The following is a 72,089-nucleotide window of genomic DNA, read 5'->3' on the forward strand; positions in this document are numbered from 1 at the left end:
AATGAACTCAAATTTACCAGAAAAAAACAAACAGCCCATCAACAAGTGGGCAAAGGATGTGAACAGACACTTCTCAAAAGACATTTATGCAGCCAAAAGACACATGAAAAAATGTTGATCATCACTGCCGTCACAGAAATGCAAGTCAAAACCACAATGAGATACCATCTCACACCAGTTAGAATGGCAATCATTAAAAAGTCAGGAAACAACAGGTGCTGGAGAGGATGTGGAGAAATAGGAACACTTTTACACTGTTGGTGGGACTGTAAACTAGTTCAACCATTGTGGAAGTCAGTGTGGCGATTCCTCAGGGATCTAGAACTAGAAATACCATTTGACCCAGCCATCCCTTACTGGGTATATACCCAAAGGATTATAAATCATGCTGCTAAAAAGACACTTGCACACGTATGTTTATTGCGGCACTATTCACATAGCAAAGACTTGGAACCAACCCAAATGTCCAACCAATGATAGACTAGATTAAGAAAATGTGGCACATATATACCATGGAAGCCATAAAATTGATGAGTTCATGTCCTTTATAGGGACATGGATGAAGCTGGAAACCATCATTCTCAGCAAACTGTCTCAAGGACAAAAACCAAACACGACATGTTCTCACTCATAGGTGAGAATTGAACAAAGAGAACACTTGGACACAGGAAGGAGAACATCACACATTGGGTCTGTTGTGGGTGGGGGAGGGGGGAGGGATAGCATTATGAGATATACCTAATGTAAATGATGAGTTAATGGGTGCAGCACACCAACATGGCACATGTATACATATGTAACAAACCTGCACATTGTGCACATGTACCGTAGAACTTAAAGTGTAATAAATATAATATATATATTATATATATATATATATGGCTGATCAGGAAAAAAATTAGCAAGTAGAATTCAACAAGACATCAAAAAGATTATACATCATGATTAAGTGGGAATTATCTCTGGCATGCAGGCTGGTTTAACATATGTAATCAATCAATGTGATATATCAGCTTAACAAAATGAAAGATAAAACCATATGTCACCTGAATTGATGCAGAAAAGCATTTAACAAAGTTTAGCAACCTTTCTTGATAAAAGCTCTTAATAGTTTATGTATAAAAGGAAAGTTCCTCAACATAATAAAGACCATTTATGAGAAACCCGTGGCCTACATCATAGTCAGTGGGGAACAACTAAAAGCTTTTCTACTAAGATGAGTACAAGATAGGGATGCCTAGTCTCATCACTTTTATTCAACATAGTACTTGCAGAGCAATCTGACGAGAAAAAAAAAGCAACTAAATTAAAGAAGTAAAATTATCTCTTATTTGCAGATGACAAGACCTTTTGTGTAAAAAACTCCAAACATTCCACAAAAAAGTCTGAGAACTACTAAATCAACTCAGTTAAGCTGCAAAGTATAAACTCAACATATAAAAATCGGTTGCATTTCTATATACAATAACCTAGCTGACAAATCAAGAAAACAATCTCATTTACAATAGCATCAAAGAAAAACATATACTTAGGAATGAAATTAACCAAGAAGATGGAAGATGTGTACACTTGAAAACCATAAACATTGATGAAAGAAATTTAGACATGAACAAATGAAAGATATCCTATGTTTATGGATCAGAAGAATTAATATTGTTAAGATGTTCACACTACCCAAAGCAAATATACAGATTTAGCACAATCCTCATCAAAGTTCTGATGGCATTCTTCACAGAACAGAGAAAAACAATGCTGGCCAGGCGTTGTGGTTCACACTTGGGACCCAGCACTTTGGGAGGCCAAGGCAGGTGGATCATGAGGTCAGGAATTGGAGACCAGCCTGGCCAACATAGTGAAACCCTGTCTCTACTAAAACTACAAAAATTAGCCAGATATAGTGGCATGTGCCTGTAGTCCCAGCTACTCGGGAGGCTGAGGCAGGAGAATTGCTTGAATCCAGGAAGTGGAGGTTGCAGTGAGCCAAGATTTTGCCACTGCACTCCAACTTGGGCAACAGAGTGAGACTTCATCTCAAAAAAAAAAAAAAAAAAACAAAACAGAAAAAACAATCCTGAAACTCATATGGAACCACAAAAAACCCCAAACAGCCAACAGATTACTATGAAAGGAAAAGTTGGAGGCATCACACCTCTTGATTTAAAATTGTATTACAAAGCTATAGTAATCAAAACAGTATGATACTGGCATAAAAACAAAAAATATAAACCAATGGAACGGAACAGAGACCTTTGAAATAATCCAAACATGTACTGTCAACTACATGGGCAAGGGCAAACAAGACAACACAATGGAAAGAAAAATAGTCTCTTCAATAATAGTGCTGGGAAAACTGGATTTTCACATGCAAAAGAATAAAAATGGACCCTGATCATACACCATACACAAAAATCATCTCAAAACAGATACAAGACCCAAGACCCAAATAAGACCTGAAACCGTAAAACTCCTAGAAGAGAACATAGGGGGAAAGCCTCTTGACATTGGCCTTAGCAATTATTTTTTTGATATCACACCACAAGCCAGGCTACAAATGGAAACATAAACAAGGAGGACTGCATCAAACTAAAAGCTTCTGCACAGCAAAGGAAACAACCAATAAAATGAAAAGAGAACCTACAGACTGGAAGAAATATTTGCAGATCACATATCTGATAAAGTGTTAATGTCCAAAATCAGTAAAGAACTCTTTAATAACAGAAAAACAACCAGTTGAAAAATGGGCCAAATAGAAATGACCAATAGCAAATGGGGAGACGTACATTAAAAAAATACAAAGTAGCAGACATATAGGATGATCAAGTTAGAGATCTGATGTACATCATGAGGGCTATAGTTAATAAAACGTATTGTCTTTGGGATTTTGTTAAATAAGTAGATTTTAGCTGTTCCTGTCACACACAAAAATGTAACTATGTGAGATGGTAGATATGTTACTTTGCTTCACTATAGTAACCAGTTTACTGTCTATATGTATCCTTAAGTTCATGTGGTCAACCTCAAATATATAAAATAAAATTTAAAGAAGAAAAGTTTGTCTTCAATCCAGAAAGAACCACTATTACCATTTTTTCATATTCCATTCCAAAAATATTCCATGAATATGCACTTGTTCAATCAATTTAATGTTAGACTTTATACTTGAACATTCAAAGCACTTAAGAAATTATAGAAAAGTGTCTGTGTGACTCCCTGTCTGCAGAGCACAGGCTGCATCTCCCCTAACACACACACCACCAGTACTTTATACAGAGAACTTGTTCACCTTTAGTCTGATGCTGTGGGTGAGCCTGAGTTGTCCTGTGGTCTGCATTCCTGACCAGGTGTCTTTCTCACCCACTGGTTTCAACAAAGATGTTACTGGGTTATAGAAGGCTGGGATGGAAACAGGATATCAAGTTCACATGAAGACAGTATCTGAAAGAGAGGTAATTTACTTTAACATTTTCAAAAGAAGATTGTATCCATATTGTGAAGAAACAAAGAACAAAACCTTCACTCCAAACTTCTCTACCTGGTTGCAAAGTATTTGAAGGGAAAACTCACTAAGGAAGCTAGTCTCATAGATCCCAGAACTGTTACTGGGTGTGGCCAGGGGGCTGCAGACACAAGGCGAATGGGCACACCACATAAGACTGGGAGATCTAAGGCTGGAGCTGCTCAACTCTCTAGAGACCTGACTCCAGCCTCTCTCCACACTGGCTAGAAGTCAAGCATGAATGGTAACACCCTGCCCTGAACACTACTCAGGACACTCACTGCTCATCAGCAGCTTATACTCAAAGCTGGCCTGGAAGGCTCCTTCTGGAGCCCAGAGCGCTTTCTTGATCTGCTGCCCTATCTCGCTGACAGTTTGAATCACAGCACCTTCAAATTTGGCCACTTCCAAGGCAGAATTAAACATTCCCTACGGGTATAGCAAGATAAAAACACACAAAAAATCATATATGCTTTACTTCTTACCTCAAACATAACATCCTTGGTTAAAGAACAAAAGAACTCACTGAAAGGTGATAAAATAATCAAAATGTATTTGCCCCTGAAAGTGGAATTACTACCACAAAAAGAATATAACTCTTTCATTTTTCCGAAATAATCATGTGGGTTCATGGGCATGCTCATCACTGCTGTCTGTGTGGAAGAGAAGATTGAAGAGGGATTTACTGGACTGCACTGGCCTAGGCAGCCTTTGCTGGCATCTCTCAGCCTAGACTGCAGCCCAGATCTTTTACTCAGGTGCATGCACTTAGAACATGAAAACAGTAAGATAAGGCTGGTGGTATTATTACATTATATTGCAAGAACACTTAATGACCTTACTATGTGTTTTTAATAGAAACATCCCCACTAATGAAATTGTCAGTAAATACTGCTCAAACCACCTTCCCCAAATACTGAAAAACAGTACATCCATTTTTCTACCATTGCCAAGTTGTCTGCAAATACTCTATTTTCTACTGAATGGTTAGACAAACTTGTGATTTTTTTCCCTTTCTTAACACAAATCAAAAAGTAGGAAACAAAACCCAGTGGATAAAATGACATATTTTCTTTTTCTTGAGATGGAGTCTTGCTCTGTCGCCAGGCTGGAGTGCAGTGGTGCGATCTCGGCTCACTGCAACCTCCACCTCCCAGGTTTGAGAGATTCTCCTGCCTCAGCTTCCCAAGTAGCTGGGACTACAGGCGCACACCACCACGCCCAGCTAATTTTTTGTATTTTAGTAGAGACGGGGTTTCACCGTGTTGGCCAGGATGGTCTTGATCTCCTGACCTCGTGATCCGCCTGCCTCGGCCTCCCAAAGTACTGGGATTACAGACATGAGCCACCGCACCCAGCCCCAAAATGACATATTTTCAATATGAGTTTCTGTAGCAGTCTCACATGGTAGTCATGAATAACAGCCTCAATTCCTAAATAGCTCTGTTTTACTACTGCATTTTTGGGCATATTTAAGTAACACAACATAAGGGAGCAAACAAACAAAACATGAAGTTTATAAAAGATTTCAAATACTTGTGTAAAAACATGAGGCCCTTATTGTAGAAGTATTTCATTCCTTTTCTCAAACAACATGGGCATTTATAAATATGAGAATATGTAGATATACAAACCTTAATAAATGAAGTGTTCTTGAAAATTTTATATTGAAAACCAGTTAATTGCTTCACAATTTTTATGGATTTATCCAGATCAAGGACAATTCCTGTGGCAGCTATCCAAAATCAGCCTAACAGGAACCCCAGAATTTGAAAATAGGAATAATATCAGCAAGAGAAAAACTTCAATTCTATGTGACATAATAAATTACCAAAGTGAATTTAACTTACAATTAGCTAAGAAAAACAAGAAAGACCATCTGAACTTGCAACCCAGTGGTTTGACAAAAGCAACCCAAAACTTTAAAGTTGGTAAGCCAAACTAACAAGAGTGACTTGAGGCCAGGCGTGGTGGTTCATGCCTGTAATCCTGGCTCTTTGGGAGGCCAAGGAGGGCAGATCACCTGAGGTCAGGAGTTTGAGACAAGCCTGGCCAACATGGCGAAACCCCGTCTCTACTGAAAATACAAAAATTAGCTTGGCATGGTGGTGCACACTTGTACAGTCCCAGCTACTCAGGAGGCTGAGACAGGAGAACTGCTTGAACCCAGGAGGTGGAGGTTGCAGTGAGCCAAGATTGCACCACTGCACTCCAGCCTGGATGACAGAGCGAGACTTTGTCTAAAAGAAAAAAAAAAAACAAAACAGGGAGACTTGAGTACTTTCCTGAGAGTGATTTCAGAGGAACATAATTTGACTATAATGATCTATTTGGAATGAAATGGAAAAGAAAAATACAGTTGCAATGTTTAGGAAATTAAAATTTGAACCTCCAGGGCAGATTCCATCTGCTCATTATTCTGGTTTCTTCTCTGTTAAATGGGACCAATAAACCCTGCCCTGTCTGACTGGTCAAATGAAAATGTAGTGAACAAACTGCTACCCCAGCATGGCTGCAGGGGGTCGCATGTCTGGCTAGTCTCCGATGGCTCCTCACAACCTCACATAGTGGTTAGCACATGGTGAGCACTGCTTAAGTACTTGCTTAGATAAATCCAAAAGATGCACAAAAAATAGGAAATGTCTTCAGTACCATTGTAATTCTTCCACTTCCCCTCCTCTACTCCCACACCCTACTGAAAAGGATGTAGGAAGATTAAAAGCAAAGGGAAATTTACTTTATATTACTAAAAATGAGTAATTTTCAACTTAAAGTCTCATGTATATAATAACCCACATTTAGGATATATTTCTCAAGCCAATCTGTAAAAGAAATCATCCAAGATAGTTACCATTATGCCACTGACAGTCTATTGCCAATACACCAGTTCCCTGTGAAGTGATAGGGCCTTAAAGGAAAAGGAAAAAAAGAAATATAGCAAACCACAAATTTTAGATTGTAGTTTTACATAATGGATAGGGACATTTACATTTGGATATAGATTTACTCCAAACCACCTCCCTGCTCCCAGAAAAGAGAAAAATCTTAGGAATGGAATTTTATGAAAGGAAGAGCACAAAGTTATAATGATGCAGCCTGTAAGGCTTAGTATCAGCAATAAGCAAGTTATTGTAATCATATTTTACCCCAAAAGGCTGCTCTGCAATGCATGTGTTGTGGGGTTTACTTTAGAAGCCTTTGTCTTCCATTGTGGTCTTCGATATAATAAAGCAGGATAGTCTGAAACCTCCTCCACCCTACAGAAAATATGATTGGATCTTGGGGCTTGAGGATTTTCTTAGACCAGTGATGTTTCTTCAGATGCATCTGATGGGACAAGAGGCTAAGATGATTGATGGAGGGGAAATCCACAGAGCCTCAGGCACCAAATACACAGCAAAGGGACCCACCTGCACGTATCCAACATTGCCTTCGCTGTTGCCCAAGCCACCCAGGATAATGGGGTAATGGGGGTCAAATATATGCACAGATTCACAGAGAACATTTTCAGTCTCAATGGGGACATACATCCCAGATGGAAAACCCTCATACTGAACTCTAGCTTGATCATCTTGATCTTCAAATTCTGCACGATTCAGCTATACATGACAGGAAAAAACCCATATGCCGTTATCTGTAATCAACATAAGATTAATATGAACAAATGAGCAATTTCTAAGTAAAGGAACTGTGGACAGAATTATGTAGGCTTTATCCTATTAAAAATACTACACATTTAGCTGGGCACGGTGGCTCATGCCTGTAATCCCAGCACTTTGGGAGGCCGAGGCAGGTGGATCACTTGAGGTCAGGAGTTCGAAACCAGCATGGCCAACATGGTGAAACCCTATCTCTACTAAAAATACAAAAATTAGCTGGGCGTGGTGGCGCGTGCCTGTAGTCCCAGCTACTTGGGAGGCAGAGGTGAGAGAATCACTTGAACCCAGGAGACAGAGGTTGCAGTGGGTCGAGATCGTGCCACTGCACTCCAGCCTGGGCAATAGAGCAAGACTCCATCTCAAACAAACAAACGAACAACAGCAACAAAAAAAAACCCTACACATTTTACCTCTACAGTCTGCTCAGAATATGTCCCAACCGTTTTCTTTGCTGCTCCAAGGAACAGCAAATGTAGATTACTCTGTGGAGCCCTGTGTGCCCGAACACTGGAAACGTCCCCAGTCCACACCTTTTTTTCCTTCCTCTCCAAACAATTCTGTCACACTTTTCCCGTCTGTAAACCCCCAACACCTCCCTCACCTTCACTCAGCTGATGTGGCTGTTTCCTGATTCACTCCCAAACCGAAAGAACCTTCACAGTCAACCCTCTACCCAGGTTTCCTCCCTTATCCAGCCTTATCAGAGCTCTGACCTGGTCCACAGGGGAGCTATGTGTGGCTATTTAAATTAAAATTAATTACAATTACATAGTATTTAAAATGCAGTTCCTCAATCACACTGGCCACATTGGAAGTGGTCCATATCAACCTGCTGCCAGGGTTACAGTATTGGGAAGTACAGACATGCATCTCCATGATCAGAGAAAGTTCTGTGGGCAGCTCAGGCACAGATGATTTGTCAATGTCTGCTCAGGGCCACACATCACTTGCTCAGTAGACACCATCCACTCTTCCTGGACTTTATTCCAACAGCTCTTCCCTCTGTTACCTCTCTTATCTCAAAACCTTTTGATTCCACTTCTTCCACCAACAATTGCTCCATTTCTGTGCTTCTCTCTGCAGCAAAACCCCACAAAAGTTTTCTGCAGTCACAGCCTCCAGTTCCCCTGCTCCAGTTCTCCTACAACCATGAAAATCGGTGCTTGCCAAGATCGCTGAAGGCCTCCGCACCCCTCCTCCAGTGATCAACTCTGCCTTCACCATAGTTAACATGGCAGTGGGATCTGAACAACATGTCACCTCCATGTACAGCTGGCCTCCCACGTGTCTGCATGCTCACACTGCTTCTCCCTCCTGGGCACTGCTCAGGCCTCATGGCTGCAGTCACCCCCTCTCACCCACACCAGTCCTGCTCCTCCCGCTCACTCTGCACTCACTACCCAGCCACCTCACAGCTTGAAGTGGCATCTACATGCTGAGGGCTGTACATCTAAGTCCCTGGCCAGACCTCTGTCTCCACGCCTGACGCTCCGCTTGTCTGCATGACACCCAGCTGACCCAAACATCATGTTCCCAAAGCTACATCCGCAGAGGGTTTCCTATCTAACTTACAACAACCCATCCTTCCAGGAACTTCCAGTCGCCATCCTCATTTCCTCTTACACACCCCACATTCAGTCAACCAGGAAATCCTACTGACCCAGCTTCCAAATAAAGTCTATCCAAATAAAGTCTGGCAGTCATCTCTACTGCCAGCCCTCTGGTTTGTGCCACCCAACTGATCTCTTGGCAGAGTGATCTGATGAACTGAATATCTTTCTTCTGCTCAAAACCCTCCAAGGACTCCCATTTCAAAGTGTAAAATTCAGTCTTTTCCAATGGCCCACAAGGCACTAGGTAACTTTAAATTGTAAATGCTGTGAGCCAGGTGTGGTAGCATGCACCTGTAGTCTCAGCTACTCAGGAGCCTGAGGCTGGAGGATGGTTTCAACACAGGAGATCGAGGCTGCTGTGATCTATGATCGTACTACTGCACTCCAGCCTGGGTGACACAGCAAGTTCCTGTTTCCAAACAACAACAAGAAAACAAAACAAAACGAAACAAAAAATGGATAGAATAGTGACAATAAAAATGGAGAAAAAGTAGGCTGACTCAGGAAATGCTTAGAAAGTACAGCCATACTTCAAAGATATTGTGGATTTGATTTGAGACCACCACAATAAAGCAAATATTGCTATAAAGCAAATCACACAAATTGTTTTGTTTCCTTGTGAATATGAAGTTATATTAGCTGGATGTGATGGCTCATGCCTATAATCCCAGTACTTTAGGAGAGGAAGGCGGGAGGTCACTTGAGCCCAGGAATTGTGAGATCAACCTGGGCATATAGGGAGATCCTGTCTCTATTTAAAAAAAGAAGGTATGTTTACACTACATTGTAGTCTATTTAAAGTGTGAAATGGCGTTATGTCCTTAATTTTAAAACTGTTGATGCTGGCTGGGTTCGGTGGCTCATGCCTGTAATCCCAGCACTTTGGGAGGCCAAGACAGGTTGATTACTTGAATTCAGGAGTTCAAGACCAGCGTGGACAACATGACAAAGCATGTCTTTAAAAAAAAAAAAAAAAAAGAAAGGAAAGAAGAAAAACTCTCGATGCCCTTACTTGAAGCTCAATTATTTAAAACTAAGAAAAAATATAAAAATACTTTATTGCTAAAAATGCTAATGATCATCGGAGCCTTCAGGGAGTCTTAGTCTTTTTGCTGGTGAAGGGTCTTGCTTTGATGTTGTTGGCTGCTGCCTGATAAGGGCGATGGTTGCTGAATATTGAAGTGGTTGTAACAATTTCTTAAAAGAAAACAATGAAATTTGCCACATTAACTGACTCTTCCTTCCACGAAAGATTTCAGTGTAGCATGTGATATTGTTTGATAGCATTTTACCCATAGTAGAACTTCTTTCAAAATTGGAGTCAGTCCTCTCACACCCTGCCACTGTTTTACTATGTTTGTCAATATTCTAAATCCTTTGTTGTAGGCTGAACAATATTCACAGCATTTTCACCAGGAGTAAATTTCATCTCACAAAACCACTTTCCAGACTCTTTCTGGACTGTAGAGTTCTTTCCAGGCTACCTTGTGGCAGTTTGAGAGACTGGCATCATTTTCTGCTGGGACCCAAGGATCGAGGAGGTGCTTGTGACTAGACTGCCAATGGACCCATCACAAAGTTTAACCCAACCTTGATCCCCAAGTCTTCAGAAATGCTCACTGAAGAAAATTCCTAGAACAATTCAGGGTCCTTTCATAACCTCTACTCTGAGGTGTTAATAAAAAACCTTAGTAACTTAAAAAAAATGAGCTGTACACAAATACTGAACAATAATGATACATACGTATGTAAGAAAAATATATACTGTGACATAAGTAAGAAATGGTGAGTTGATAATTGGATAGAATGGTGGACAGAGTGATAGATATGTAATAAAGCAAATATAACAAAATGATAATTCTACAATCTAAGTGGTTGGACTATAAATATGCACTTCCCACAACCTTTTTATATGTTTAAACAGTTTTATAATAACATATTAGGGAAACTGTTTGTCTCAAGGTAATAGAGATTGTAATATATTCTAGTACAATGAAGTGTAATCATGTAAAATAAAAGATTTTACTTCTGGCAATTAAAGTTAATCATATTAGAACACTGTCTAGGAATGGTTGGAAAATAATATTTTATTTTCTAATTAATATATTTATGTCATCTGTCAATCAGAATTACACTGACTTTAAAAAGCAATAATATGACTGTGTATTCATGATGAAATATAGCCTAAGAACAAAATAATGCACAAAAATAATCTCAGATTGCTTATTATTTTTCAGAAGGCTGTAGTTTTAGTCTTAGGCTATTGGTTTGTCTTATATTGCAGGATTTTAAAAAAAGTATTAGTTCCCAGCACTTTGGGTGGCTGAGGCGGGCAGATCACAAGGTGAAGAGATTGAGACCATCCTGGCCAACATGGTGAAACCCCCTCTCTACTAAAAATACAAAAATTATCTGGGCGTGGTGGCCCATGCCTGTAGTCCCAGCTACTCAGGGGGCTGAGGCAGGAGAATCACTTGAACTCCAGAGGCGGAGGTTGCAGTGAGCCGAGGTGATGCCACTGCACTCCAGCCAGGTGACAGAGTGAGACTCCGTCTCAAAAAAAAAAGAAAAAAAAAGAGTAGTTATGGGGCTGGGCGCAGTGGCTCACGCCTGTAATCCCAGCACTTTGGGAGGCCAAGGTGGGTGGATCACGAGATCAGGAGTTCAAGACCAGCCTAGCCAAGATGATGAAAACTCCATCTTTACTAAAAATACAAAAAAATTGGCTGGGCACAGTGGCTCACGCCTATAATCCCAGCACTTTAGGGGACTGAGACGGGTGGATCACGAAGTCAGGAGATCAAGACCTACCTGGCTAATACAGTGAAACCCTGCCTCTACTAAAAATACAAAAATTAGCCAGGCATGGTGGCACTTGCCTATAGTCCCAGCTACTCAGTAGGCTGAGGCAGGAGAATCACTTGAACTCAGGAAGCGGAGGTTGCAGTGAGCCGAGATCATGCCACTGCACTCCAGCCTGGGCAACAGAGTGAGACTCCATCTCAAAAAAAAAAAAAAAAAAAAAACGCTGGGTGCAGTGGCTCATGCCTGTAATCCCAGAACTTTGGGGGACCGGGGTGGGTGGATCATGAGGTCAGTAGTTCAAGACCAGCCTGGCCAACATGGTGAAACCCCATCTCTACTAAAAATACAAAAATTAGCCAGGTGTCGTGGAGTTTGCCTGTAATCCCAGCTACTCTGGAGGCTGAGGTAGGGAATTGCTTGAACTTGGGAGGTGGAGGTTGCAGTGAGCCTAGATCACACCACTGCACTCCAGCCAGGGTGACAGAGCTAGACTCCATCTCATTATGGGTGTGACATTGAAAACTGGTACTTTTCTAATGAAATAGGAGAAGATACAGATGTAATATCTCTGAGCATAATTAAAATCCTCTAATCAAGACTGTTAACTGAAAGGTTTGTTTAAAAATTATAAATTTTTATTAAAAAATAGACTTATCTTTTATACTTATCCACCAAAATGTCCTGGAAGCATTAAACAAAACAGAAGCAGAAAGCACCTTGGTGCCATAAGTTTGGATTCTCCATATCATAATTCACTAAAAGGAACCAAAGCTTCTTGGAGAAATGGCTGCATTCTGGCTGCAGGCAGGCAATATGCAAAATCAATCTAGAGCATCTCATCATACTGGAATGCAAGGGCACTTTTATACACCCCAGGGTCATGTCCATAGGATCCAAGAGGCAACTTGAAGGAGGTCCCACTATCCAAACATGAACTAATATAAGCATCAATAATATTGATGACCACAAGCCAGGCACGGTGGTTCACACCTGTAAGCCCAACACTTTGGGAAGCCAAGGCAGGTGGATTGCTTTAGCCCAGGTGTTCAAGACAAGCCTGGGCAACATGGTAAAATCCTCTGTCTACCAAAAATAGAAAACAAAAAAATTAGCCAGGCGTAGTAGCTTGTGTCTGTAGTCCCAGCTACTTGAGAGGCTGAGGTGGCAGGGTCACCTAAGCCCAGGAGTCTGAGGATGCGGTTAGCTGTGATTATGCCACTGCACTCCAGCCTGGGCCATAAAGCAAGATCTGTCTCAAAAACAAACAAACAGAAATAATGATGATGATGATGATGATGACGGTGACTGCAATGAGCAGGTGCACGCCTGATATCTTTAAATCGTTGAGCTTATAATGATATTAAAGCAGGCAGTCAATAGAATAAATACATTATCCAGATACTGGAATTAGCATAGAAAGACTACAGTATTCCCCCTTTATCTGTGGGGCATACTTTGGAAGGCCTCCAGTGGATGTCTTGAGCCATGGATAATACCGAACCCTACATTAGCGCTTACCACACACTGTGGCTGTAACTTTTGAAGTTTGAGGTACAAAAGTGAAACTAGCAAGAATTTATTTTTCCTTTTCCACAATTGTACAAATAAAAGATTAGTTCTTACCCTAGTTGTTAGCAATCTCAGCATATCTTTTGCCTCATTAAGTGGAAAACTTTCTGCTTTTCAGTCACCGAAAGCACTTTCATGTTTCCCTTTTGCATATGTGAATTGCCAGCATCATTACTGTTGCATATTGGGACCATTACTAGGTAAAATAAGGGTTACTTGAACACAAACCCTGCGATACTGAGATAGGTCCATCTGATAACTTAGACGGCTGCAAGTGTCTAATGAGCAAGAAGCAGGAAGCAGGAATTGTGCATCTGAGCAAAGGGATGTGTCACATCCTGAACTGGATAGAGCAGAAAGGCGGGAGGTTGCATCACATTCCTCAGAACAACGCATGACTTAAAATTTATAAACTGTTTACTTCTGGAGTTTTATATTTAATATTTTTTGACTGCGGGTGACTGAAAGTGAGGAAAGTAAAGCCGCAATAAGGGGATACTACTATATTATAAACATGCTCAATGACTGAAAAATAAAATTGAGTAAACAGATGTGAAGTCTCAGCAGAGATAAAAACTTTAAAAAAATAAAAATTCTAGTACTTTAAAATACAACATCTTACAGAAAAATTTCATCAGACTGAGAAGAGGCAGGAGAATAATTCCCAAAATTAATTTTTAAAAAGTCAATCCATTTTTAATTTCTTCAAGTACTTTCTAGGATTTTAGGAAACCATATTACTACTTAGAAAACTGGCAAATAAAAGAGTAACTGATAAATAGAATATGGTAAATAAAGGGAAAGAATCACGTATTTATTCTACCTTTTCACTACAATCAGTACCTCATGGTAACCAAAGAGACAGTGAAGAAAAACTACAAAAATTTTCTATTTAATATATGAAAGAAGAATAATACAATTAAAACAGCTCCATTTATTGACCTCTGATTTAATCAATTTTGAAGGTTATCATCCCTTATGCTCTTGGTTTGGTTCGGCCAGGAAAACCGCCAATTAAGTATTATAGAAATAAACAGTTTAAGAATTAGTGCTTACATTTATGTGCATGTAAGCAAAAAAAATGAAGGTTTGGCAGTTTGCCTACAGAAAGAAACACAATCACAAATGGCATCAGCTGAAAATACTGATATAGGAGCAAAAGCAGTAGCTCATCAAAGAGTCCAGGAAACTTCTGTATTCCCCAGGATTATGAAGTACACGCTTGTGTGATGTCTATGTTGGGGCTATATCTGGATACTAGAATTGCTGAGAAGAACCTTGTTGAAAAAACACTGGGCCGGGCGCAGTGGCTCACGCCTGTAATCACAGCACTTTGGGAGGCCAATGCGGGCAGTTCATGAGGTCAGGAGATCGAGACCATCCTGGCTAACATAGTGAAACCCTGTCTCCACTAAAAAAAAAAAAAATTAGCCGAGCATGGTGGCATGTGCCTGTAGTCCCAGCTACTTGGGAGGCTGAGGCAGAAGAATTGCTTGAACCCAGGATGTGGAAGTTGCAGTGAGCCGAGATAGCACCACTGCACTCCAGCCCGGGCAACAGAGAGTGACTGTGTCTAAAAAAAAAAAAAAAAGTCATTAGAATGATGGGGCCTGGAAAAACAAATCTTGGGTCATGAATACACATTCAAAAGTAGATTAGAACATTTATAAGTTTAAATTTGAAATTTTGAAAATATTTTCTTTTAATCTGTATGAGTCTAAATATTTGCCTTCCCTTAATAATTTTGAAATTAATACTCATCAAAGGGGCTGGCAATCATGGCAAGTGGCTATTAATGACTGATTTAAAAAATAATACTAATTGCAGCCATTAATTCCTTTATACATTTTTAAAAGTCCTCCAACATTTTTTCTTATTCTCGTTTGCTCATAATCTTCAATATCCATATTCTCTGATCCGTATTTTAATCTTTTAAAATACCTGTTGAGTATCCCTTATCCAAAATGCATGGAACCAGAAGTATTTTGGATTTGGGAATTTTTTCAGATATTGGAATATTTGCATTATACTTACCGGTTGAGCATAGCTATTCTCCTTTGCAACAGAGTGCTAACATTCTCTTCTGTCTTTTTTGCTTTGTATGGTAGTCTATTTCCATCTTCTTCTGGAAGTTAACATCTATGCCAGCAACAGTTCTCTAAATTTGTCCCATTTTTCATGTTCCCTTCTTCAAAGATCTCTTGAGATTTTTGGTTTCTGTGCCCCACTTAATTTTTCTTTAGAATCTTTAGCTAGTTGTCCAGTCCCAAGAAACCCATCAAACTTCACATGTCTTTACAGACAAATGAACATTGCATTTCTCATTGATTTCACTGATCTCTGGGGAGGCATGCTCCATGAAGGCAGCACTTTTATTTCCAATGAAAAAGGCACAGTTAGGCAATATGGGAAAGGCATTTCTGAATTTCAGGACCAGTCCTAAAATTGAGTTTGGGTCAGTTCTCTCTAGAAAATATTCTATTTTATTTACAAAGCAAAATTATTTTATTCCTTACAATTATATCAGAGACAGTTTCGCTACTATTTACATTCAGTCTTTTGCCCTAAGTCAAATAATCAACTGTGGGAGGAGGAGATCTTTGAAATAAATTTATTCTGTACCCTATGGACAGACACAAATTCTTTGGAGGCCTTTAGTTATATCTCCCTAAGAACTATGAGGGAAGATAATAGGCAACTGACTTCAAAAAATTTTGTTCTATTTTTTTGAAAACTCGACTCATTTATGCTCTCCAGTGTCTTATCTCCATACTGCTCTGTGTTTTACTTCTGAATCAATCTTCCCTCCCTCCCAAATATTTTCAATGTGACTTCTGGAAACCTCATTAGAGGACATCGACTCCATTTCTTTGCTTTAATTAAAATTCAGCTATCTCTATGGGGACATTGCTTCCCTTGACATGTGCTCCACTGAAGGCTAGTCATTTTCCCAAACGTTAAGGTGTCATAGAATTTATTTAATAGAAGTGGGTTGGCATAATTTTAGCTCCATATTTACTATTCCCAACCACTATTCCTCTATTTTAATACAAAAGCCCCCTTCTTTACTGTCTATCCATCTAAATATAATGTCTTCTAACAACTGCCACATTTATTCCAGAACTTCCTCTCCACCCAAGTAACATCATTTTCTCATTTGGCCTCCCTTTCACACTCATGTGGTTGGCTCATCCAACACCTTAACCCCATAGGTTCTTTGTTTCCTCAGCTCTGAGACTTTTTCTTGAATTCAGCCTTCCACTGCCTATGTCTTAGACATTTTTTAATGGCCTCAACTGTTCCATGTAAAGAACCATAAGCTTAAATATCCATATTCTCTTACCCTTATTTTGATCTTTTAAAATACTTGTTGAGTATCCCTTATCGAAAATGCGTGGGACCAGTATTTTGGCTTTTGGATATTTTTCAGATTTTGGAATATTTGCATTATACTTACCAGTTGAGTATCCTTAATTTGAAAATCTGAAATCTGAAATTCTCCAATGAACATTTCCTTTGAGCATCATGTTAGTGCTTAAACACTTTCAGATTTTGAAGCATTTCAGATTTCAGATTTTCAGATTAGGGATATTCATTGTTTGGCTGCCTTGGCTTGGGGCCACAATTTTATCTTCTGCTAGGGCAGGCTCTTCAGATCCACTTCTTCCAGCTTCATCAGTATAGGGAAGTAGTTGGCAGGCTTACTGTGAAGCTCCTCCCAGACTTTAGCCAACTTCAATCTCAAGCCACAGGCAGAGAGTCTTTTTAGTGTAGTTATAGTCCTTTGCTGCCCTGTTTTATGTTGGTTAGCTCCAGCTCGAGTTCCTCTCTTGGAGCCTTTACTAAAAGTAGCAAGAAGCAAGCAAGCATCTTATATCAAACACTTGAAATGTTTTCCTCCATGTTCTTTGGAGTTAGAGGTTCAGATGCCATGTGCTCTACCTTCCATGACATCATAGATGGTGGTTTTAACAAACATTTGTCCATGGCCTAGCAAAACTCACCAGCTTTATCACTGTCACATGCTGGGGAATTCTGAGTAAATGCCACGCATTTCAGATTCTCTTCTGTTCAGCTCCTCTTCCAGGTACAAAGTTTTGTGTTAGTTAAGATACAGGTTTGGTGGCTGTGATAGAAGTTCAAATAAGAGTGGCTTAGAGAAGAAAAGAGACTATTTCCCAGTCACATAATAGAACAAGTTATTAAGGCAGCATAGCTTTACAGGGAGGTCAGTGCATGTGGGTATCTTCTATTTTTCTTTTATCCAATCACTACGGCATGGCTTTTGTGGCCAAAAAGAGCTCATCACCACATCTGCATGTTAGCTAGGGAAAGGGGAAAATACTCCCTTCACTGACACACAGCAGTCACCAAAGCTGGTCACATGGCTATTGAGAAGGTGCAAGGGCAGCTGGGAAAGCTGCAATGCATTCTGGGTATTGGTGAGAAGGCAGCCACTCTCATCTACTCTGATATTGAGAATTACATGTGATTGCTTTTAATTTTCATATTAAGCTTATTATGTGAGTTGGAACATTAAAGAAAAAATACACAAACAAATAAACTAGAGAATATTTTCCACTCCATTCATGTGACCGCCAGTCTTTGATGGAGTTTCAGCCTGACAGAGATGAGAGGCAGAGCTCACAGGATAGAAAGATTTGAATTTGACTTTACTTTTAAATGCTTTCTTAATAGCTGAGTCCAAAAGTTAAGTTAAAAAAAAAAACTTGTTTAATTTTTCCCTCTGTCTCTAGGTAGCCTTGCATTAACATTATCATGAATACATTCCATTTAAAGACCTCCTTGAAAAGACGGTTCACAAATTGCCTCTATTAATGTTTCTCAGTTTTCTAGCCAAAATAAATATCTCAAGTTGTGCATTTCCTTTACGTAACAGTGTGCAATTGTGATAAACAAATTATATATGGAACTGACATGATCCTACAACATAAACTCTTTGAGAACTGAGGCTGTGAGTATTTTTTAGATTAGTAGATACTTTGCAGTTTTTTTTAATGGAGTCTCACTCTTCTGCCCAGGCTGGAGTGCAGTGGCATCATCTCAGCTCACTGAAACCTCTGCCTCCTGGGTTCAAGTGATTCTCCTGCCTCAGTCTCTCGAGCACCTGGGATTACAGGCACGTGCTACCACGCCCGAATACTTTTTGTATTTTTAGTAGAGATGGGGTTTTGCCATGTTGGCGAGGCTGGTCTCAAAATCCTGACTTCAAGTGATCTGCCTGCCTCAGTCTCCCAAAGTGCTGGGATTACAGGCGTGAGCCACCTTGCCTGGCAAACTTCTTTCAACTTAATCAGCCCTTATGCACTCAAAGAGTTACTTGGGTGCATGCTTTCTCATTATCTATTTTCATCATTGCATATATCTGAGGAAGGATAATGAGACTCTACTATCAGTAGAAGGATGCTTGGATTATCAAGTGCAACACTTTATAGCCTATCTTGACTTTTCTCCCAAACTTCATAGAAGAAAAGATGGGATTTTCTGACTCTTTTTAACTTCCTAGGACTAGAGAGCCAGGAAGACAGAAAAAAGGGGCAAAAGGGGCCTTACTTTTAACTTGGTACAAAGTTTATAATGGGAACATAATAGTTCCAGAAAGCAGAATAGAAGAATCTTATTAAAGAAACCAAGACAGGGAGCTTCATTAACATTCTGCTCTTGAACTCATGCTTTTATTATATACTTATGTGTAGGGCTACTCTGAGGACCTACTATTCATTTTTTCAAATAATTCGTATTTTAATGTATTTACCTAGGTAATTTACATGACATTATTTTTAGAAATCGTGACCTATTTCAACCTGTCATTGTTATCTGTGGCTTAATTTCTGTGAAAAGCAATGAAGTCTGTCTGCAATATAGCAATGATGATCTCTAATTTTGTAGTTATCTAACTTGTTCACACATTTAGAATGACCTTTTATGCCTTTCCAACTATGGCATCTTCTATTGTTATATGATTTGGGTTCAAATGTTCACCAATACATAGTGCTTGAAATGCGTATTAAAAAAGTGAACAAGGGAGAAGAGAAGTTGGTACAGAAGCAGTAATACACAGTGTTCTCAAGCAATCCACCTAAGCTGCCATTTCTAATTTCATATCTCATAATTCAAAATCCTGGGGAGCTGCCACTGAATCATTTCTTCTCCCATTCATAAATACCTGGACCCAATACACCAGGGAATACCGGGATCTTGAAAAAAATTAAAGAATGGAATAAAAAATTAGCCTCAGGAAAGCAGCCTAAATATATTTGAAGATGACACATTGGTAGGTAGGTAGGCAGATAGATACCTAGATAGATAGATAGATAGATAGATAGATAGATAGATAGATAGATATTCCAAGACTATAAAACTATGAACCAATTTTTAAAATCATATAATCTTCTAATATTATGCTGAGCTGTGATCATCTGCTTATATAAAATTCGAGACACATTCAAAGAGATCCTTCAGTGATAATTTTTTAATCAGAAGGAAAAAGTTTTAGATGCTACTTGAGAAAAGGACAAAGTATAGGTTGAGTTTCTCTTTTTTGCCAGTTGTTATTACTTAATTACACTATCTTTCTGGCCATAAAATGAACAAAAGGATTCATTCACTTGTCTCATTAGGTATTAAGGATCAGTTGTCGATTCATTCATTTCACACATTTCACTAGTGACACTGAATACTGCAGAGCCAAAGATGAAAGGGGAAGCAATTCACAGGCCGATGAGAAGATGCACGATTGCCATTCGGGTACTGAGAGCTGCAAAGGAGGAAGGGTGGTGAGAGCACTAATGAATTCTTGCTATGTTCTGGTCGTTGTCTCATCCTAATAACGGCTCCCTGGAAAAGATATTATTAATCCCTAAAGAAACTAAAATTCAGAGAGATTAAACGACTTTCCCAAAATCACAAAACCAATATGCAACAGAGCCATAAATCCAATTCAGGCCTGCCTCATATCACAATTATTTCCTATCTGCTATGCCAAGTGGCATCCTTGAGTTTTGCAAGATGCCCTCAGTGCCAAGGCATGGGCCCTTACCAGGGAAACTTTCTTTCTTTTTTTTTTTTTTTTGACGGAGTCTCACTCTGTAGCCCAAGGTGGAGTGCAGTGGTGCAATCTTGGCTCACTGCAACCTCTGCCTCCCAGGCTCAAGTAATTCTCCTGCCTCAGCCTCCGGAGTGGCTGGAATTACAGGCGTGTGCCACCATACCTGGCGAGTTTTTTGTATTTTAGTAAAGACGGGGTTTCACCATGTTGCCCAGGGCAGTCTCAAACTCCTGAGCTCAGGTGATCCACCCGCCTCGGCCTCCCAAAGTGCTGAGATTCAGAGAAATTGTCATGGAGAAGGGACAGATGGAGTCAATTCTTGTGGGGTGAACATGAGTACCACAGGCAGACTGAGGTTGGGAAAGATTTTCCAGACAATTGGAAGAGCATGTGAAAGACACAGATTTCGAGAAATGTCAAGTCTAGGGAACTGCCAGCCTTTTGGCACAAGAAAGCCACTGTGGACTGTAGAGGCAGGATGCCTAGATTCAAATCCCAACTGCTACACTTCTAAGCTTTATAATTTTGGCAAGTTTTTACCCTCTTTTTTCTTATCTATAAAATATAGATTATGTATATATAGATATAGATACATAGATAGATAATAATAGTACCTGCCTAATAAAGTTATCAAAGATCAAATGTTATATGTGAAGTATTTTGTACAGTGATAGGAACCCAGGAAGGGCTCTATGAATATTATATATTATTATTATTCTAAAGTAGCCGGAATACAATGTTCAAAGGAGATAGTAGCAGGAGATAAGTTTGAATTGAAAGATTGAGGCCAGAACATAAAGTGCCTCCTATATTATATTTTATGTAATTGGAACATCATTGAAAGATTTAAGTATTATTTATGTGTGTATGTGTGTTTTATGTAATTAATTCTAGTTCATCATTTTAAAATATCTTTCTGATGTCACTGTGAACAACAGATGAGAAGAAATGAATCCTGAGTTAAGGAGACCAGCTCTCTGATTACTGCAATAATCCAGGGAGGGTACCATAAGGATTTCAACTGGAAATGAGTCCATCATGATGGAGAGGAAGGACAGGGCTGAAAAATACTTAGGAAGTAGTATCATTAGGACTTGCTTAAGAGAGAGCAGAGGCAGGCTACAGGCATTGGAGGTGTCAATCACAGAGATAGGGAAAATGGGAGGAGAAGCAGGCTTTGAAAAAGTGGCTTGTCTTGTAAAATTATGTCCTGTTAAAACAGTAAAAGAAATTAATATATTCAACCCCAAAATACAGGTACAATTCTTTTTGAAAGAGTTACCCAGATAATCTTGCTTGAAGTTTTCAGTTAAAGAAATTTCTTGTTAACCAGTAATGTAGTCATAGAAGAAAACACTTAAAACTTTATTTGAATAAAGCTAATAAATCATTTAGTATCATTTATAGGAAACTGTTACATAACACACACTCAATACTTTTTGGTAAAGTATAAATTAATGGAAGGAGAGCACACATACAGAGATTGAATTATGTTTATGACTTTATTAGTCAAGAATACAAAATTGAGTAGCTACATCAAGCAGAAGCACATGCTTTACAATCCAGCACAGAATCCCTTGACTTCCAAATTCCTGAAACAGACACATACAGATGACATTGTCGAACAAAATAGGGTCTCACCAGACCTATAATGTTCTTTTCTTGATATAAATATGCACATGAATTGCATACGGTCATATGGTGCCAATTACCATTATTTCCTCTGGGCTTAACTATCCATCTAAAGAGAATTTACACCAATACTGTACTTCTACTTGCAAGAATATATGAAAGCATAGTTAACTTCTGGCTTAGGACCCCAACTCAGGATCAACAAAGCAGTCCTCTTGGGGGAAGCCCATTTCACTACCATTTAAAGTCATTATAAGCATTAAATAAAAGCTAAGTACTTGTAATCAAGTGTGTTATAATGCAGTTAGGGAATTAGATTTCAGGTGCTTATTTTTAACACAAATCCATTAATTCTGACACCTAAGGCAAATGCTAGTCAACATGAATGGAGAAACTTTTGATTAGTGGTATATGTTTTCAGATTTCTGGAACATTCATAGACTTCAATGTCTTATGTACTGAAATTTTTTAAACCGTTGTTTTCTCTAGAAACTAATGAAACTCATCATAAACTCATTTTTCAATATTAAAACATAGTCATAAGTAGAATGTTAATCTTACATTAATTAAGATGTTAACATATGTGAAATTTAATACTTCCTTTAAGGTATGAACACTTATCCAATTCATAATTTTAATGAAAGGAAATGTCTAAAAGAAACTGTTTTAATTCTTCAACCACAAGGACTACACAGAGCAGTTTCAGCACCAGGGGTAGTTTTCTTCCTGGATAACAGCGAATGCTCTAATACTGATGAGTAAATCCTGTGTGTCTAACTTCAGATTAATTGTTAGGTTTATATGAATGAGTATAACATGATAGGAGCATAGGCACAAAGGAAACATTCAAATTTGTTGTTGTTGTCCTTGCTATTATTCTTGTTATATGTGAGGCTGATATGATAAAAGATACTGATTTAGGTCAAATACACATATTACTTGTGGAAAATTAATAACTCTAATTAAATATTTCTTGTTTCATACCCATTAATTTTAAATACAGCCCAACAATGGACCACTATTTCTCAATATAAGAAAGTAATACATAAGCATCATGAAGTTCTTCAATCAAACTTAAATAATGCTTATTGCAAACATAAAACATAAAAACAACACATTTTTAAAGAAATATTATCTTTCCAAACATAGCCATATAATTCCTCTGTATTAGAATTTTTCACAGGAATTCTAACTAGTATATTTTTTGTACATGCTTTAAAGAATAAAAAAATTTGAACTGTTGACCAAATGGGATATATTACATACTATTGCGTGTATTTTAAAGTGAGGGTAAAAAAAGACACCAAAGCCTCTGGGAAGTTAAACTATAAATTAACTTACAGAATTAATTAGGAAGTTAAACTATAATTAACTTACAGAAGTTACCAAGAAGTGTTAATGCCTACCCTAGGAATGACTATAAATCTATTACTTAGAATTTCCATATATCTCAATTTTTAATATGTAATTGTTTTGAAAAATTTGGCCAATTTCAAAAAAAATTAATATGTAAATAAATATATCGACATTAATACATATTCTTTATTAATTCTTTATTAGATGCTAATCTGGGTTCTGCACAATTTTGTATCTGGCCATTTATTTGTTTTATATGCCAGTAACAAATATACAATTTTTTGAAGCCACCAATACCAATATATTTTTAATGGATGGAGCCATCCCTATGCTGATACATCATGGTTACTACACCAATTTATAGTTAAGAGGTATCTGAATGTGATGTTGGACCTAGGAAACTAGTACTTGTAAACCCAATCACCAGGAATGCATGGTTGAATGGCCAAAATTCAGGAAATGTACCGGTGGATAAACCAATGATCCATTAGCCTAACAGTATAATGGTTCCCAGGAACCAAGGGGAACAAAATTGTTTGGAGAAGAAATATACGATACTTGCAGGAAAAAAAAACAACTTGCTGCTAAGGCCAGGTTCCTTACTGGCATGCCACCCTCCATCCTGGGGGTAGCCAGTCCTGAGTGAGCCTGGCCTGAGGTTCGCTGGTAATCACTACACATGTCTAGCTAGTGGCATTCCTTGGTCAGTTTTGAATGTAGAGATAGAAAGCAAATAAACAGTTACCTGAAGACAATAATTCTCTCTCATCCACAGGAGTGTTTTACCTGGCATTCACAGGCATGTTGCTACAGTACAATTGATTCATTAATTAACTTTAGCCAATTATTTAGTAAACTCAGGTCAACAAGAGAGGAGGCAATGCTTTCATTCCTGGCTGAAACCATACATACTGAGGATCTAATAATGAGTGCATACATCAACAATTGAGTTTTTTTACTTTCAAAATATTTTGTGGTACCATGAAAACATAGTGTAAATCCCAAGGGAAATTTGTCTAGAGATTTGATGAAGCTTTATCTTGCTGTCCAATTAGAAAATGGATGACTGGAAAGATTCTTCTAAAAACTAGCTAAGATATTTATTGCCAGAATTTTCTTGAGGAGAAACTGTTGGTTCGGCTCCACCTACATTCCCTTACCTCAATCATGTAATCCTGAGCACCTGCTCCTCAAGAGTCAATACTTTCCTTCAAAGGATCCTCATACATACACTGGAGCTGATGCACAAAACTGCCTTGCTGCATTTTTGAAGATCTCAAATTTGGTCTCTCGTTTACATTATCCTTCATTTTGTTCATCACGTTTCCAGATTCCTGACTGTTTACCAAACTTTATATTGCCTTCCTATTCCATTCTTGAGGATCCATGGTCACTGCAACTGTCTTTTCAGGTTTGCCCCAACTGTGGCTTGTGCGACTAGTTTTGATTCCTTTCCATTTGATTCCTGACCCTAGCTCTGGGCGTGGAACCTGCCTAGCTCCGATTTTTGTTTTGAGACGGAGTCTTGCTGTGTTGTCCAGGCTGGAGTGCAGTGGCCACTGCAACCTCTGCCTCCCAGGTTCAAGTGATTCTCCTGCCTCAGCCTCCCAAGTAGCTGGGATTGCAGGCATGTGCCACCACGCCGGGCTTATTTTTGTATTTTTAGTAGAGACGGGATTTCCCCATGTTGGCCAGGCTGGTCTCGAACTTCCTACCTCAGGTCATCCGCCCGCCTTGGCCTCCCAAAGTGCTGGGATTACAGGCGTGAGCCACCGTGGTCGGCCCTGCCTCGCTCCTTTTAACATCCCCCACAACTTGTCACACACTTTATCCAAACCAGTTCCCTGCTCTGAGTCTACAGCCATGACTCACTACTGCCTGTATTTCCAGATGACTGGAATTACTGCTCCATTCCAGACTGCTGCCCAGAATTAATGCTGTTGCTTTCTCCGTAATGCTTTGTACTTGTCAAAGGATCATAATTTATCTCATTTGTGCTTACAACCCCTTTCTATAGTGAGAGCTGTTCATTCCTATACTCTCATTCCTATTTCATTGGTAAGAAAATCAAGACTCCAAGAGGCCAGATAATTTACTTAACACAACAATGACGATTTAATACTTTGAATGCTAGTTTTGAGGACCTTATTATTCCCCCAAAATCATGTTTTAGGGAATTGAACAGTCCTTTAGAGGAATGATTTTATTCTGACTTTAAAACCTTTTTTCTTCCTTTAATATGTGACATTGCCTTGTAATGTAAGTAATCTGTATCAAACTATTGAATGTATTGAATTTTTAGAATTTTTACCTTTAAGTTCTTTCCTCCTTTCTTTCCTTGAGACATTTATCAAGTATTTACCATGTATCAGTCAATGAGCATAGCTTATTGCTGCAGAGTTTATTTATAAGCTATAGTCCCTGCCTTCAAGTAGTGCTAATGTAGTCAGGAAAAAATTGTATAACAAATTACTACAAGACTATATTTTTTCATAAAATAAATACCATAAGAAAGTATCATTTTCTGAAATCATGTTATTTATATACATTTTACTAGTTTATTGTCTGTGACCTGTATTAGAACATAAGCTATATGAGGACAGGGACTTTGTTTCATTTACTGCTATATTTCCTGTACCTTGAAACTACACATGGCTTGCAAAATGCATTCAATAGATACGTGTAGTAAGGAATAAAATGTTAGTTCTCCTTTAGGCTTTTAAGGGCACCTGTAGTTCCAGCTACTGGGAAGGCTGAGGCAGGAGAATGGCGTGAACCCTGGGGGACGGAGCTTGCAGTGAGCAGAGATCGCGCCACTGCACTCCAGCCTGGGCGACAGACCAAGACTCCGTCTCAAAAAAAAAAAATTCTCTTATGTTTCTAGTGAATGAAGACTATTTATTAGATACCACATGAGTGGCACTCATTGCATAATCAGTTAGTAGATTTACTTTTACATCTATCTTTTGAGTGGTCCCAGCAATAATTAGTGAAACATAGTGTAAGAACCAACCATTACCCTTGTTTTATAAACGAGGAAACATACTCCAAGATTATGTGAATGGAAAAGGAATCATGGGAAAATCATGTTTCTGAACATGATTTGTATGAGTATCAGGTTTTGCTTTAGGAAGACTCACTATTAAATGTGTGTGAGTGTGTGTGTCCGTGTATGTATATTTTTATTATAATGGTATATATGCTCATTGCAAATCATTTAAAAATATATGTGAAGAAGAAATGGAAAGTCGCCAGTAATCTCATTGCTTTATGGTCACTACTGTAAACATTTGACATTTGTTAAATCTATTATTTATGCCCTGTATTCAAAGTAGTGTGGAGGTAGGCAAGATCACTGGATAGTCAGGAAATTTGAATATTCTACCTGTTACCTTAGTTTTTGACCTTGGTGTAGGGATTCCATGATTACCAACATTTAATTTTTAAAATTATTTCCTACCTTACCTTCTTCTCTGGTTTCTACTGTTATTTCTATTAAATAAATATGACTTTGTTTTCCAGTGAGAGATAGCTAGATTGACAACATTGCCTTTATAGTCAGTGAAGAATAAAAGATGACATTTCACTTCGCTCATGTAGTCCTAGTTCTCAAGAATATGATACATGATACGTTTTGAAATATTAAAAGTCATTTAAACAGTATCCATTTGACTCTGTAAAAGCCTAGCTAGGCTCTCCATGAAGGGAGCAATTCCAATAGATGGTTGGTAACATCTTTTTCAGTTTTAAAATATGGATACTCTGATTCCTTTGCACATTGATATATGAACTCATTCTTCCTTATTATTATTCCCCAAGTGGTAATTATTTTGCTTCTAGACCAGCAAGCTAATATATCAAAAACTCTTACATGTGAATGTAGTTGTTTAAAAATATTTATGCTGTGTATTGTCAGTAATTTATGAGTTACAGACATGATATCCATTATATTTTTACCTAATAATTCATTTTTAGGAAAAACTAAGAATAAAGTTATTCTTTGTATTTTTACCAATCTTTTCCCAACCAAGTGTTACTGAAACTGTCATCCCAAAATCTTTTTACCTTTTAAGATTCTCACTTTTGAGGCTGAGAACTATGAAGCTAGTATTCAAATTTGCATTCATTGTTGTAGTTTCTGGCAGCATGTCCAATTCTAGTCTTAGGTGCTTGTTTGTTGTACTTATGAAGAAATAAGAAGGATTTTCTAGTAGCCCAGTTATGTTATTTTTTGCTTAGTGACAATTTTTATAGGAGACCTTATGATAATGAAACCAATGAAATGCATCACGGTACCCTTTTCAGAGTGCCAGTGGCTTATGAGGTATTTTTTGATGTAAACTGGTTAAAGCCATGTAACTAACCAAGCTTATATCCTTACTGTAGAACTAGAGACATATTATAAATATTTATAACAAACAAAATTGGGGTAAGAATCCTTCATTTGTTCTATTTTTTGATCAGTCAATAAATATATTTTTAAAAATTTTTGTCTGTGACTGGTTTTGGTAACAGGGTAATACAGGCTTCATAGAATGAGTTTGGAAGTATGCCTTCCTCCTGTATTTGGAAGTATGCCCTTCTCCTCTATTTTTCAGAATAGTTTGAGTGGCATTAATATTAGTTCTTTAAATGTTTGGTTAGAATTCAGCAGCGAAGCTATCATTTCCCAGACTTTTCTTTACTGGGAGACTTTTATTGCAACTTCAGTCTTGTAACTTGTTATTATTCTGTTCAGGTTTTGGATTTCTTCCTGGTTCAATCTTAGTAGTTTGATGTGTGTAGCAGTTCATAAATTTCTTCTAGATTTTCCAATTAATTTGCATTAGTTGCCCACAGTAGCTGCTAATGATCCTTTGAATTTTTGCAGTATCAGTTGTAATGTCTCCTTTTTTATTTCTGATTTTCTTTATTTGGATCTTCTCTCTTAGTCTGGCTAAAGATTTGTCAATTTTGGTTAGCTTTCCAAAAATAAACTTTTCATTTCTTTGATCTTTTGTAGTTTTTTCATTTCAATTCTATTTATTTCTGCTCTGATCTTTATTATTTCTTTTCTTCTGTTAATTTTGGATTTGGTGTGCTCTTGATCATTCAGTTCTTTAAGATGCAGCATTTGATTGTCTATTTGATATTTTTCCTCTTTTTTGATATTGGCACTTAGAAATATCCCTCTTAGTACAACTTTTGTTGTATCCCATAGATTTTGGTATGCTGTGTTTCTATTATTATTTGTTTCAAGAAATTTTTCAATTTCCTTCTTAATTTCTTCATTGACCCACTTGTCATTCAGGAGCATATTGTTTGATTTCCATGTATTTTTATAGTTTCTGAAATTTCTCTTGGTATTTCTAGTTTTATTCCATTGTTGTCAGAGAAGATGCTTTATATTATTTCATTTTTTTGGAATGTTTCAAGATTTGTTTTGTGACCTAACATATGGTCTGTCTTTTCAGCTGATCCATGTGCTGAGGAAAATAATGTGTATTCTGCAGCTTCTGGATGAAATGTTCTGTAAATATATATTAGCTCAGTTTGGTCCGTAGTGAAGATTAATTCTGATGTTTCTTTGTGTTCTTTCTGGAAGATGTGTCCAATGCTGAAAGTGAGGTTTTGAAGTCTGCAGATATTATGAAGCCTATAGCTGTCTTTAGCTGTAATAGTATTTCCTTTATATATCTGGGTGCTCTAGTTTTGGGTGCACATATATTGAAATTATCATATCATCTTGCTTAATTGACCCCCTTATCTTTATTTAGTGACCTTCTTTGTCTCTTTTTATAGTTAGTTTTTGTCTTGAAATTTCTTTTGTCTAATATAAGTATAGTGACTTCTGCTCTTTTTTTGGTTTTTTTTGGTATGGGATATCTTTTTCCGTCTGTTTATTTTCAGTCTTTGTGTGTCTCTATAGGTGAAGTATGTTTCTTTTAGGCAACAGATCAATAGGTCTTGTTTTTTCATCCATTTAGTTAGTGTGTGTCTTTTGATTGGAGAGTTTAGTGTATTTAAAACATTCACTGTTATTATTAAGTAAGGATCTACTCTTGCCATTTTGTTTTTTGTTTTCTGGTTGTTTGATGGTCTTCTTTCTTGCATTCTTGTCTTCCTCTAGTGAAGATGATTTTCTCTGGTGATTTAGTTTCTTGATTTTTATTTTTTTGTGTGTCCATTGTATGTTTTTTGGTTTGAGGTTACCATGAGCCTTGCAAATGTTACTTATCACTCATTATTTTAACCTGATAACATGACACTATTTGCATAAGCAAACAAACAAGCAAAAAGAAAACTAGTAAAAACTTGCCTTAACTTCATTTCCTTGCTTTTTAACTTTTCGTTGTTTCTGTTTATATCTTTTTATACTGCCTATGTCTTGAAAAGCTGTTGTAGTTATTATTGTTGTTTAATTCATCATTTAGTCTTTCTACCTAGGATAAGAGTAGTTTGCAAACCACAGTAACAGTGTTTATAATATTCTGTATTTTTCTGTGTACTTATATTACCAGTAAGTTTTGTATTTTCAGGTGATCCTTTATTGCTCATTAATGCCCTTTTCTTTCTGATTGAAGTACCCCCTTTAGCATTTCTTGTAGGACAGGTCTGGTGTTGATGAAATCCCTTAGCTTTTATTTGTTTGGGAAAGTCTTTATTTCCTCTTCATGGTCAAATGATATTTTCACTGGATATACTATTCCAGGGTAAAAGTTTTTTTTCCCTCAGCAATTTAAATATGTCATGCCACTGTCTCCTGGCATATAAGGTTTTCACTGAAAAGTCTGCTGCCAGATGTATTGGGGCTCCTTTGTATGTTACTGTTTCTTTTCTCTTGCAGCTTTTAGGATTCTTATTTTATTCTTGACCTTTGGGCATTTGATTATTAAATGTCTTGAGGTAGTCTTCTTTGGGTTAAATCTGCTTGGTATTCTATAACCTTCTTGTACTTGGATATTTTCTCTAGGTTTGGGTAGTTCTCTGTTATTTGAAGGTTTACTCAAAATAAACTTTCTAACCCTGTTCTCTACCTCTTTTTCAAGGCCAATACCTCTTAGATTTGCCCTTTTGAGACTATTCCCTAGATCATGTAAGCATGTGTCATTGGTTTTTATTCTTTTTTCTCCTCTGTGTGTTTTCAAATAGCCTTTCTTCAGAAGCTCATTAATTCTTTCCTCTGCTTGATCCAGTTTGCTCTTGAAGGACTTGATGCATTCTTAAGTATGCCAATTGCATTTTTGAGCTCCAGAATTTCTGCTCGATTTTTAAAAATTATTTCAATATCTTTGTTAAATTTATCTGGTAGAATTCTGAATCCCTTCTCTGTGTTATCTTGAATTTCTTTGAGTTTCCTCAACACAGCTATTTTGAATTTTCCATGTGAAAGGTCACATATCTTTGTTTCTCGAGAATTGATTCTTGGTGCCTTATTTAGTGCATTTGGTGAGGTCATGTTTTTCTGGATGGTGTTAATGCTAGTAGATGTTCCTCGGGGCCTGAGCAGTGAAGAGTTAGGTATTTATTTTACTCTTCATTGCCTGAGCTTATTTGTAGCCATCCTTCTTGGGAAGGCTTTCCAGTGACACTGTGGTTCTTGCAGACTTGTAGAGGTACTGCCTTGATGGCCTTGGATAAGATCTGGGATAATTCTCTAGATTACCAGGCAGAGTCTCTTTTTCTCTTCCCTTACTTTCTCCCAAGCACATACAGTCTCTCTCACTCTCTGTTCTGAGACATCTAAAGCTGGGGCTGGTATGATGTATGATACAGGCACCCCTATGACCACCACCACCATGACTGTGCTGGGTCACACCTGAAGCAAGCACGGTGCTGGGTCTTGCCCAAGGCTTGCCTTAATCACTCCTTGGCTATAGCCTATATTCACTCAAGGCCCTGGGGCTCTACAATTAGCAGGTAGCAAAGTCAGCTGGGCCTGTGTCCTTCTTTACAGGGTGGCAAAGTACCCCTGGCCACCAGTGGGTCCAGAGATGCCATACAGGAGTCAGGGACTGGAGTCAAAAACCTTAGAAATCTACCTGGCATTCTGTTGTATTGCGGCTGAGCTGGCACTCAAACCACAAGACACAATCCTTCCCACTCTTTCCACTTTTTCCCCTTTCCAAAAGCTGAAGAGACTTACCCCATAGCCACCGCCACTCCTGGCAATGAGGAGTACTGCCAAAGTAGCACCGATGTTCCCTTAAGGACCAAGGGCTCTTATGTCAGCTTGTGGTGAATACTGGCTGGCCTGGGACTCACCCATTGGGGCAGTGGGCTCCCCTTTGGCCCAGGGCAGGTCTAGAAATGCTGTCCAAGAGTCAAGTCCTAGAATTGGGGACCCCAAGAGCCCACTTGGTGCTCTACCCCACGGTGGTGGTGTTGGTACCTAAGATGCAAGACAAAGTCCCCTTTACTCTTCCATTTTTATCAAGCAGAAGGAGTTTTGCCCCATAGCCACCACAGCTGGTAATGTGCATAGTCTCACCTGAAGCCAAGTCTCAGAAGCTCACCAAGGCCCTCAACGTAGTACCCGGGTATCACTGCTGGTTATTCAGGAGCCAAGGGCTCTTCAGTTAGCAGATGATGAATGCCGCCAGGACTGGGTCCTTTCCTTCAAGGCAGTGGGTTTCCTTCTGGCCCAGGGTGTATCTAGAGATGTCATCCCAGAGCTAGAGCCTGGAACAAGGGCCTCATGACCTCAAGGTGCCCTGTCCTTCTGTGGCAGAGCTGATAAGCAAGATGCAAGACAAACTCCTCCCAACTCTTCCCTCTCCTCTTCTCAAGTGGAAGGAAGGGGTTTCTTTTGGATCTGCAAGCTGTGCAGTCTGGGGTTAGGGGAGAGGTGATGCCGGCATTCCCTTAGCTGCCCCAGCTGGTATCTCAATATGTCCCATGCCACTTTAGTCCATTGTCTTTGGGCCTAGTTCAGCACTAAGACTCACCTATGAGGTGCAGTCCTTATGGCCTTAGACTACCTTTCAGGTTTACTTAGACAACAAGAGAACTGTGGCCTTTGGTACTGAGGTTTGCGGGCAGTCAGGTTTGGACCGCTGGTATCAGTGATTGCCCTCTGGCTAAGGCTGGTTGAGATGCCTTCTTTTGGGTGGACTTCAGCTTAGTTTGGTCAGGTTTTTCTTTTTGCTGCAACAAAACAGCACTGAGTTCAGTGCCTCACAATTGCTCTGTTCTCCCTTCACCAGCACCCAGAGATGCTCTTGGCACCAAGCCATGCTGCTGGGGTCAGGGAGGGGTGGCATCAGAGACTCAGAACTGTTTTTCTATCTTTTCAGTGTCTCTTTCAGTGATACGAGGTTAAAACCAGGTACTGTGAGTGCTCACCTGATTTTTAGCTCTTATGAAGATGCTTTTGTCTGTGTAGTTGTTGATAACTTAGTATCCTTATGGTAGGGGTAGGGGGATGATCTGTGGAGTTTTCTTTTCTGCCATCTTGTCTCACCTCCCTCCTAAAAAAAATTCTTACATAAGATTGTAATGTTTGTATGAACTTGCATGAAGACAGACTTCTTGTGCTTGGATCCTGGGTCTCTTACCCGTTTTGTAACATTCTTCAACATAATTACAACTCTGTGCCTATGATTCCTTCTCTGTAAAATGAAGATAATAATAGTGTCATAATGGATGTAAAACCTTTAAAACAGTACTAAATGCCATGTAAGTTTAGGTGGTGGTATTATTACTATTTATCTTATTTATATCATATTCTGTGGTGATCTGTCAGTATTTGTGAATACCTTTCAGTGATAGGAAATTAATTCTACTTCTTGATCCTAATTCTACTCCCTGTCTGTTCCTAATCTTGTTTTTCCTTTGCTTCCTCTTTTCTCATCTACTCATATTTTATGCCTTCCTTCATGCTTTGTACAACTTGTAGCCACCTTCAGTGTTTTTTTTTTGGAATAAAGTAGTGTATGCATACATACATATAAATCTTTGTTCCTAGAATTTAGCACTGTTAGTGCATGGTCTTTATCTTGGATGTTCGTATATTCTAGTTCCCAGAACAGTAACTTCTAGACCTTAATAAATTATTTATTGAATGAACAAAGGAATTAATGACTTCGAATTTGTGAGGTGTATATGATTGTTATTTTATTCCTAAATCTTATCATTCTTTAGACCAAAAGAATATCCAGTTTGACAGTGTTCTTTTTTAAGAATGATGCTTATAACTGAATATAATAGTTCCTATAGGATTCGATCAACAGAGAGTAACAGAGTATTATTATGTTATTTTATTCTGTGTGTATTTGTCTATTACTGTACTTAAAATACCAAATGGGAGGGGCAGTATGACTTTGGACTCATTTGCCATAATGCTGAAGTCAGATGTGTTGCTGTTAAATCAGCTTTCTTTGCCCAACTCACATTTGTGCTTAAAAAACAAAAAAGCATTACAAGACCTTGCATATTTCTGTTCAACTTATTTTTAACATTCATTTCATTATTGCAACATTTATTGTAAGTTGTATCAGTTTCATATTTCTTCATCTTCTATATATGGAGATTATGTCCCAGTTACATCTCTTTATCTGTAAGACTAGTAATATCAAAAAACAAAATGAATTTCGTGTCTTAAAATTTATCCTTAGTAAATTCTATATTTTCTGTTGATTGTCACTTTTAAAGGCCAAAACCTCTTTTTAGGAATTTTTCCTGAATCCCACCCAGGAATCACATGCCGTAGTTTGCTCTGATTTACTAGATTTGAAATCACCCTTTCCCATTTATGTGAAAATTAGATTTCTGTTTGTAGGGAAAAGAAAGAGAGATCAGACTGTTAACTGTATCTATGTAGAAAGGGAAGACATAAGAAATTCCATTTTGACCTGTACCTTGAACAATTGCTTCGCTGAGATGCTGTTAATTTGTAACTTTGCCCCAGCCACTTTGCCCCAACATTGAGCTCACCAAAACATGTGTTGTATGGAATCAGGGTTTAAGGGATCTAGGGCTGTGCAGGACGTGCCTTGTTAACAAAATGTTTACAAGCAGTATGCTCGGTAAAAGTCATCACCATTCTCTAGTCTCGATAAACCAGGGGCACAGTGCACTGCGGAAAGCCACAGGGACCTCTGCCCTGGAAAGCCCGGTATTGTCCAAGGTTTCTCCCCATGTGATAGTCTGAAATATGGCCTCATGGGATGAGAAAGACCTGACTGTCCCCCAGCCTGACACCCGTGTAGGGTCTGTAATGAGGTGGATTAGTAAAAGAGGAAAGCCTCTTGCAGTTGAGATAGAGGAAGGCCACTGTCTCCTGCCTGCCCCTGGGAACTGAATGTCTCAGTATAAAACCCGGTTATACATTTGTTCAGTTCTGAGATAGGAGAAAAACTGCCCTATGGCGGGAGGCGAGACATGTTGGCAGCAATGCTGCCTTGTTATTCTTTACTCCACTGAGATGTTTGGGCAGAGAGAAACATAAGTCTGGCCTACGTGCACATCCAGGCATAGTACCTCCCCTTGAACTTAATTATGACATAGATTGTTTTGCTCACACGTTTTTTTGTTGACCTTCTCCTTATTATCACCCTGCTCTCCTACCGCATTCCTCTTGCTAAGATAATGAAAATAATAATCAATAAAAACCGAGGGAACTCAGAGACCGGTGCCAGTGCAGGTCCTTGGTATGCTGAGTGCTGGTCTCCTGGGCCCACTGTTGTTTCTCTATGCTTTGTCTCTGTGTCTTATTTCTTTTCTCAGTCTCTCGTCCCACCTGATGAGATATCCCACAGGTGTAGGGGGCAGGCCACCCCTTCAGTGTTCGCTAGTTTCAATGCTTACAATGCCTGTCATTTATCTGTAGCTCTTATACTTTTTATAAAAAATAATTTTATACCAAAAGCCTTGAAATTTTTTTAGAGTAGTAGCTTTGAATTCTTGTTATTATTTTATTCTACTGTTATCAGTAACCTCCCATGTTAACACTATTGTTTCTGTTTACTTTCAGCTGGTTGGTGGAGAATTTGAACTGGAGATGAACTTTATTATCCAGGATGCTGAGAGTATAGCATGCATGACAGAGCTTTTAGAGCACTGTGATGTAACATTCAAGCAGAAATAGGGAGCATGTTTACAGCCATTCTATGAAAAAGTGTTCAGAATGTACAGACTAGCACAGAAGTTGGGCTAATTGAATAAGTATTGCTGAAAATGAGTGTGTAGATGACATCATAGCAGGTATGGGGTTGTCTGTCAGGAAAGTATAACTTAAATGTTTATAAAGTTTCACATACTTCTCTTTATATTCTATAGGTAATGTAGATTTGTTGACACTACTTTGATTTAAAATAAATGGAAATGTATGGAAATTTTACTTTTTACATTAATGGAAAACCTGAGAGTGAAAGAAGAAAAACATAATTACTATAGTAGACAAACATAATTACTAATGTTGTTTTCTAAATTTTAGAAAATCTCAGTACCACGGAGTGCTATGAAATCTATCAGAAAAATAAACAGTATCTTTTAATGTAGTATTTCATTAAGCTTTTACATAATTAAAATGCCACAATAGGTATTACAGTTCTGTATAATGAGCATTTTACCAAATTCCCCTAGTTCTGTGCCCCTCAATCTGGCATATATACAGCTATGACAGGAGGTACTAAAAGCCTTAAATAAGCATGGTGTATCTTTTTTTCCCCCACGTATATTTTTTTTTTCTGTAAAATGTCCCAGTTCTTCCATAACTTATAAACATGATTTATACCGAGGACATGGGAAAGTGGACGGGGCAGGGTGGACTGACCGGGGATGGGGAAGCTCCTCTCGCTGCCCCTTCGGGGCGGGCCCAGGCCCTTTGGAGGATGGGGACACCAGGACACTCCTCCCTGAGGTTGTCTGGCTGCCCCTCCCCCTGGTGCTCAGAATCCTGCATGCCCCTCAATTCCGGAATCCCTCCTGGGACCTCAGGCCCACTGGGCACGCTGCCCCTGGTACTCAGAATCCCAAAGCGCCATTCAGTTCCAGAATCCCCTCCTCAGCTGCTGTGGTGGCGGGGTCCCTCCTTTCCGATGTCCCCCCGACCCCCGAGGGGGAGGGAAGGGAGGGGGGCTCAGGTCTCCCCTCTGTGGCAGGGGGTGGTGGAGGTGGAATCAGAAGGGCGTGGAAGGCGGGGGCCAGGCGGGCTCAGCCAATGGTGAGGCCAAAGCCACACTGGAACTTGTTCTTGTTGTGATTCAGGAAGGCCCCAAGGGCCAGTGTCAGGGGCAGGGGCGGGAGCTTCTTCTCCAGCGTGGCACCCACGATCCAGTTACTATCCACAGAGCCTTTGAAGAGGAGGTTGGCCTTGGGCATGTCCAGCTGGTACCCGAAGGAGACGCTGGTGTCCTGCATCCTTGTGCTGGCTTCAAACTCCACACCCACCTGCAGCTGGTCACTGGCTTTGTGGTAGTATGTTGCGTGCATGCCCGCCTGGCCCAAAGTTACTGTTGCCAACCAGTTGTTCAATGTGTATTTCCCAGCTAGAGACATGACAGTGCCCTTCTCCCCAGGCCGCCGGTGGTAGACCAGCTCTCCGCCCAGGGCCAGGCAAGGCGTGATGCTGTGGGGGTAGTGGGCTACGAGGATTCCTGAACCCACGAGGATATCTGGGTTCCCCAGGGTGATGACTGCTGTGAGTCAAAGCCCGAATACTCCCCGTCCACCTGCCAGTTCACAAACTTCGACTGCTGGGTCTGGATGGCCATCCTGGACCTGAGACCTGGGCCCAGCTGGTGAATCACCTGAGCGTTGAGACTGCCGCTGTTGTCCATGTCACCTACCAGTACAGGGAACGCCTCTGTGGGACTCAGCTGCTTTGTCCCCACATACGTGACCCCGAAGTGGTAGTTGGACTCCCCGATTGTGCTGAGGGCTACTGTGTGGTTCACCTGGAAATGGTTACTCAGCCCTTTGTTGACTGTGAGCTTGACACCCTCCATCTGAATGGGAAACAGCTCCTTGCACTTCCGGTGGCAAAAAAACTTCGCCGCGGAGAAGCGCGGCCTGGGTCCCTCACGGACGAAAGTGTTTTCCCATCAGTCCCTGCACTGGGACCCGGGGACCCTGGTGTCCCTGGTTCGAGCCCAGGGTGCGCCTCGGCCGCTAAGTGCACCCCAAGGGGGACACAAAGCCCATGAGGGGAAGGTGAGTTTTGAGGGAGGAGAGGTGAGGCACCTGACAGAGAAAAAGAAAAATAAAAAAACCGCCCCGCGGAGAAGTGGGGCCTGGGTCTCCCACGGAGGAAAGTGCCTTCCCATCAGCCCCTGCACTGGACCCTGTGGTCCCTGGCGACACTGGTTCGAGCCCCGGGTGCACCTCGGGTCTGCCAGGGGTACCCAAAGGCAGGCAGAAAGCCCATGAGGGGAAGGTGAGCTTTGAGGGAGGAGAGGTGACGCACCCGTCACAGAAAAAGAAAAACCGCGCCACGGAGAAGTGGGGCCTGGGTCCCCCACGGACGAAAGTGCCTTCCCATCAGCCCCTGCACTAGGCCCCATGGACCCTGGCCACCCTGGTTCGAGCCCCAGGTGCGCCTCGGGCCCGCTAGGGGTACGCAGAAGCCGGCAGAAGGCCCACGAGGGGAAGGTGAGACACCTGGGGCAGAGAGAAAAAAAAAAAAACCACGCTGCAGAAAAGCGGGGCCTGGGTCCTTCACGGACGAAGGTGCCTATCAGCCCCTGCGCTGGGCCTCGGGGAACCTGGCATCCCTGGCTGGAACCCAGGGTGCGCTTCCGGCCCGCTAGGGGTACCCCAAGGAGGGCAGAAAGTCCATGAGGGGAGGTGAGGCACCTGGGGCAGAGAAGAACAAAAAAAAGCGCGCCGCGGAGAAGCCGGGTCTGGGTCCCCCACGGACGAAAGTGCCTTCCCGTTATCCCCTGTGCTGAGCCCCGGAGACCCTGGGGTCCCTGGTTCGAGCCCAAGGAGAGCCTCGGGCCGCTAGGGGTACCCCAATGCCGCTGGAAAGCCCATGAGAGGAAGGTGAGCTGTGAGGGAGGAGAGGTGAGGCACTTGTGGCAGAAACAAAAAAAACCTCGCCACGGAGAAGCGGGGCCTGGGTCTCCCACGCAAAAAAAGTGCCTTCCCATCAGCCCCTGCGCTGGGCCTCATGGACCTAGGCGACCCTGGTTCTAGGCCTGGGTGCGCCTCGGGCCTGCTAGGTGTACCCCAAAGCGGGCAGAAGGCCAATGAGGGGAAGATGAGGTTTGAGGGAGGAGAGCTGAGGCACCTGCCGCAGAAAAAAAAAAAAAAACGGTGCCGAGGAGAAGCGGGGCCTTGGTCCCCCACGGACGAAAAATGCCATCTCATCAGCCCCTGCGCTGGGCCCCCTGGACCCTGGTGACCCTGGTTCAAGGACCGGAAGCGACTCTGGCACGCTAGGGGTACCCTAAGGAAGCCAGAAAGCCCATGAGGGAAAGGTGAGGTTTGAGGGAGAAGAGGTGAGTCACCTGTGGCAGAAAAAAAAAAAAAAAATCAGCCCCTCGGAGAAGCCGGGCCTGGGTCCCCACTGACGAAAGTGCCTTCCCATCAGCTCCTGTGCTAGCCCCGAGAACCTGGCGACCCTGGTTCGAGACCCGGGAGTGCCTCGGGCCCGCTCGGGGTACCCCAAAGCAGGCAGAAGGCCAATGAAGGGAAGGTGAGGCACCTGGGGCAGAGAAAAAAAAACGTGCCTTTGAGAAGCAGGACCTGGGTACCTACGGACCAAGGTACCTTCCCATCAGCCCCTGCGCTGGGCCCCGGCGACCCTGGCGTCCATGGTTCGAGTCCAGGGAGCGCCTTGGGCCACTAGGGGTACCCCAAGTCAGGCAGAAAGCCCATGATGGGAAGTTGAGGTTTGAGGCAGGAGAGGTGAGGCACCTGTGGCAGAAAAAAAAAAAAAAAAAAAAGCCGCGCCTAGGAGAAGCTGGGCCTGGGTCCCCAACGGATGAAATTGCCTTCCCATCAGCCCCTGCACTGGGCCCTGTGGACCCTGGAGACCCTGGTTCGAGCCCCGGGTGCGCCTCGGGCCCGCTAGGGGTACCCCAAGGTGGGCAGAAAGCCCATGAGGGGAAAGTGAGGTTTGAGGGCAGAGAAGTTAAGCACCTGTGACAGAAAAAGAAAAAAAAAACGCTCCGCGGAGAAGCGGGGCCTTAGTCCACCACTGACGAAAGTGTCTTCCCATCAGCCCCTGCGCTGGGCCCTGGGGAACCTGGGGTCACTGGTTTGAGCCCAGGGAGCGCCTCGGGCCGCTGGGGTACCCCAAAGCGGGCAGAAATCCCATGAGGGGCAGTTGAGGTTTGAGGAAGGAGAGGTGAGGCACCTGTGGCAGAACAAAAAAGAAAAAAGCCGCGCCACAGAGAAGCGGAGCCTGGGTCCCCCACGGACGAAAGTGTCTTCCCATCAGCCACTGCGCTGGGCCTAGGGGACCCTGGCGTTCCTGGTTCTAAACCAGGGTGCGCTTCAGGCCGCTAGGGGTACCCAAAAGCGGGCAGAAGGCCCATGGGGGGAAAGTGACGCACCCAGGGCAGAAAAAAAAACAAAACAACCGCGCCACGGATAAGCAGGGCCTGGGTCCCCCACAGAAGAAACTGTCTTCCCATCAGCGCTTGCGCTGCGCCCCGGGGACCCTGGTATCCCTGGCTCGAGCCCAGGGTGTGCCTCGGCCTGCTAGGGGTACCCCAAGGCAGAGAGAAGGCCCATGGGGGAAAGGTGAGACACCTGGGACAGAGAAAAAAATTAAAAACTGCGTCGCCCAGAAGTGGGGTCTGGGTCCCCCACGGATGAACGTCCCTACCCATCAGCCCTGCACTGGGCCCCAGAGACCCTAGCATCCCTGGCTAGAAACCAGGGTGCACCTCGGGCCCTCTAGGGGTACCTCAAGGCGGGCAGAAGGCCCATGAGGGGAAGGTGAGGTTTGAGGGAGAAGAGGGGAGGCACCTGTGGCAGAAAAAAAAAAAAAAACACGCCGCGGAGAAACGGGGCCCAGGTCCCCAACGAACCAAAGTGCCTTCCCATCAGCCCCTGCGCTGGGGCCCTTGGACCCGGGCGACCCTGGTTAGAGCCCAGGGTGCGCCTCGTGCCCAATAGGGGTATCCCAAGGCGGACAGAAGGCCCATGAGGGGAAGGTGAGGCACCTCAGGTAGAGGAAAAAAAAAAAAAAAAAAAAACCGCGCTGCAGAGAGGCGGGGCATGAGTCCCCTAAGGACGAAAGTGCCTTCCCATCAGCCCCTCCGCTGGGCCGCGGGGACCCTGGCTACCCTAAATCGAGCCCAGGGTATGCCTCGGGGCCTCTAGGGGTATCCCAACGCGGGCAGAAGGCCCATGAGGGGAAGGTGAGGCACAAGGGACAGAGAAAAAGAAAACAGCGCCGCAAGGAAGCGGGGCCTGGGTACTGAACAGACGAAAATGCCTTCCATTCAGGCCCTGCGCTGAGCCCCATGGACCCTGGCGACCTTGGCTCAAACCCAGGATGCTCCTCGGGCCGCTAGGGGTACCCCAAGGCGGGTAGAAAGCCCATGAGGGGAAGCTGAGGTTTGAGGGAGGAGAGGTAAGACACCTGTGGCAGAAAAAAAAAAACAAACAAACAAACAAACAAACAAACAAACAAAAAAAAAATCCGCGCCTCAGAGAACCTGGACCTGTCAGCCACGGACGAAAGTGTCTTCCCATAAGCCCTTGCGCTGGGCCCCGGGGACCTGACGACCTTGGATCGAACCCCGGGTGGGCCTCGGTCCACCAGGGGTAGCCCAAAGCGGGCAGATGGCCCATGAGGGGAAGGTGAGGTACCTGGGGCAGCCGAAAGAAAAAAACAACTACTCCGCGGAGAAGCGGTGCCTGGGTCCGCCAAGGACGAAAGTGTCTTCCCATCAGCCCTTGCGCTGGGCCCCCCGGGTACCCTGGCGTCCCTGGTTCGACCCCAGCGTTCGCCTAGGGCTGCTAGGGGTACCCCAAGGCGGGCAGAAGGCCCATGAGACGAAGGTGAGGTTTCAGGGAGGAGAAGTGAGGCACCTGTGGCAGAAAAAAAAAAAAAAAAAACCGCGCCCCGGAGAAGGGGGGCCAGGGTCCCCCACGGCCGGAAGTGCCTTCCCATCAGCCCCTGCGCTTGGCCCCGTGGACCCTGGCGACCGTCGTTCCAACCCAGTGTGCGCCAGGGGCCGCTAGCGGTACCCCAAAGCGGGCAGAAGCCCATGAGGGGAAGGTGAGGCACCTGGGGCAGAGAAAATAACAACAACAACACCTCGCCACGGAGAAGGGAGACCTGGGTCCCCCACGGAAGAAAATGCCTTCCCATCAGACCCTGCGCTGGGCCCCAGGGACTCTGGCGTCCCTGTTTCGAGCCCAGGGTGCGCGTCGGAATGCTGGGGGTACACCAAAGTGGACAGAAAACCCGTGAGGGGAACGTGAGGCAATGTGGCAGAAAAAAAAAAAAACACGCCGCAGTGAAGCGGGGCCTGGGTCCCCCACTGATGAAAAAGCCTTCCCATCCGCACATGGGCTGGGTCCCATGGAACCTGGCGACCCTGGTTCGAGCCTATGGTACGCCTTGGACCCACTAGGGGTACCCAAAAGTGGGCAGAAGGCCCATGAGGGGAAGGTGAGGCACCTGAGGCAGAGAAAAAAACAACTGCGCCGCGGAGAAGAGGTGCCTGGGTCCCCCACGGACGAAAGTGTCTTCCCATCAGCCCCTGCGCTGGGCCCAGGAGACCCTGGCATCCCTGGTTCAAGACCAGGGTGCGCTTTGGGCCTCTTAGGGTACCCCATGGTGGGCAGAAAGCCTATGAGGGGAAGGTGAGGTTTGAGGGAGAAGAGGTAAGGCACCTGTGGCAGAAAAGAAAAAAACAACGCGCCACAGAGAAGTGGGGCCTGGGTCCCCCACGGAAGACAGTTCCTTCCCATCAGACCCTGCGCTGGGCCCCAGGCACCCTGGCGTCCCTGGCGCGAGCACAGGGTGCGCCTCGGGCTGCTGGGGGTACCCTAAGGCGGACAGAAACCCCATCAGGGGAAAGTCAGGCACCTGTGGCAAAAAAAAACAAAAAACAAAAAAACGCGCCGCAGAGAAGCGGGGCCGGGGTCCCCCACTGATGAAAGTGCCTTCCCATCAGGCCTTGCGCTGGACCTCGTGGACACTGGTGACCCTGATTCGAGCCCAGGGGGCGAGTTGGGCCCGCGAGGGGTACACCAAAGCGGGCAAAAGGCCCATTAGAGGAAAGTGAGGCACCCGGGCAGAGAAAAAAAAAAAACGGCGCCGCTAAGTTGCGGAGCCTGGGAACTCCACGAACGAAAGTGGATTCCCATCAGCGCCTGTGCTGGACCCCAGGGACCCTGGCGTCCCTGCTTCGGCCACAGGATGCGCCTCGGGCCGCTAGCCGTACCTCTAGGCGGACAGAGGGCCCATGAGGGGAAGGTGAGGTTTGAGGGAAGAGAGGTGAGACACCTGGGGCAGAAAAAAAAACAACCGCGCCACGGAGAACGGGGGCCCGGATCCCGTACGGACGAAAGTACCATGCCATCAGCCCCTGCGCTTGGCCCCGTGGACCCTGGCCACCGTGGTTCCAACGCAGTGTGCGCCTGGGGCCGCTAGCGCTACCCCAAAGCGGGCAGAAGCCCATGAGGGGACTGGGGCAGAGAAAAAAAAAAAAAAAAACAAAACCTCGCCACGGAGAAGGGAGGCCTCGGTCCCCCACGGAAGAAAGGGCCTTCCCATCAGACCCTGCGCTGGGCCCCAGGGACCCTGGCTTCCCTGGTTCAAGCCCAGGGTACGCCTCGGGCTGCTGGGGGTACCCCAAGGCGGACAGAAACCCCATGAGGGGAAGGTGAGGCACCAGTGGCAGAAAAAAAAAATAACCGCGCCGCAGTGAAGCTGGGCCTGGGTCCCCCACTGATGAAAGTGCCTTCCCACCAGGCCTTGCGCTGGACCTCATGGACCCTGGTGACCCTGGTTCGAGCCCAGGGGGCCAGTCAGGCCCGCTAGGGGAACACCAAAGCGGACAAAAGGCACATTAGAAGAAGGTGAGGCACCCGGGTAGAGAAAAAAAAACCGCGCCGCTGAGAAGCGGAGCCTGGGTCCTCCACGGACGAAAGTGTCTTCCCATCAGCGCCTGTGCTGGACCCAGGGACCCTGGCTTCCCTGGTTCGGCCACAGGGTGCGCCTCGGGCCGCTAGCGGTACCTCTAGGCGGGTAGAAGACCCATGAGGGGAGGGTGCGCCTCGGCAGCTATGGGTACCCCAAGGTGGAAAGAAGGCCCATGAGATGAAGGTGAGACACCTGGGGCAGAGAAAAAAAAAAAAAAAAACTGCGCCGCCGAGAAGTGGGGACTGGGTCCCCCACGGACGAAAGTGTATTCCCATGAACGCTTGCGCTGGGCCCCAAGGACCCTGGCGTCCCTGGTTCGAGCCCACAGTGCACCTCGAGCTGCTAGGTGTACCCCAAGTCAGACAGAAGGCCCATGAGGGGAAGGTGAGGTTTGAGGGAGGAGAGGTGAGGCACCTGGGGCAGAAAAAAAAAAAAAAAAGGAAAACAAAAACCGCGCCAAGGAGAAGCAGGGCATGGGTCACCCATGGACGAAAATGCCTTCCCATCAGGCCCTGCGCTGAGCCCCATGGACCCTGGCGATCTTGGCTGAAACCCAGCATACGCCTGGGGCCGCTAGGGCTACCCCAAGGCTTGCAGAAAGCCCATGAGGGGGAGTTGAGGTTTAAGGGAGGAGAGGTTAGGCACCTGTGGCAGAAAAAAAAAAAAAAAAAAAAAAAAACAAAGAAAAAACCGCGCCTCAGAGAAGCTGGGCCTGGGTCAACCACAGACGAAAGTGTCTTCCAATCAGCCCTTGCCCTGGGCCCCGGGGACCCTGGCGACCCTGGTTCGAGACCAGGGTGCGCCTACGTCCACTAGGGGTACCCCAAAGCGGGCAGATGGCCCATGAGGGGAAGCTGAGGTACCTGGGGCAGCCAAAAGAAAAAAACAACTGCGCCGCGGAGAAAGGGTGCCTGGTTCCGCCAGGGAGGAAAGTGTCTTCCCATCAGCCCTTGCGCTGGGCCCCGGGGACCCTGGCGTCCCTGGTTCGACCCCAGGGTTTGCCTCGGGCTGCTAGGGGTACCCCAAGGCGGGCAGAAGGCCCATGAGACGAAGGTGAGGTTTCAGGGAGGAGAGGTGAGACACCTGCGGCAGAAAAAAAAAAAACCGCTCCACGGAGAAAGGGGGCCTGGGTCCCCCACGGACGAAAGTACCTTCCCATCAGCCCCTGTGCTTGGCCCCGTGGACCCTGGCGACCCTCGTTCGAACCCAGTGTGCGCCTGGAGCCGCTAGCGGTACCTCAAAGCGGGCAGAAGCCCATGAGGGGAAGGTGAGGCACCTGGGGCGGAGAAAAAAAAAAAAAAACACCTCGCCACGGAGAAGGGAGTCCTGGGTCCCCCACGGAAAAAAGTGCCTGCCTATTAGACACTGCGCTGGGCCCCAGGGACCCTGTCGTCCCTGTTTCGAGCCCAGGGTGCGCCTCGGGCTGCTGGGGGTACCCTAAGACGGACAGAAACCCCATGAGGGGAAAGTCAGGCACCTGTGGCAGAAAAAAAAAAAAAACCGCGCCGCAGTGAAGCGGGGCCTGGGTCCCCCACTGATGAAAATGCCTTCCCATCAGGCCTTGCGCTGGACCTCGTGGACACTGGTGACCCTGGTTCGAGCCCAGGGGGCGAGTCGGGCCCGCTAGGGGTACACCAAAGCGGGCAAAAGGCCCATTAGAGGAAGGTGAGGCACCCCTGCAGAGAAAAAAAAAAAAACAACGGCGCGGCTGAGTTGCGGAGCCTGGGAAATCCACGGACGAAAGTGTCTTCCCATCAGCGCCTGAGCTGGACCCCAGGGACCCTGGCGTCCCTGTTTCGGCCACAGGGTGCGCCTCGGGCCGCTAGCCGTACCAATAGGCGGGAAGAGGGCCCATGAGGGGAAGGTGAGGTTTGAGGGAGGAGAGGTGAGGCAACTGCCGCAGAATGAAAAAAAAAAAAAAAAAAGAAAAAAGCTCACCTCGGAGAAGAGGGCCCCGGGTCCCCCACGGATAAAAGTCCCTTCCCGTCAGCGCTGCGCTGGGCCCCGGGGACCCTAGCATCCCTGGCTCCAAGCCAGGGTGAGCCTCGGGCCCGCTAGGGGTACCCAAAGGCGGGCAGAAAGCCCATGAGGGGAAGGTGAGGCATCTGGGGAAGAAAAAAAAAAAAAAAAAAAAAACAAACCCTGCGGAGAAGCAGAGCCTGGGTCCCCCACAGACTAAAGTGTCTTTCCATCAGCCCGTGAGCTGGGCACCGTGGACACTGTTGTCCCTGGTTAGAGCCCAGGGTGCGCCTCGGCCTGCTAGGGGTACCCCAAGGCGGACAGAAGGCCCATGATGGGAAGGTGAGACACCTGGTGCAGAGAAAAAAAAAAAAACCGTTCCGCCTAGAAGCGGGGCCTGGGTTCCCCACGGACCAAAGTGCCTTCCGATGAGCCCCTGCGCTGCGCCCTGGGGACACTGGCATCCCTGGTTTGAGCCCAGGGTGAGCCTCCGGACTGTTAGGGTACCCCAACGCAATCAGAAGACCCCTGAGGGGACAGTGAGGCACCTGGGACAGAGAAAAAACTGCGCCCCCGAGAAGTGGAGCCTGGGTCCCCCACGGACGAAAGTGTCTTCCAATCAGCCCCTGCACTGGGCCCCAGGTACCCTGGCGTCCCTGGTTCGAACCCAGGGTGCGCTCGGGTCGCTAGGGGTACCCCCACGCAGGCAGAAAGACCATGAGTGGAAGAGGAGCTTTGAGGGAGGAAAGGTGAGGCACCTGGGGCAGAGGGAAAAAAAAAACAAAAACATACCACGGAGTAGGGGGGCCTGGGTCCCCCACGGATGAAAGTGCCTTCCCATCAGCCCCTGCGCTGCGCCCCGTGAAACCTGGCGACCCTGGTTCGAGGCCAGGGTGCGCCTTGGGCCCTCTAGGGGTTCCCAAAATGGGCAGAAGGCCCATGAGGGGAAGGTGAGGCACCTGAGGCAGAGAAAAAAACAACTGCGCGCGGAGAAGAGGTGCTTGGGTCCCCCACGGACGAAAGTGTCTTCCCATCAGCCCCTGCGCTGGGCCCAGGAGACCCTGGCATCCCTGGGTGCGCGTTGGGCCTCTTGGGGTACCCCATGGTGGGCAGAAAGCCTATGAGGGGAAGGTGAGGTTTGAGGGAGGAGAGGTAAGGCACCGGTGGCAGAAAAGAAAAAAAAACAAAACGCGCCACAGAGAAGTGGGGCCTGGGTCCCCCAGGGACGAAAGTGCCTTCCCATCAGCCCCTGCGCTAGGCCCCGAGTACCCTGTCGTCCCTGGCTGGAATCCAGGGTGTGCCTCTGGCCCGCTAGGGGTAACCCAAAGCGGGCAGAAGGCCCATGAGCAGGTGAGTCACCTGGGGTAGAGAAAAAAAAAAAAAAAACCGCGCCGCGGAGTAGCGGGGCCTGGGTCCCGCACAGGTGAAAGTGGCTTCCCATCAACCCTTGCGCTTGGCCCTGGGGTCCCTGGCGACCCTTATTGGAGCCCAGCGTGAGCCTGGGGCCGCTAGGGGTACCCCAAAGAGGGCAGAAGGCCCATGAGGGGAACGTGACCCACCTGGGGCAGAGGAAAAACAAAAAACCCTTCCTCGGAGAAGCGGGGCCTGGGTCGCTCACGGAAGAAAGGGGACGGAAGAAAGTGTCTCCCCATCAGCCCTTGCGCTGCGCCCCGGGGACCCCGGCATTGCTGGTTCGAGCACAGGGTGAGCCTCGGGCCGCTAGGGGTACCCCAAGGTGGACAGAAGGCCCATGAGATGAAGGTGAGACACCTGGGAAAGAGAAAAAAAAAAAAACTACGCCGCCGAGAAGTGGGGACTGGGTCCCCCACGGACGAAAGTGTATTCCCATGAGTCCTTACGCTGGGTCCCAGGGACCCTGGCGTCCCTGGTTCGAGACCACAGTGCACCTCGAGCTGCTAGGTGTACCCCAAGGCAGACAGAAGGCCCATGAGGGGAAGGTGAGATTTGAGGGAGGAGAGGTGAGGCACCTGTGGCAGAAAAACAAAAACAAAAACAAAAACCGCTCCACGGAGAAGCAGGGCATGGGTCACCCATGGACGAAAATGCCTTCCCATCAGGCCCTGTGATGAGCCCCATGGACCCTGGCGAGCTTGGCTGAAACGCAGCATACGCCTCGCCTGGGGCCGCTAGGGGTACCCCTAGGCGGGCAGAAAGCCCGTGAGGGGAAGTTGAGGTTTGAGGGAGGAGAGGTGACGCACCTGTGGCAGAAAACAACAAAACAAAGAAAAACCCGCGCCTCAGAGAAGCTGGGCCTGGGTCAGCCACAAAGGAAAGTGTCTTCCCATCAGCCCTTGCACTGGGCCCCGGGGACCCTGACGACCCTGGTTCGAGCCCAGGGTGCGCCTCGGTCCACTAGGGGTACCCCAAAGAGGGCAGATGGCCCATGAGGGGAAGCTGAGGTTTGAGGGCGGAGAAGTTAGGCACCTGTGACAGAAAAAGAAAAAAAACCGCGCCGCGGAGAAGCGGGGCCTTGGTCCACCACTGACGAAAGTGTCTTCCCATCAGCCCCTGCGCTGGGACCTGGGGACCCTGGGGTCACTGGTTTGAGCCCAGGGAGCGCCTCGGGCCGCTGGGGTACCCCAAAGCGGGCAGAAATCCCATGAGGGGCAGTTGAGGTTTGAGGAAGGAGAGGTGGGGCACCTGTGGCAGAGCAAAAAAGAAAAAAGCCCGCCACGGAGAAGCGGAGCCTGGGTCCCCCACAGACGAAAGTGTCTTGCCATCAGCCACTGCGCTGGGCCTAGGGGACCCTGGCGTTCCTGGTTCGAGACCAGGGTGCGCTTCAGGCCGCTAGGGGTACCCAAAAGCGTGCAGAAGGCCCATGAGGGGAAGGTGACGCACCTGGGGCAGAGAAAAAAAAAAAAAAAAAAACCGCGCCACCGATAAGCGGGGCCTGGGTCCCCCACAGAAGAAACTGTCTTCCCATCAGCGCTTGCGCTGCGCCCCGGGGACCCTGGTATCCCTGGCTCGAGCCCAGGGTGTGCCTCGGCCTGCTAGGGGTACCCCAAGGCAGAGAGAAGGCCCATGAGGGAAAGGTGAGACACCTGGGACAGAGAAAAAAATTAAAAACTGCGTCGCCCAGAAGTGGGGTCTGGGTCCCCCACGGATGAACGTCCCTACCCATCAGCCCTGCACTGGGCCCCAGAGACCCTAGCATCCCTGGCTAGAAACCAGGGTGCACCTCGGGCCCTCTAGGGGTACCTCAAGGCGGGCAGAAAGCCCATGAGGGGAAGGTGAGGCACCTGGGGAAAAGCAAAAAACAACAACAACAACAAAAACAAACAAACAAAAAAACGCCGCGGAGAAGCAGAGCCTGGGTCCCCAAGGAAGAAAGTGTCTTCCCATCAGCCCTTGCGCTGGGCCCGGAAACCCCAGGGTGTGCGTCTGGCAATAGGGGTACCCCAAGTCGGACAGAAGGCCCATGAGGGGAAGGTGAGGTTTGAGGGAGGAGAGGGGAGGCACCTGTGGCAGGAAAAAAAAAAAAAAAAAAAACGCCGCGGAGAAACGGGGCCCAGGTCCCCAACGAACCAAAGTGCCTTCCCATCAGCCCCTGCGCTGGGGCCTGTGGACCCTGGCGACCCTGGTTAGAGCCCAAGGTGCGCCTCGTGCCCAATAGGGGTATCCCAAGGCGGACAGAAGGCCCATGAGGGGAAGGTGAGGCACCTGAGGTAGAGAGAAAACAACAACAACAAAAAAACCGCGCTGCAGAGAGGCGGGGCATGGGTCCCCCAAGGACGAAAGTGCCTTCCCATCAGCCCCTCCGCTGGGCCGCGGGGAACCTGGCTACCCTGGATCAAGCCTAGGGCATGCCTCGGGCCCTCTAGGGGTATCCCAACGCGGGCAGAAGGCCGATGAGGGGAAGGTGAGGCACAAGGGGCAGAGAAAAAAAAAAACCGCGCCGCAAGGAAGCGGGGCCTGGGTAATCCACAGACGAAAATGCCTTCCATTCAGGCCCTGCGCTGAGCCCCATGGACCCTGGCGACCTTGGCTCAAACCCAGGATGCGCCTCCGGCCGCTAGGGGTACCCCAAGGTGGGTAGAAAGCCCGTGAGAGGAAGTTGAGGTTTGAGGGAGGAGAGGTGAGACATCTCTGGCAGAAAAAACAACAACAACAACAAAAAAAACCGCGCCTCAGAGAAGCTGGACCTGTGTCAGCCACGGACGAAAGTGTCTTCCCATCAGCCCTTGCGCTGGGCCCCGGGGACCTGACGACCTTGGATCGAACCCCGGGTGGGCCTCGGTCCACCAGGGGTAGCCCAAAGCGGGCAGATGGCCCATGAGGGGAAGGTGAGGTACCTGGGGCAGCCGAAAGAAAAAAAAAACTACGCCGCGGAGAAGCGGTGCCTGGGTCCGCCACGGACGAAAGTGTCTTCCCATCAGCCCTTGCGCTGGGCCCCGGGGACACTGGCGTCCCTGGTTCGACCCCAGGGTTCGCCTCGGGCTGCTAGGGGTGCTGCAAGGCGGGCAGAAGGCCCATGAGACGAAGGTGAGGTTTCAGGGAGGAGAAGTGAGGCACCTGTGGCAGAAAAAAAAGAAAACCGCGCCCCGGAGAAGGGGGGCCAAGGTCCCCCACGGCCGAAAGTGCCTTCCCATCAACCCTGCGCTTGGCCCCGTGGACCCTGGCGACCCTGGTTCGAACGCAGTGTGCGCCTGGGGCCGCTAGCGGTACCCCAAAGCGGGCAGAAGCCCATGAGGAGAAGGTGAGGCACCTGGGGCAGAGAAAAAAAAAACAAAAAACACCTCGCCACGGAGAAGGGAGGCCTGGGTACCCCACGGAAGAAAGTGCCTTCCCATCAGACCCTGCGCTGGGCCCCAGGGACTCTGGCGTCCCTGTTTCGAGCCCAGGGTGTGCCTTGGGCTGCTGGGGGTACCCTAAGGCGGACAGAAACCCCATCAGGGGAAAGTCAGGCACCTGTGGCAAAACAAAAAAAAAACAAAAAAAACCGCGCCGCAGAGAAGCGGGGCCGGGGTCCCCCACTGATGAAAGTGCCTTCCCATCAGGCCTTGCGCTGGACCTCGTGGACACTGGTGACCCTGATTCGAGCCCAGGGGGCGAGTTGGGCCCGCTAGGGGTACACCAAAGCGGGCAAAAGGCCCATTAGAGCAAAGTGAGGCACCCGGGCAGAGGAAAAAAAAACGGCGCCGCTAAGTTGCGGAGCCTGGGCACTCCACGAACGAAAGTGGATTCCCATCAGCGCCTGTGCTGGACCCCAGGGACCCTGGCGTCCCTGCTTCGGCCACAGGATGCGCCTCGGGCCGCTAGCGGTACCTCTAGGCGGACGGAGGGCCCATGAGGGGAAGGTGAGGTTTGAGGGAGGAGAGGTGAGGCAACTGCCGCAGAATGGGAAAAAAAAAAAAAAAAAAAAAAAAAAAAAGCTCACCTCGGAGAAAGGGGCCCTGGGTCACCTATGGACAAAAGTCCCTTCCAATCAGCGCTGCGCTGTGCCCCGGGGAACCTGGCATCCCTGGCTGCAAACCAGGGTGAGCCTCGGGACCGCTAGGGGTACCCAAAGGCGGGCAGAAAGCCCATGAGGGGAAGGTGAGGCATCTGGGGAAGAGAGAAAAAAAAAAAAAAAAGAAAACAAACCCTGCGGAGAAGCAAAGCCTGGGTCCCCCACAGAAGAAAGTGGACAGAAGGCCCATGAGGGGAAGGTGAGACACCTGGTGCAGAGAAAAAAAATAAAAAACCCTTCCGCCTAGAAGCGGGGCCTGGGTCCCCCACGGACGAAAGTACCTTCACATGAGCCCCTGCGCCGGGCCCTGGGGACACTGGCGTCCCTGGATCGAGCCCAGGGTGCGCAACCGGACTGTTAGGGTACCCCAAGGCAGGCAGAAGACCCCTGAGGGGGGGGCACCTGGACAGACAAAATACTGCGCCGCCGAGAAGCGGGGCCTGGGTCCCCCACGGATGAAAGGGTCTTCCAATCAGCCCCTGCACTGGGCCCCAGGGACCCTGTGGTCCCTGGTTCGAGCCCACGGTGCGCTCGGGTCGCTAGGGGTACCCCAACGCAGGCAGAAAGACCATGAGTGGAAGGTGAGGTACCTGGGGCAGAGGAAAAAAAAAAAAAAAACGGACCAAGGAGTTGCGGGGCCTGGGTCCTCCACGGATGAAAGTGCCTTCCCATCAGCCCCTGCGCTGGGCCCCGTGAAACCTGGCGACACTGGTTCGAGCACAGGGTGTGCCTTGGGCCCGCTAGGGGTACCGAAAAGTGGGCAGAAGGCCCATGAGGGGAAGGTGAGGCACCTGGGGTAGAGAAAAAAAAAAAAAACCGCGCTGTGGAGGAGCGGGACATGGGTCCCCCACAGGTGAAAATGTCTTCCCATCAACCCTTGCGCTTGGCCCCGGGGACCCTGGTGACCCTTATTCGAGCCCAGCGTGCGCCTGGGGCCCCTAGAGGTACCCCAAGGAGGGCAGAAGGCCCATGAGGGGAATGTGACCCACCTGGGGCAGAGGAAAAAAAAAAAAACCGTTCCTCGGAGAAGCGGGGCCTGGGTCCCTCACGGAAGAAAGTGTCTCCCCATCATCCCTTGCGCTGCGCCCCGGGGACCCCGGCATCCCTGGTTCGAGCCCAGGGTGCGCCTCGGGCTGCTAGGGGTACCCTAAGGTGGAGGGAAGGCCCATGAGATGAAGGTGAGACACCTGGGGCAGAGAAAAAAAAAAAAAACTGCGCCGCCGAGAAGTAGGGACTGGGTCCCCCACGGACGGAAGTGTATTCCCTTGAGCCCTTGCGCTGTGCCCAAGGGACCCTGGCCACCCTGGTTCGAGCCCACAGTGCACCTCGAGCTGCTAGGTGGTCCCCAAAGCAGACAGAAGGCCCATGAGCGGAAGATGAGGTTTGAAGGAGGAGAGGTGAGGCACATGTGGCAGAAAAAAAAAAAAAAAAGAAAAACAAAAACCGCGCCACGGAGAAGCAGGGCATCGGTCACCCACGGAGGAAAATGCCGTCCCATCAGGCCCTGCGCTGAGCCCCAAGGGCCCTGGCGAGCTTGGCTGAAACCTAGCATAAGCCTGGGGCCGCTAGGGGTACCCCAAGGCGGGCAGAAAGCCCATGAGGGGAAGTTGAGGTTTCAGGGAAGGAGAGGTGAGGCACCTGTGGCAGAAAAAAACAAAACAAAGAAAAAAACCGCGCTTCAGAAAAGCTGGGCCTGGGTTAGCCACAGAGGAAAGTGGCTTCCCATCAACCCTTGCGCTGCGTCCCTGGGACCCTGACGACCCTGGTTCGAGTCCATGGTGCGCTTCGGTCGACTAGGGGTACCCCAAAGCGGGCACATGGCCCATGAGGGGAAGGTGAGGTACCTGGGGCAGCCGAAAGAAAAAAACAACTGCGCCGCGGAGAAGCGGTGCCTGGGTCCGCCAGGGACGGAAGTGTCTTCCCATCAGACCTTGCGCTGAGCCCTGGGGACCCTGGCGTCCGTGGTTCGACCCCAGAGTTTGCCTCGGGCTGCTAGGGGTACCACAAGGCGGGCAAAAGGCCCATGAGACGAAGGTGAGGTTTGAGGGAGGAGAGGTGAGACATCTGCGGCAGAAAAAAAACAAAAACCGCGCCACGGAGAAGGGGGGCCTGGGTCCCCCACGGACGACAGTACATTCCCATCAGCCCCTGAGCTTGTCCCCGTGGAGCCTGGCGACCCTGGTTCGAACCCAGTGTGCGTCTGGGGAGGCTAGCTGTACCCCAAAGCGGGCAGAAGCCCATGAGGGGAAGGTGAGGCCCCTGGGGCGGAGAAAAAAAAAAACAAAAAAACACCTCGCCACGGAGAGGGGAGGCCTGGGTCCCCCACGGAAGAAAATGCCTTCCCATCAGACCCTGCACTGGGCCCCAGGGACCCTGGCGTCCATGGTTAGAGCCCAGGGTGCCCCTCGGGCTGCTGGGGGTACCCTAAGGCGGACAGAAACCCCATGAGGGGAAAGTCAGGCACGTGTGGCAGAAAAAAAAAAAAAAAAAAAAAACCGCGCCGCAGTGAAGCGGGGCCTGGGTCCCCCACTGATGAAAGTGCCTTCCCATCAGGCCTTGCGCGGGACCTCTTGGACACTGGTGACCCTGGTTCGAGCCTAGGGGGCGAGTCCGTCCCGCTATGGGTACACCAAAGCGGGCAAAAGGCCAATTAGAGGAAGGTGAGGCACCCGGGCAGAGAAAAAAAAAAACGGCACCGCTGAGTTGCGGAGCCTCGGAACTCCACGGACGAAAGTGGATTCCCATCAGCGCCTGTGCTGGACCCCAGGGACCCTGGCGTCCCTGGTTTGGTCACGGGGTGCGCCTGGGGCCGCTAGCGGTACCTCTAGGCGGGCAGAGGGCCCATTAGGGGAAGGTGAGGTTTGAGGGAGGAGAGGTGAGGCACCTGCGGCAGAAAAAACAAAAAAAAGCTCACCTCGGAGAAGCGGGCCCTGGGTCCCCCACGGATAAAAGTCCCTTCCCGTCAGCGCTGCGCTGGGCCCCGGGGACCTTAGCATCCCTGGCTCCAAACCAGGGTGAGCCTCGGGCCCGCTAGGGGTACCCAAAGGCGGGCAGAAAGCCCATGAGGGGAAGGTGAGGCATCTGGGGAAGAGAAAAAAAAAAAAAAAAAGAAAAACCCTGCGGAGAAGCAGAGCCTGGGTCCCCCACAGACGAAAGTGTCTTCCCATCAGCCCCTGAGCTGGGCCCCGTGGACCCTGTTGTCTCTGGTTAGAGGCCAGGATGCGCCTCGGCCTGCTAGGGAAACCCCAAGGCGGACAGAAGGCCCATGAGGGGAAGGTGAGACACCTGGTGCAGAGAAAAAAAATAAAATCCGTTCCGCCTAGAAGCGGGGCCTGGGTTCCCCATGGACGAAAGTGCCTTCCGATGAGCCCCTGCGCTGGGCCCTGGGGACAGTGGCGTCCCTGGTTTGAGGCCAGGGTTCGCCTCCGGACTGTTAGCGTACCCCAACGCAGGCAGAAGACCCCTGAGGGGAAGGTGAGGCACCTGGGGCAGAGAAAAAACTGCGCCGCTGAGAAGCGGTGCCTGGGTCCCCCACGAACGAAAGTGTCTTCCAATCAGCCACTGCACTGGGCCCCAGGGGCCCTGGCGTCCCTGGTTGGAGCCCAGGGTGTGCTCCGGTCGCTAGGGGTACCCCAACGCAGGCAGAAAGACCATGAGTGGAAGGTAATGTTTGAGGGAGGAAAGGTGAGGCACCTGGGGCAGAGGAAAAAAAACAAAACGGACCACGGAGTAGCGGGGCCTGGGTCCCCCACGTATGAAAGTGCCTTCCCATCAGCCCCTGCGCTGGGCCCCATGGAACCTGGCGACCCTGGTTCGAGCCCAGGGTGCGTCTTGGGCCCGATAGGGGTACCAAATGTGGGCAGAAGGCCCATGAGGGGAAGGTGAGGCACCTGAGTCAGAGAAAAAAACAACTGCGCCGCGGAGAAGAGGAGCCTGGGTCCCTCACGGACGAAAGTGTCTTCCCATCAGCCCCTGCGCCGGGCGCAGGAGACCCTGGCATACCTGGTTCAAGACCAGGGTGCGCTTTGGGCCTCTTGGGGTACCCCATGGTGGGCAGAAAGCCTATGAGGGGAAGGTGCGGTTTGAGGGAGGAGAGGTGAGACACCTGGGGCAGAAAAAAAAAAAAAACCGCGCCACGGAGAAGGGGGGCCTGGGTCCCCCACGGACGAAAGTACCTTCCCATCAGCCCCTGCGCTTGGCCCCTGGCGACCGTGGTTCGCACGCAGCGTGCGCCTGGAGCCGCTGGCGGTACCCCCAAACGGGCAGAAGCCCATGAGGGGAAGGTGAGGCACCTGGGGCAGAGAAAAAAAAAACAAAAAACACCTCGCCACAGAGAAGGGAGGCCTGGGCCCCCACGGAAGAAAGTGCCTTCCCATCAGACCCTGCGCTGGGCCCCAGGGAGCCTGGCGTCTCTGGTTCGAGCCCAGGGTGCGCCTAGTTGCTGCTGGGGGTACCCTAAGACGGACAGAAACCCCATGAGGGGAAAGTCAGGCACCTGTGGCAGAAAAAAAAAAAAAAACCGCGCCGCAGTGAAGCGGGGCACGGGGTCCCCCACTGATGAAAGTGCCTTCCCATCAGGCCTTGCGCTGGACCTCGTGGACACTGGTGACCCTGGTTCGAGCCCAGGGGGCGAGTCGGGCCCGCTAGGGGTACACCAAAGAGGGCAAAAGGCCCATTACAGGAAGGTGAGGCACCCGGGCTGAGAAAAAAAAAACGGCGCCGCTGAGATGCGGAGCCTGGGAACTCCATGGACGAAAGTGTCTTCCCATCAGCCCCTGCGCTGGGCCCAGGAGACCCTGGCATCCCTGGTTCAAGACCAGGGTGCGCTTTGGGCCTCTTAGGGTACCCCATGGTGGGCAGAAAGCCTATGAGGGAAAGGTGAGGTTTGAGAGAGAAGTAAGGCACCTGTGGCAGAAAAGAAAAAAACGTGCCACAGAGAAGTGGGGCCTGGGTCCCCTATGGACGAAAGTGCCTTCCCATCAGCCCCTGCGCTGGGCCCCGAGTACCCTGTCGTCCCTGGCTCGAATCCAGGGTGTGCCTCTGGCCCGCTAGGGGTAACCCAAAGCGGGCAGAAGACCCATGTGGGGAAGGTGAGTCACCTGGGGTAGAGAAAAAAAAAGAAAAAACCGCGCAGCGGAGGAGCGGGGCCTGGGTCCCACACAGGTGAAAGTGTCTTCCCATCAACCCTTGCGCTTGGCCCCGGGGACCCTGGCGACCCTTATTCGAGCCCAGCGTGCGCCTGGGGCCGCTAGGGGTACCCCAAAGAGGGCAGAAGGCCCATGAAGGGAAGGTGACCCACCTGGGGCAGAGGAAAAAAAAAACCGTTCCTCGGAGAAGCGGGGCCTGGGTCTCTCACGGAAGAAAGTGTCTCCCCATCAGCCCTTGCGCTGCGCCCCGGGGACCCCGGCATCCCTGGTTCGAGCCCATGGTGCGCCTCGGGCCGCTAGGGGTACCCCAAGGTGGACAGAAGGCCCATGAGATGAAGGTGAGACAACTGGGGCAGAGAAAAAAAACAAAACAAAACTGCGCCGCCGAAAAGTGGGGACTGGGTCCCCCACGAACGAAAGTGTATTCCCATGAACCCTTGTGCTCAGCCCCAGTGACCCTGGCGTCCCTGGTTTGAGTCCAGGGTGCGCCTAGGGTGGCTAGGGGTACCCCAAGCCGGACAGAAGGCCCATGAGGGGAAGTGAGGTTTCAGGGAGTAGAGGTGAGGCACCTGTGGCAGTTGTCCATCTGTAAACTGTTTATTCATGTGAGCCCTGATGTCCACCAGGGGCTGGATGTCCCCCTGGGGCTAGATGTTCACCTGGAGGCTGGTGTCTACCTTGGGCCTGATATGCAGTAGAGGCTTAGTTATCCATCTATGGCCATCTGGAGCCAGATGCCCAGCTGAGGCTTGTTGTACACCTAAGGCCTTATATCTACCTGGGGCTTGGGTGTTCATGTGGGGCCTGATGTCCACCTAAGACCATGTGTTCACTTGGAGCCTGGGTGGCCATCTGGGTTATGATGTTCAGTTGGGGCCCAGAGTTCAGCTGGGGACTGGGTCAACCTTCTGCCTGATGCACACCTGGGGACTAGGTACCCACCTGGGCTCCGGTATTCACTGGAGCCTGGTGTCTACCTGGGGCCTTGTATTTACCGAGGACCAATGCATCCACCTGGGGTATGAGTGCCCTCATGGAGCCTGGAGTTTTCCTGGGTCCTGGGGTCACCTTAGGCTTAAGTGTACATCTGTGACCTGATGTCCACCTGGGGATGGATATTCAATAGGGGCCTGAGTGTCCACCTGGTTTGTGATGTCTACCTGGGGTCTCGTGTTCATCTGAGGTTTGATATCCACCTGGGGCCTGGACATTTGCCTGGAACCTGATGTACAGCTGGTGCCTGAAGTTCATCTATGCCTGGTGTCCCCCTGGGGCCAGGTAGTCAACACAGGGCCTGAAGACCTTCTAGAGTTGAATGTTCGCCTGGGGCCTGAAGTCCACCTAGGGCTTGGGTATCCAAATAGGGCCTGGTGTCAGCTTGAGATTTGTGTATTTTTACCTAGGGCCTGGTTGTCCACTTGGGGCTTGATTTTTTACTTGGTTTTTGTGTTAATCTGGGGTCTAGTGTCCACGTGGGGCCTGGGTATACACCTAGGGACTACTGTCCAGCTGAAGACTAATGACTACCTATGGCCTGGTAATCACCTAAGGCTTTGTTTCACTTAGGTACTTGGTGCCAAACTGTTGCCTGCTGTTCACCTGGGGTATGGTGTCCACCTGGGGCATATTGTCCACCTGGGGTCTGGATGTCAGCCTGGGGCTTGTTGTACACCTGTATCTTAGATATCCAGATAAGGGTCTGTTTTCTGCTTAGGTGCAACAGTCCACCTGGTGCTTGAGTGTCAACCTAAGGCCTGATGTCTATGTTGGACCTAGGGTTCCCCTGAGGCCTGATATCCACCTGGGGCCTCAATGTCCAAATGGGGCCTGATGCCAATCTGGGCCCTGGGTGTCCACCTGCAGCATGGATGTCCACTGGTACTTTATGTTCACCAGGGGCCTAATGTCCAAGTAAGACCTGGTGTTCACCTGGGGTCTGATGTTCAGCTGAAGACTGGATGTCCACCTGGAGCCGAGGAATCCACCCAGGGACTGGTGTTGAACCGGGGCCTGATGACCACCAGGGGACAAGGTATCCACACCAGGCTTGATGTCCACCTGTCACCAGATGTCCACCTGACTCCTGATGTCCATCTTGATCCTGGGTGTCCACATTAGGCCTGATGTCCAGCTGGGGCCTAGGTACCCACTGGGGGCTTCCTGTTAACCTGGGGACTGGTGTCAATCTGGGGCCTAATGACCACCTGGGTTGTATTATTCACCTAGGGCCTGGTGTCCATTTGGGGCTTGAGTGTAACCTTGGACCTGGCACCCACATAGGACTTGGGTATCAAACTGGCCCGTTGGTGTCCATTTAAGACATCATGTGAACCTGGCGCCTGAGCGTCCACATGGGGCCAAATAACTACTGGGGGCCTGAATGTCAACCTAGAATCTGAGGTTTACTAGGGGCCTATGTATCCACCTGGGGCCTAATGTCCACCTGAGCCTGGGTGTCAACGTGGGGCCTGATGTAAACCTCTAGTTCAGTGTCCACCTTGGGCTTGATGTCAACCTGGAGCCTGATGTCCACCTGAGTACTGATGTTCACCTTTGACCTGATGTCCACCTGTGGACTGTTTGTCCACCCATGGCCTGATGTTCACCTGGGGCTGAATGTCCAACTGTGACCTGTTGTGCACCTGGAACCTAGGCATCCACCTGCAGCCTGATGTTCAGCTGGGCTGGGACCCGGAGTTCACCTGAGGCATGATGTCCACCTGAAGCTTGATGTTCATCTGGGGGCTGGGTGTCCACCTGGGCCCGATATCCACCTGGAGACTAGGTACCCACCTGGGATCTGGTGTTCACTCGAGATTGGTGTTCAACTGTGGCCTAATGACCACCTGAGTCATGGTGCCTACCTTGGACTGGGTGCTCACCTGGAGCCAGTGTTCACCGGGGGCCTAGTGTGCACCTGAGACTGGGGGATGCACTTGGGGCCTCATGTCTACCTGGTGCCTAGGTATCCACTTGGGGCCTAATGTTCATCTGGAATCTGATATCCACCTGGGGCCTTGTAATTACCTGGGGTCTGGGCATCCATCTAGGGCTTGAGTATCCTCCTGGGCCTTGAGTTTTACTGGGGACTCGTGTCTGCCTTGGACCTGGGTGTACATCTGTTGCCTAATGTATACCTTGAGAGTGATGTCAACCTGGGGACAGATGTCCTCTTGGGGTCTGAGTGTGCACCTGGTGCCCGATGTCTGCCTGGGGACTTGTGTTCACCTGAGACCTGATATCCACCTGGGGCCTGGGCATCCACGAGGGGCTGATGTTCAGCCGGAGACTGGATATCCACCTGGGGCTTAGGGATCCACCCAGAAACTGATGTCAAACTGGGGTCTGATGTCTACCTGGGGACTAGGTATCCATGTGTGGCTTGATGTTCATCCCCGGCCATATGTCCATCTGATGCTTGATGTCCACCTTAGTCCTGGGTGTCTACTGGAGACCTCATGTCCAACTAGAACTTAGGAACTTACTGGGGGCCTCGTGTAAAGCTGGGGACTGGTATGCAGCTGGGTCCTAATGATTCCCTGGGTCATATTATTTACCTAGGGCCTGGTGTCCACTTGGGGCTTGAGTGTCAACCTTAGGTCTTCTGTTCATCTTTGACCTGGTGTCCACCTGGGACTTGGGTATCAACCTGAGGACTTGGTGTCCAATTGAGGTGTCATGACCACCTGGGGACTGAATGTCAATCTGGGGTCTGATGTAAACCTCTAGTTCAGTATACACCTGGGCCTGGTCTTCACTTGGGGCCTGCTGTCTACCTGGGCCTTGCTGTCAACCTGGGGCCTGATGTAAACCTCTAGTTCAGTATCCACCTGGGGCCAGATGTCTTCCTAGAGACTTATATTCACTTTTGACCTGATGTCCACCTGGGGACTTGCTATCCATCCATGGTCTGATATTCACCTGGGGACAGATTTTCAACTGTGGCCAGAAGTGCACCTGGGGTCTGGGCTTCCACCTGGAGCCTGATGTTTAGCTGGGGCTAGAGTTTACATGGAGAATGATGTCCACCTGAAGTTTGATGTTTACCTGGGGCCTGATACCCACCTGGTGCCCAAGTATTCCCATGTGCCTAATGTCCACTAGTTGGCCTGGTGTTCATCTGAGCGCTTGGTGTCAACCAGTGGCTTTATGTACACCTGGATTCTAGTGTCCTCCTGGGGCCTTATGCCTACCAGGAGTCTGGTGTACCCCTGGGGTCTAGTATCCACCTGGAGTCTGGGTGTCCACCTGGAGCCTAAAGTTGAGCTTAGACTGAGTGTCAGCCTGAGGCCAGATGTCTACTTAGGGGATAGGTATTCACCTGGGGCTTGTTGTTTATCTGGGGACTAATGCCAACCTTAAGCCTAGGTATCCACCTGGGGAATAGTGTCCAGTTGCAGCCAGATGTCCACCTATGGCCTGAAGCATGGTTGTTATCCTGAGACCTTGTATTAGTCCATTTTCACACTGTTATAAAAAACTACCTGATATTGGGCAACTTATGAGGAAAAGAGGTTTAACTGACCCACAGTTCTTCAGGCTTAACAGGGAGCATGACTGGGCGGGCTCGGGACACTTACAATCATGATGTAAAGCCAAGAGGAAGCAAGCCCTTTTTACCATGGGGGAGGAGGAGGGAGAGAGAAGGGTGATGTGCTACACTTTCAAATAACCAGATCTCATAAGAACTCTATCACGAGAACAGCAAGTGGGAAGTCTGCCCCCATGATTCAATCACCTCTCACCAGGCCCCTTCTTCAACCCATGGGGATTACAATTCAACATGAGATTTGGGTGGAGACAGAGCCAATATCAGGCCTGATGCTCACCTGGAATCGTGTCTACCTGAGGCCTAATGTGGACATGAGGCCTGGTCGTCCACCTAGGACCTCATGCTAAGATAGGGGCTGGAGTTCTTTTGGTGTCTAGTGTATACCTGGGGCCCAGATGTATAACTAGAGCCTGATATTTCAGATGGAAACCTGGGCCCCAGGTGCTCATCAGATCCTAGGTGAAAACTCAGGCTTCAGGTGCACATCAGACTCCAAGTGGACACATAGGCCCCAGGTTTATAACAAGATTTCAGGTAGACTCTGGGTCCCAGAAAAACACCCTGCCCTAGGTGGACAGCTGAACCTCAGTAGACATCAGGCCCCAGATCGACATCTGGCCCCAGATAAATTCCTAGGCCCAAGGTGAATACTCAGTCTCCAGCCCTAGGGGAATTCAGTCTTAGGTGACTAAGGACTGGTGTTTCTCTGGGGCCTCATGTCTACCTGGGCCCTGGGAGTGCACGTGGAGCCAGATGTCTATAAAGGGCCTGAGTGTCCACTAGGGTCTGAGGTTCACCAGGAGCATAGACATCCACCTAGGACCTCGTGTCCACCTAAAACCTGGTGTTCACCTGTGGCCTGGGTGACAACCGGGGATCTGATGTTCACCTGAGGCCCAGAGTTCAGCTGGTGCCTATGTGTCAGCCTGGCACCTGATGTATATGAGAGAACTAGGTGCCCACCTGAGGATTGGTGTTCATGGGGAACTGGTGTTCAGCTGTGGCTTGATGACCACCTGGGCCCTGGTGTCCTCCTGGCACCTGATGTCCACCTAGGACTGCATGCTTACCTAGGGCCTGATGTTACCCTGGGGCCTGGTGTGTCCCTGAGACCTGGGGTCCACCTGGGCCTCGTATCCACTTGGGGCCTCATATCCATCTGGAACATCATGTCCACTTGGGGCCTTGTAGTACCCAGGGACTGGGCGTCCTTCTGGCACTTGAGTGTCCTCCTGGGGCCTGGAGTTCTCCTGGGGCCTGGATGTACATCTCTGGCCTGATGTCCACCTTGGGATGGATGTCTACCTGGTGACAGATGTTCACTTGTGGCCTGAGTGTCCATCTGTGTCTAATGTCTACCTGGGGCCTGGTGGTTGCCTGAGGCCTTATATCCACCTGGGGCCTGGGCATCCATTTGAGGCCTGATGTCTACCTAAGACCCGGTGTTTAATTGGGGCACAGACTTCTTCCTGGAGCCCGACGTTTGTCTGGAGCCTGAAGTTCACCTATGCCTGTTGTCTACCTGAGGCCTATGTGTCAACCTAGGGCCTGATGACCACCCTGAGTTCAGTGTTCACCTGGGGCCTGACATCTGCCTGGAGTCTGGGTGTCCACATAGGGCCTGAGGTTGGCTTGGGACCAAAGTATTTACCTAGGGCCTGGCTGTCTACTTAGAGCCTGACTTCTACATGGTTCATTGTGTCAACCTGGGGCCTGATGTCCACTTAGGGCCTACGTAAGCTCCTTATGACTAAAGTCCACATGGGGGCTGAAACCATCTCAGACCTTGTGTTAACCTAGGGCTTAGTGTCCACCTGAGGTCTGCCTGGGACCTGGTGACCCCCTGGAGTCAAGGTATCCACCTTGGGCCTGATGACCAATTGGGGCTTAAGGATCTACCTAGAGCCTGGTGTCAACCTGGAACCTGATGTCCACTTGGGGTCTGGTGTACACCTTGGGCCTGATGCCCACCTGGGCACGGGTGTACACTTTGGGCCTAGTGTGCACCTGAAGCCTGGGTGTCAACCTGGGTCTTGATGCACACCTTTAGTCAAGTGTTTAACTGGGGATTGATGGAATACTGGAGCCTGATTTACACCTGTGTACTGGGTCTCCACCTGGGGCCTGATGTCCACCTCTAGCCAGACATCCACCTGGCACCAGATGTCTACCAGGAATCTGAGTGTCCACCTTGAAAATGATGTATTCCAAGAGACTAGGCATGCACATTGGGCCCGGGGTCCACCTGGGTCCTGATGTCTACCTAAGGCTGGTATTGAACTGGGGCCTGTGTGTTCACTTGGAGCCTGATGTTCATTTGGAATCTGATGTTCACCTACGACATGGGTATCCACCTGGATCCTGATTTTCAGGTGGGGAGTGGATATAGACCTGGGACCTGATGGCTACCTATGCTATAAGTAACCCAACCACCTGGGGCCTGGTGTTCACCTGCGGCCTGATAGCCACCTGGTACCTATGTATCAATCTAGTGCCTGGTGTCCACTTGAGGACTAGGTAGACACCTGGGGCTTGGTGTTCACCAGGGGCCTGGTGTTCATCTTGCACCCAGTGTCCACCTGGACCCTGTGTATCAACCTGTGGCCTAGGTGGCCACTTGGAGTTTTATGTGCACCTGGGTCCTGAGAGTTTCCTAGGATCTGATGACCACTGGGGCCCAGGTATCCACCTGGGACATCAGGCTCCAAGTGTACACCCAGGCTCCATGTGGACACCAGACCAGAACGCCAGCCCTTATCTGAACATCAGGTCCTAGGTGGATGCCCAGGCCCCATGTGTACATCAGGCCCGAGGTATACACTGGACTCCAGGTGGACACCAGCACTCAGTTGGATACACACACTCAAGGTGGACACCAGGCCCCACGTGAATTCCTACACTCCAGGTGAACATCAGGTCCCAAGAATATATAATAGATCAACAGAACGGAATTAAAAGTCCAGAAAGAGATCTCAAAATATAGTAAACTGATCTTTGACAGAAAAAAAAAGCAATTTAATAGGTAAAGGATGATCCTTTCCACAAATATATTGAGAAAACTGGAAATCTGCAAGTAAAAAAAATATATACACACAGAACTTTGCAAAACTTGACTCAAAATAGAACATACACCTAAATGTAAAATTTTAAACTCTGAAAAAGTATAGACAATAACATTGGAGAAATCTAGTGGGAGATGTCTAAACACCAAGACAAAAAGCATGATCTATAAAAGAAAACATTGATAATTTTGACTTAGTTAAAATTAAAACTTCTGTTCTAAAAAAGACAAGTATTCAGAAAGTGAAAAGACAAGCCACACAATGTAAGAAAAGATTTGCAAAACATATATTTTATAAAAGACTGGTATCCAAAATATAAGAACTATTAAAACTTATCAATAAGAAAGCAATCCAGGTATATAGTGAGTAGAAATCTGAGTAAACATCTCACCAAATATAAACAAATAGCAAATAAACATATGAAAAGATGTTTAACATATATGTCTTTAGGGAATTGAAAGTTAAAACAACAATGAAATACCACCACATACCTATGAGAATGACTAAAACACAAAACATTGAAAACACTAAATACTGACAAGTATGTGAATTAAAAGGAACTTTCATTCATTGCTGGTGGAAATGCAAAATAGTATAGCTTCTTGGGAAGACACTTTGGTGGTTTCTTTACAATACCATTGATAGAATTAAATTTTGATTGATTGCATAGGATTATTATATAATAATATACTTCTAAGTACTTTTCAAAACAGTTGAAAATTTATGCCCACAGAAAAACTCTGCATATGAATGACCACTGCAGCTTAATTCTTAATATTCAAACCTTTGAATCAATTAAGATGTCCTCCAATAGAATAACAGATTTTAAAAACTGTAGCACAGTTATACAATGGACTTATTTTCATTTATAAAAAGTAATGAGTTATACATGTCACAAAAAGACATGGAGAAAACTTAAGTATGTGTTGTTCAGTGAAAGTAGCCAATCTGAAAAGGCTATATGCTGTATAATTCTAACTATAGTATTGTAGAGAAGGCAAACCATGGAAATATTTTTAAAAATCAGTGATTGCCAGAGGTTAAGGAGGAGGGTAATCATGATGAGCAGGTGGAGTACAGCATTTTTTGGTTGTGATACTTCCTATGATATTTTAAAATTAGATATATGACATTTTGCATTTACAAAACTCCATAAAATGGGATAACAGAAACAGCTAACTCATCTACCAAAATAAATGTACCACACTAATGTAAGATGTTAAAATACTATAAATATGTGCAGGAAGTGAGGAGGTATGTGGGATTTATCTGCAAACATAAAAATTCTCTATAATTTGTTTTTGTTTTTTTTTTTTAGACAAAGTCTCGCTCTTGTCTTCCAGGCTGGAGTGCAATGGCACGATCTTGGCTCACTGCAACCTCTCCCTCCTGAATCAAGCGATTCTTTTGCCTCAGCCTCCCAAGTAGCTGGGATTCAAGGCACCTGCCACCACACCTGGCTAATTTTTGTATTTTTAGTAGAGACGAGGTTTCACTATGTTGGCCAGGCTGGTCTCAAACTCTTTTTTTTTTTTTTTTTTTTATTATACTTTAGGTTTTAGGGTACATGTGCACAATGTGCAGGTTTGTTACATATGTATCCATGTGCCATGTTGTTTTGCTGCACCCATTAACTCGTCATTTGGCATTAGATATATCTCCTAATGCTGTCCCTCCCCCCTCCCCCCACCCCACAACAGTCCCCGGAGTGTGATGTTCCCCTTCCTGTGTCCATGTGTTCTCATTGTTCAGTTCCCACCTATGAGTGAGAACATGTGGTGCTTGGTTTTTTGTCCTTGTGATAGTTTACTGAGAATGATGGTTGCCAGCTTCATCCATGTCCCTACAAAGGACATGAACTCATCATTTTTTATGGCTGCATAGTATTCCATGGTGTATATGTGCCACATTTTCTTAATCCAGTCTATCATTGTTGGACATTTGGGTTGGTTCCAACTCTTTGCTATTGTGAATAGTGCCGCAATAAACATACGTGTGCATGTGTCTTTATAGCAGCATGATTTATAGTCCTTTGGGTATATACCCAGTAATGGGATGGCTGGGTCAAACGGTATTTCTAGTTCTAGATCCCTGAGGAATCGCCACACTGACTTCCACAATGGTTGAACTAGTTTACAGTCCCACCAACAGTGTAAAAGTGTTCCTATTTCTCCACATCCTCTCCAGCACCTGTTGTTTCCTGACTTTTTAATGATTGCCATTCTAACTGGTGTGAGATGGTATCTCATTGTGGTTTTGATTTGCATTTCTCCAATGGCCAGTGATGATGAGCATTTTTTCATATGTTTATTGGCTGCACAAATGTCTTCTTTTGAGAAGTGTCTGTTCATTTCCTTTGCCTACTTTTTGATGGGGTTGTTTGTTTTTTTCTTGTTAATTTATTTGAGTTCATTGTAGATTCTGGATATTAGCCCTTTGTCAGATGAGTAGGTTGCAAAAATTTTCTCCCATTCTGTAGGTTGTCTGTTCATTCTGATGGTAGTTTCTTTTGCTGTGCAGAAGCTCTTTAGTTTAATTAGATCCCATTTGTCAATTTTGCCTTTTGTTGCCATTGCTTTTGGTGTTTTAGACATGAGGTCCTTGCCCACGCCTATGTCCTGAATGGTATTGCCTAGGTTTTCTTGTAGGATTTTAATGGTTTTAGGTCTAACAGTTAAGTCTTTAATCCATCTTGAATTAATTTTTGTATAAGGTGTAAGGAAGGGATCCAAACTCTTGACCTCAGGTGATCCTCCTGCCTCAGCCTCCCAAGGTGTTGGGTTTACAGGCGTGAGCCACTGCACCGGCCTATAAATTTTTTTATAATTTATAGTAATGTTAATAATAGCATTCATTATTATTAATGATAATGTATTTTATAATAAGTAAATTATTAAAATGTGTCAGGCATTTTAAGCACACAATGTAATTTTCTCCCTCAGTCTCATTTTAAAAATTCATATTTGCAATAGATTCAAGTTAAGGAGAAAATTTGCATCTGTCTTAGCCTTGTCTTTTTTTTATAGATAGGGTCTTGTTACATTGCCCAGGCTGGACTCGAACTCCTTGGCTCAAATTATCCTTCCACCTAAGCTTCCTGAGTAGCTGGGACTTTAGTGCATGCCACGGTGTCCAGCTTCCTTTGGCCTTGTCATTTTTTTTTTCCATTTGGTTAAATCAAATTATTATTCAACAAAATAGTTAAATAACTATTTAACTGAATTTGAATTTCAGTTCAAACTGAATTTGACCTTCAGTGTACAAAATGTTTATCTTAGCTCTAGCCAGAACACCAGGAAACAGCCATATCATAGGGGATTTGGGAGATCAATCAGAGATGCAGTGGCTTTCTGTGAATGTGAGACACAAGTTGTCACTTTTGAAGGAAGGTTCTTATGCTAAGGCAATTCTGAAATCTTTAGTGTTTTAATGATATTCCATCTCCTGCAATTTATTATGACATTATATGAGAAAAATACACTAAAAAAAAAACAGTGAGTCACTTGCTTATATCATTGACTTACGAATTAATTTTTAAAAGTTAACACCCTTTAAACTTTTACAGAGTTATTGCTTTTCTAGACATCTATTTCTTTTTAAAACTGCTTCATTTTTAAATATGGCTATTTGAAATAATATATTGTGCTCATTAATTACCTTGCTTTTAACCTACACGAGGAAGGCTTTAGAAATTTAAATACATTAGAGATAATTTATGTTCATGCTGCATCACTTCAAGAGAAAGTACCGAAATTATTTTAATATAATGTGAAATTTTATGCTTATGGGTTATGATGTAAACATATAAATGCTTATGTGGGCAAAAAGATTATACACAATATGTATTTTTTCTAATTTGAAAAAGACAAATACTTTATTTTGAGAAAAAGAAACAGGAACTATAACAAAATTAAATGCTGCTAATCTTACTGATTTTCCTTCATAGCTATTTGCCTATCAGCATCAAATAAATATCCATAGTTAATATATAGATTAAATTGGTATGAAAAAATTTGCCATATATTTAGAATTCCTGAGGATTCCAGCTTAATTGCTTTAAGTAAATCAAATAAATCTATTTATCTTCTCTTTTGCTTATTTTATTCCATTTCATTCTGTTTCAATTCTGTTTAGAAACCACAATCAAGCAATGGTCATTAGTAAATAAATTCATAGTTTAGTGCAATTTATCCATTATTCATCCACCTATGTTCACTGAACTAGTGGTTTTAATATTTTTTTTTGAAACTGAGAAAATTTTCAGAAATGTGAAATCTTGTAAGATTTCTCATATAAGCCCATGTTGAATTTCACTGAGTGAATGAATGTCTAAGCCTCTACTTCTTAGCTACTTGTCCTTCAGAAAAAAAAGTTTGTCTGGAAGTACATAAGCTGAAATTGCAATAAAATAATTTGAAGAAATTATAATTTGTGTCTAAAAATATTTTTGAAGCTAATTCCTGAAAAGTAAATAAAGTTGAGCCTCTCACATAGTAAAGTATACTTCTAAATTGAAAAAATTATTTAGTAATGAACACTAACTTTAAAAAAAAGTGGAAACTCAAGGGAGAATAACGTATTCAGTGTGAAAATTACAAAATAAAAAACATTTTCATTAAAATTGATTTTAAAATTAAGACATTGATTTTTTAGAATAATATTTGATAAAAATCATAAATTTGGTTTCATCTTTAACCAAACTTATTAGTTGCATATTTAGCAAAGATCAATTTTGATCAGAACTTATAAAAAGAAAATATATTCAATGAAGATATTGCACAAACACGTTTTCAAAATTTCCATCTAAATATAATAGTAAAGATAACAGATAAATATATACTTTTCTTCATCCTTTCCCCTAGGAATTTTATGTTCACTTCATTTATCATGCACACACAAACTCACTCACATACATACCCCAGGAAAAATCCTTTATCCTGATACTTTTTTTCACTTGCATTTAGTTTTCTTCATTTTATGAATTTAAAAAGTAGTTTTCTGATAAATGTCTTCACTATGTTTTTGTGATACTAATTTGATAATTTTAGTAACTACCTTTTTTAGAACGATTTAATTTTGGAAGACTGTATAAAAATGTTTATATGTCATGGAAGTGGGTTTTTATTTGATTTCTACTATCTTTTAATTGTACTATGTATTTAGACTGCAAAATAGCATTGTAAAGTATTTGGTCCATCACAACTATCCTAGGTGGAAATTGGGTATTGATGGCTTCATGACTTACTAATGCCTAAAAGAAATATATGTTAACTATTCGCAAATGAACCTGTTGTATTAGGTATAGTTTGTGAAGTTCCATGCTTAAGCCAATAATAGAAAACTTAAATATTGGTTATCACTTCAAATCTTAGGGAAGATAATTAGTAACAAATATCATGGAGAGCTCTGATTATCTCCTTCTGTACTTGTGCTTTAGGATAGGTGTCTTATCCATTCATATCATACTATGAAACATTAATTAGGTATATTCTGTGCTGATTGAATTTTGTGTAAACAAAGTATAATGCTTTGTCTAAAATAACAGCAAGATAATTGTCATTTTTGAAAAAATAACACCAAAATCTCCAATTTACAACCATGACTGGTATTATACCTTTTTAATATTCTGTTTAAAAACAAATAGCTAGATGGATTCACAATTGAATTTTACCAGAGGTACAAAGAAGAGCTGGCACCATTTCTACTGAAACTATTCCAAGTAATTGACACAAACAAATGAAAAACATTCCATGCTCATGGATAGGAAGAATAAATATTATAAAAATGGCCATAATGCCCAAAGCAATCTATAGATTCAATGCTATTCTCATTAAACTACCATCAACATTCTTCACAGAATTAGAAAAAAACTATTTTAAAATTAAAATGCAACAACAACAACAACAAAAGCCTGAGTAGCCAAAAAATTCTAAGCAAAAATAACAAAGCTGGAGGCATCATACTACCTGACTTCAAACTATACTACAAGGCTACAGTAGCCAAAACAGCATCGTACTGGTACAAGAACAGACATATAGACCAATGGAACAGAATAGGGAACTCAGAAGTAAAACTGCACACGTACAACCTTCTGATAGTCTCCAAACCTGACAAAAACAAGCAATGAGGAAACAACTCTGTTTAACAAATGGTGCTGGGAGTGCTGCTTAGACATATGCAGAAAACTGAAACTAGACTCCTTTCTTACACCATATGCAAAAATTAACTCAAGATAAATTAAAGACTTACATGTAAAACTCAAAACTATAAAAACCCTAGAACAAAATTTAGGCAATAAAATTCAGAACATAGGCGTTGGCAAATATTACACGACAAAAATGTCAAAAGCAACAGCAACAAAAGCAAAAATTGACAAATAGGAAATAATTAATCAAAAGAGCTTCTGCACAGCAAAATAACTATCATCTGAGTGAACAGAGAACCTACAAATGGGATAACATTTTTGCAGTGTATTCATTTGACAAAGGTCTAATATCCAGTCTACAAGGAACTTAAATTTTCAAGAAAAAATCAAACAACCCCAGTAAGAAGTGGGCAAAGGACATGAGCAGACACTTCTCAAAATAAGACATACATGCAGTCCACAAACATAAAAAAAAAGCTCAACATTGCTGATCATTAGAGAAATGCAAATCAAAACTTCAATGAGATACCATCACATGCCAGTCAGAATGGATATTATTAAAATATCAAAAAACAATCAATGCTGGTGAGGTTGCATAGAAAATAAGCACTTTTACATTGTTGGTGTAAGTGTAAATTAGTTCAACCATTGTGGAAGACAGTGTGGTAATTCCTCAAAGACCTAGAGGCAGAAATACCATTTGCCCCAGCAATTCCATTACTGGGTATAAACCCAAAGGTATATAAATTGTTCCATTATAAGAACACATGGATGTGTATGTTCATTGCAGCACTATTCAAAGTAGCAAAGACATGGGGTTAAGCTAAATGCCCGTCAGTGATAGAGTGGATGAAGAAAATGTGGTACATATACACAATGGAATATTAAGCAGCCATAAAAAGGAATGAGATCATGCCCTTTGCAGGGATATGGGTGGAGCTGGAAGCCTTTATCTTCAACAGACTAAATCCAGAAAAGAAAAGCAAATACTACATGTTCTCACTTATAAGTAGGAGCTAAATTATGAGAACATATGGACACATGGTGGGGGAACATCACACACTGTGGCCTGTTGGAGGGTTGAGGGTGGGAGGAGGGAGAGTGTCAGGAAGAATAGCTAATGAATGCTGGGCTTATTATTTAGGTGCTGAGATAATTTGTGCAGCAAACCATTATGGCACATATTTCCGTATGTAACAAACTTTCAAATTCTGCAAATGTTCCCCTAAGCTTAAAATAAAACTTGGAAATCAAAAATTTAAGAAAAAAAATAAGGAAAAAGGAGATCGGGCGCGGTGGCTCACGCCTGTAATCCCAGCACTTTGGGAGGCCGAGGTGGGTGGATCACGAGGTCAGGAGATCGAGACCATCCTGGCCAACATGGTGAAACCCCGTCTTTACCAAAAATACAGCTACTCGGGAAGCTGAGGCAGGAGAATCGCTTGAACCAGGGAGTCAGAGGTTTCGGTGAGCCGAGATTATGCCACTGCACTCCAGCCTGGCTACAGAGTGAGACTCCGTCTCAAAAAAAAAAAGAAAAAAACCAAAATCTTCCATTAGGTGGTCCACCAGAAGCTTACAGAGGCAGTGACCCAGAACACATTATATAGAGTTAGCTTTGGCAGAAACTTGCAACCATATATCAAAAATGTAAATCTCAGTAAAGTTTTGGACAGTGGGGAAAACAAACAAACAAAAAAAGAACCTGACATCTGCTGCTGAAGGCTCTGCCACCTCAAAGACTCTTCCTTGCAAGCCAAAGGAGCAACCAGCGCAGACCAGGAACCCTTCAGTCTTCTTAGCTCTTCCTGGACTAGTTCATTAATCTTTTTTCCTATGTCTTTTTCTTCTTGATGTTGAATGTTACTTTGTTTGTGGTGCAATGTTTACACTAAAAGATTTATACATTGATTAAGTGCACTATTATGTATGATTTACAATATTGAGTGACTTGTGGAGTGGCTTGAGCCTGTGTGCCCAGGGCTTTGACTCCATGTAGCTTGTGGATCAGAATAGTATTAATAAAAGCCTGACATTGTGGAAAGTTAAAAAATAAAATAAAATCCTCATTCAATAAACTAAGTATACACAACAGTAATATAGGAGTTCCTACCAATGATAAAATTATTTTTTCAAGGTCTAACATTATTTCATGTATCATATTCCTTACTGGTGTCTTTCCTACATTACATGTTTAACTTGAGAAACACTGGTACAATGGAAAAAGAATTAAACTAAGAATCTACAGCCTTACACTCACTCTGAATTCCACTGTCCTACTGTGCTTAGTGACTATATTAGTAAAACAAAAAGGGAGGGATTAACAACATCCACACTGCATATTTACACACAAGTGCACTAAATACTACAAAATCATCTTCAGTGTTAAGATCTTATTAATATAATCACAAACATGTTAGAAATCCAGAACCATAGGCATTTCAAAATGCTTCACTGTATTGACATTAAGTGTATACTAAAAAGTCCATTCTCATTATTAACATTCATCTTTAGAGCAGA

The 72,089-nt window shown here is 45.6% G+C and overlaps 2 pseudogenes across 1 annotated transcript; both read right to left on the bottom strand.

The window, feature by feature from the left end:
* Positions 1-3,262: 3,262 nt before the first annotated feature.
* On the bottom strand, positions 3,263-36,082 carry LOC101177541 (annotated as a pseudogene).
* LOC100590786 lies at positions 35,858-37,358 on the bottom strand (annotated as a pseudogene). Its single transcript, XR_004030841.1, has one exon. The product of XR_004030841.1 is annotated as a mitochondrial import receptor subunit TOM40 homolog pseudogene (transcript).
* Positions 37,359-72,089: the final 34,731 nt, after the last annotated feature.

Source organism: Nomascus leucogenys, chromosome 1a (assembly GCF_006542625.1).
Source record: "Nomascus leucogenys isolate Asia chromosome 1a, Asia_NLE_v1, whole genome shotgun sequence".
NCBI lineage: Eukaryota > Metazoa > Chordata > Mammalia > Primates > Hylobatidae > Nomascus > Nomascus leucogenys.